The 71,027-nt window shown below is 48.2% G+C and overlaps 2 protein-coding genes, 1 long non-coding RNA gene and 2 other non-coding genes across 5 annotated transcripts; all 5 read right to left on the bottom strand.

Annotated features, from left to right (window-relative positions):
- Positions 1 to 10,699: 10,699 nt before the first annotated feature.
- LOC103651057 (uncharacterized) lies at positions 10,700 to 11,470 on the bottom strand. The gene is made up of 3 exons (XR_564543.3): positions 11,288 to 11,470; positions 10,930 to 11,196; positions 10,700 to 10,849 (listed from the first exon to the last, which is right to left on the bottom strand). It is a non-coding gene; the product is annotated as an uncharacterized lncRNA (long non-coding RNA).
- Positions 11,471 to 16,819: 5,349 nt separating this feature from the next.
- On the bottom strand, positions 16,820 to 16,900 carry TRNAL-AAG (transfer RNA leucine (anticodon AAG)). The gene has a single exon. It is a non-coding gene; the product is annotated as a tRNA-Leu (tRNA).
- A 7,926-nt stretch (positions 16,901 to 24,826) lies between these two features.
- TRNAL-AAG (transfer RNA leucine (anticodon AAG)) lies at positions 24,827 to 24,907 on the bottom strand. Its single transcript has one exon. It is a non-coding gene; the product is annotated as a tRNA-Leu (tRNA).
- A 7,402-nt stretch (positions 24,908 to 32,309) lies between these two features.
- On the bottom strand, positions 32,310 to 34,530 carry LOC100280904 (uncharacterized). The gene is made up of 2 exons (NM_001153824.2): positions 33,311 to 34,530; positions 32,310 to 33,137 (listed from the first exon to the last, which is right to left on the bottom strand). Exons 1-2 carry the CDS (start codon positions 34,468 to 34,470, stop codon positions 32,708 to 32,710), a joined length of 1,590 nt encoding a protein of 529 aa, NP_001147296.1. The 5' UTR covers positions 34,471 to 34,530; the 3' UTR covers positions 32,310 to 32,707.
- Positions 34,531 to 37,166: 2,636 nt separating this feature from the next.
- Positions 37,167 to 44,061, bottom strand: LOC103651056 (TOM1-like protein 6). Its single transcript, XM_008676654.4, has 9 exons — positions 43,444 to 44,061; positions 42,516 to 42,594; positions 42,311 to 42,409; positions 40,122 to 40,235; positions 39,142 to 39,290; positions 38,971 to 39,052; positions 38,791 to 38,876; positions 38,405 to 38,617; positions 37,167 to 38,324 (listed from the first exon to the last, which is right to left on the bottom strand). The coding sequence occupies exons 1-9, from the start codon at positions 43,590 to 43,592 to the stop codon at positions 37,427 to 37,429; spliced, it is 1,869 nt and encodes a 622-aa protein (XP_008674876.1). The 5' UTR covers positions 43,593 to 44,061; the 3' UTR covers positions 37,167 to 37,426.
- Between the last annotated feature and the right edge of the window lie 26,966 nt (positions 44,062 to 71,027).

Raw genomic sequence — 71,027 nt, 5'->3', positions numbered from 1 at the left:
GTGCATCCCAGAGGAAATGCTATGTTAAATCCATAGAGTGCGTCAAAAAGATAAAATCTAGCTTCGCCAGCGTTGGCGCATTCTCTAGTGAAGAGAATTTTTCAAGAGGCAATCCTGAAGGTCCAATGGAATGGATCAGTCACGAAGCCGAGGCCTTCGAGGAAATCTTGAATAGTCGTGGTGACATCTGCGCTTTTTCGGGTGCTAGGGGGATTGCAGCTGTTTTGGAGAGGAAAGGCTGCGAGCATGTAAAATCCTTAGCGCAGTCTGAAGCTACCTTGTCCTCTGAAGACATTAAAGACCCCTCACCCGAAGCAAGCATGGTCGGTGGGAAATTCTTCACCGATATCTGGGATAACGGCGGCCGAGAATTGGCGCAAGAAATTATTCAAAGGAGTGAAAAAGGCATCCACGATGCTAGAAAAGTAGCGGAAGCTGCCGAGAAAAGTACAGAGCCTGAAGGGCAAATAGGTATTAATTAGTGGTTTTTATCATGCTGTAATTTTTAATTCCAGACTCTGTTCGCGGTTTGTAATAGTAATATAGCCGTATCTTTTCTTCCCTCAGAACCTACTGAGGCATCTCCGGGCCCCCACCCGAAGGGGGACGATGAAATTAGAAAAATGGTCGAAGTCATTATGGACAAGGTTGTCAACCAACTATTGAATGAAGCTGCAGAGATAGTGCTTAAAGAGGATTGAATGCTATTGTAGAAACATTTGAAACGTAAAATGTGTAATATATTGTAACTTTAAATGTAATATATAATTTATTTATAGTTTAATTCTTTACGATGCATGAAACTTTGCATACATACCATTTTTTGAGCCTTCGGTGAAAAAACACCTTCCCTTCTTTTCATGCTTCGTGAAGAAAATCTTTTCTATATCACAAGGATTTGTTTGCTTCTCTGATGAAGAACATCCAAACTTCGTGAAATATTCTCCGAAGCTATAAAAAAGTTTTGTGTTGCCTCTCCAATGAGGCTACTCTTCGTCTCGATTCGTCTTGTGCCTTAGCACGATTTTCTCTTTTCCAAAATATGCTCCGAAGATCAACATTGTATCCCTTTCTTGTTCCAGATGCACTATGCTGTATGATGCTTATGTTATGCAAAAATGATGTGATGATGTTATGTTATGCAAGATGATATTTGTGCCGTAGATACATATCCCTGTAATAAAGCACACACTCTTTTTATATCAGCGCTGACTCTTCGCTGTAAGCCTCCCTTAGGAGCTTCTTCGCCTTTTACTTTCAGCGGAATCAGCGTTTATTTTTCGCTGTAAGCCTCCCTTAGGAGCTTCTTCGCCTTTTACTTTCAGCGGAATCAGCGTTTATTTTTCGCTGTAAGCCTCCCTTAGGAGCTTCTTCGCCTTTTACTTTCAGCGGAATCAGCGTTTATTTTTCGCTGTAGGTTTAGAAAACTTACACTGCGCTCCTTTAAGAACGACTTTTTACTGTATCGAACAATTTGTACTGTGTCCGTTAGATCAAATTTTTGGTAATAGAAAGGTCCTTCAAATCAGCATAAATTTGTATGCTTCGGCAACTCAAGCCTATGGAAAAAACATATTTCTATTATGGTAAAAGACGAAAGTATTACAAGGAATTTGAAATTCAATAAAAGACATTTAAATTCTTCATAATTGTTCCTTATTAACAAAAAGGTAATATTGTATGTAAAAATGTGAAAGAACTGCTGTTGAGGTAGGATATTTGTCAATAAATATGCTTCGACTCTGGCACAGTGCTGTTGACTGTGCGAGCTTCAGACTGCTCTCTGAAATCCCGCTGAAGATGACTGTGCTGACTCCCTTCTAGCTGCTGTCCTCGCTGGATCGGCGGTGGCGGTGGAGGCTGCTGCCAAGATGCTTGGGGTTGGCTCGCCGAAGCAACAGAAGCTGCAGAGTGGTTGCCTACGTATTCTGGAATATAAGGCGAGTGATACGAAGCAGTGTGCATGACCTGCTTCGGCTGACTTTGTTGCGCTGCTGCTTCTGCTATCTCCTTCTGTTTCTGGATGGTAACATGGCACATCCTGGTGGTATGGCCCTTGTCTTCACCACAGAATAGGCAATAAATTTTTCTTGGCTGGTCTCCAAACCTTCCCCCGAAGCCCCTGGCGCCTCTGCCCCTTGGCGCTGGTGGCCGAAAAGAACTTTGCTGCTGGCCCGAAGCTTGTGAAGAGTATTGTGGCCTTTGCTGCTGACTCCCTCGATCGTCAGTTTGAGCAGAGTTATGAATTGACCTAACATGCCTCAGGTGAAATCTTCCTCCGAAGCCCCTGTTCATTTCAGAGAACCTGAATGCTTCCTCCCTTCTTTGGCGAAAGTCATTGTCAGCTCGAATGTATTCATCCATCTTCTGGAGCAGTTTCTCCAATGTTTGTGGTGGCTTCCTGGCAAAGTACTGCGCTGAAGGTCCCGGCCGAAGCCCTTTAATCATGGCCTCAATGACAATTTCATTGGGCACTGTTGGCGCTTGTGCCCTCAGACGCAGAAACCTTCGGACGTACGCCTGGAGGTATTCTTCGTGGTCCTGGGTACACTGAAATAAAGCTTGAGCAGTGACTGGCTTCGTCTGAAACCCTTGGAAGCTAGTTATCAACATATCCTTCAACTTCTGCCAAGAAGTGATTGTCCCTGGCCGAAGGGAGGAGTACCAGGTCTGAGCAACACTCTTGACGGCCATGACAAAGGATTTTGCCATGACTGCAGTATTGCCACCATACGAAGATATGGTTGCCTCGTAGCTCATCAAGAATTGCTTCGGGTCTGTATGACCTTCATACATGGGTAACTGGGGTGGCTTGTAAGACTGGGGCCATGGTGTAGCCTGCAATTCTGTTGAGAGGGGAGAAGCATCATCAAAAGCAAAGTTTCCATGATGGAAATCTTCATACCAGTCGTCCTCATTGTGGAAGCCTTCCTGATGGAGCTCTCTGCGTGGAGTCCTTCGGCTCTGATCATCTTGAACAAGATGGCGAACCTCTTCAGAAGCTTCGTCTATCTGTCTCTGAAGATCGGCTAGACGAGCCATCTTCTCCTTCTTGCGCTGCACCTGTTGTTGAAGGATCTCCAGATTTTGGATTTCTTGATCCAAGTCATCCTCCGGAGGTGTTGGACTAACAACTTTCCTCTTCTGGCTTCGGGCCTCTCTAAGAGAAAGGACGTCCTGATTGGGATCCAGCGGCTGTAAAGTACCAGCCCCTGTCGCTGAAGCTTTTTTCGGCGGCATGACGAAGGTGATGCTTGCCGAAAGTGTTCAAGACTCAGAAAATGGAAGTGGGTTCGAGCCCCACGGTGGGCGCCAATGTTGGAGATTTGTTCTCAAATGCTATGAATCAAGAACAAGGCAACATAAAATGTTAAATATCAAAAGCCCTTCGTCCTCTTAATCATTATTTCCCTTCGGATATAATGAATTTAGGACGAAGGTCATGAAAGATGTACCTTCATAATTATAGTAAAGAATGAAGAATATTCAAACAAAATACAGAAGGTAGTATGATTTCTGTAAACATTATCATTAATATACTTCTATTTATATTACTTATGTAGACAAAGATAAATTACAAATGTACCTTCGGCTTGAAGGAGAGAAAGTACAAGTGTGGCGCAAAAGTGAATGCCAAGTCAGCGTGAACAGTACGGGGATACTGTTCACCTATTTATAGGCACGGGTCGTAGCCCATGCAAAATTACATTAATGCCCTTTACATTTATCAATAACTCTATGATAATTCTTTGAGGTCTAATCTGGTTTTTCATCTTTAAGTCGGTTTCCTTTTCCGCCGTTATCCCGAAGCTCTTCTACACACAGCTTCGGCTCTGCGCCAACCTTCGTGTTCTTTGTGCTTCTTCATACTGTGGCTCTGATCCGAGCCTGAAGATACCTGTTAATGTACTTTACTCCAGAAACATTGTTAAATCATGTTTTTGAGGACCTTCGGAAGCCGAAGGCCCCCAACAGAGGCAATGTCAAACTCAATGCCCCTCCTAAAAGATTATCTAACTTTGTTAAGGGCAAGGCTCCCATGCCTCAGGATAACGAGGGTTACATTTTGTACCCTGCCAGTTATCCCGAGCACAAAATTAGGAGAATTCATTATATAAAGTCTCACTCCGACCCTAATCATGTTTTTATGTATAAGAGTGAGGCATCTAGTTCTAGGCAATCCACTCATGCTAAATTGCCTAAGAAGAAAACTCCTATTGCATCAAATGATCATAACATTTCATTCAAGACTTTTGATGCATCTTATGTGCTAACTAACAAATCAGGCAAAGTAGTTGCCAAATATGTTGGGGGCAAACACAAGGGGTCAAAGACTTGTGTTTGGGTACCCAAGGTGCTTGTTTCTAATGTCAAAGGACCCAAGACCGTTTGGGTACCTAAGAACAAGACCTAAAATTGTTTTGTAGGTTTATGCATCCGGGGGCTCAAGTTGGATCATCGATAGCGGGTGCACAAACCACATAACAGGGGAGAAGAAGATGTTCTCCTCCTATGAGAAAAACAAGATCCCCAAAGAGCAATCACATTCGGGGATGGAAATCAAGGTTTGGTCAAAGGATTGGGTAAAATTGCTATATCTCCTGACCATTCTATTTCCAATGTTTTTCTTGTAGATTCTTTAGATTACAATTTGCTTTCTGTTTCTCAATTATGCAAAATGGGCTACAACTGTCTTTTTATAGATATAGGTGTTACTGTCTTTAGAAGAAGTGATGATTCAGTAGCATTTAAGGGAGTGTTAGAGGGTTAGCTATACTTAGTAGATTTTGATAGAGCTGAACTCGAAACTTGCTTAATTGCTAAGACTAACATGAGTTGGCTCTGGCACCGCCGACTAGCTCATGTTGGGATGAAGAATCTTCATAAGCTTCTAAAGGGAGAGCACATTTTGGGACTAACCAATGTTCATTTTTAGAAAGACAGGGTTTGTAGCGCATGTCAAGCAGGGAAGCAAGTTGGTGTTCATCATCCACACAAGAACATCATGACGACCGACAGGCCGCTCGAGCTACTCCACATAGACCTATTCGGCCCGATCGCTTACATAAGCATCGGTGGGAGTAAGTATTGTCTTGTAATTGTGGATGATTATTCTCGCTTCACTTGGGTGTTCTTTTTGCAGGAAAAATCTCAAACCCAAGAGACCTTAAAAGGATTCTTGAGACGGGCTCAAAATGAGTTCGGCTTAAGGATCAAGAAAATTAGAAGCGACAACGGGACGGAGTTCAAGAACTCTCAAATTGAAGGCTTCCTTGAGGAGGAGGACATCAAGCATGAGTTCTCTTCTCCCTACACACCACAACAAAATGGTGTAGTAGAGAGGAAGAATAGAACTCTATTGGACATGGCAAGGACCATGCTTGATGAGTACAAAACTTCAGATCGGTTTTGGGCCGAGGCGGTCAACGCCGCTTGCTACGCCATCAACCGATTATATATTCACCGAATCCTCAAGAAGACATCTTATGAACTCCTAACCGGTAAAAAGCCCAATGTTTCATATTTTAGAGTCTTTGGTAGCAAATGCTTTATTCTTGTCAAAAGAGGTAGAAAATCTAAATTTGTTCCTAAGGCTGTAGAAGGCTTTTTACTAGGATATGATTCAAACACAAGGGCATATAGAGTCTTTAACAAGTCCACTTGACTAGTTGAAGTTTCTTGTGACATTGTGTTTGATGAGACTAACGGCTCTCAAGTAGAGCAAGTTGATCTTGATGAGCTAGATGATGAAGAGGCTCTGTGCGTCGCGCTAAGGAACATGTCCATTGGGGATGTGTGTCCTAAGGAATCCGAAGAGCCTCCACATGCCCAAGATCAACCATCTTCCTCCATGCAAGCATCTCCACCAACTCAAGATGAGGATCAAGCTCAAGATGATGAAGATGAAGATCAAGAGGAGGACAATGATCAAGGGGGAGATGCTAATGATCAAGACAAGGAAGATGATGAGGGTCCAAGACCGCCACACCCAAGAGTCCACCAAGCAATTCAACGAGATCACCCCGTGAACACCATCCTCGGTGACATTCATAAGGGGGTAACTACTCGATCTCGTGTTGCTCATTTTTGTGAACATTACTCTTTTGTTTCCTCTATTGAGCCACACAGAGTAGAGGAAGCACTTCAAGATTCGGATTGGGTGATGGCGATGCAAGAGGAGCTCAACAACTTCACAAGGAATGAGGTATGGCATTTAGTTCCACGTCCTAACCAAAATGTTGTAGGAACCAAGTGGGTCTTCCGCAACAAGCAAGATGAGCATGGTGTGGTGACAAGGAACAAAGCCCGACTTGTGGCCAAGGGATATTCACAAGTCGAAGGTTTGGATTTCGGTGAAACCTATGCACCCGTAGCTAGGCTTGAGTCAATTCACATTTTACTTGCCTATGCTACTTACCATGGCTTTAAGCTTTACCAAATGGACGTGAAAAGTGCATTCCTCAATGGACCAATCAAGGAAGAGGTCTATGTTGAGCAACCTCCCGGCTTTGAAGATAGTGAGTACCCTAACCATGTTTATAAACTCTCTAAGGCGCTTTATGGGCCCAAGCAAGCCCAAAGAGCATGGTATGAATGCCTAAAAGATTTTTTTATCGCTAATGGCTTCAAAGTCGGAAAAGCCGATCCTACTCTCTTTACTAAAACACTTGCAGATGATTTGTTTGTATGCCAAATTTATGTTGATGATATCATATTTGGGTCTACTAACGAATCTACATGTGAAGAGTTTAGTAGGATCATGACTCAAAAATTCGAGATGTCAATGATGGGGGAGTTGAAGTATTTCTTAGGATTTCAAGTGAAGCAACTCCAAGAGGGCACCTTCATTAGCCAAACGAAGTACATTCAAGACATACTCATAAAGTTTGGGATGAAGGATGCCAAGCCCATCAAGACACCCATGGGAACTAATGGGCATCTCGACCTCGACACGGGAGGTAAATCCGTAGATCAAAAGGTATATCGGTCGATGATAGGATCTTTACTCTACCTATGTGCATCTCGACCAAATATTATGCTTTCTGTATGCATGTGTGCAAGATTCCAAGCCGATCCTAAGGAAGTTCACCTTAGGGCCGTGAAACGAATCTTGAGATATTTAGTTTATACTCCTAAGTTTGGCCTTTGGTACCCCAGGGGATCCACATTTGATTTAATTGGATATTCCGATGCTGATTGGGCAGGGTGTAAAATTAATAGAAAGAGCACATCAGGGACTTGCCAGTTCTTAGGAAGATCTCTGGTGTCTTGGGCTTCAAAGAAGCAAAATTCTGTAGCTCTTTCTACCGCTGAAGCCGAGTATATTGCCACATGCCATTGTTGCGCTCAATTGCTTTGGATGAGGCAAACCCTCAGGGACTATGGTTACAAATTAACCAAAGTTCCTCTTCTATGTGATAATGAGAGTGCAATCCGCATGGCGGATAATCCCGTTGAGCATAGCCGCACTAAACACATAGCCATTCGGTATCACTTTCTAAGGGATCACCAACAAAAGGGGGATATCGAGATTGCATATGTTAACACCAAAGAACAATTAGCCGATATCTTTACCAAGCCATTAGATGAGCAAACATTTACCAAACTTAGGCATGAGCTAAATATTCTTGATTCTAGGAATTTTGATTGATATTTTGCACACATAGCTCATTTATATACCTTTGATCATATCTCTTTCTTTTCTATGAATAATGTGGTTCTCAAGTGTATTTCAAGCTAAGTCATAGATTGAAAGGGAAATGGAGTCTTCGGCGAAGAAAAGGCTTCCACTCCACTCCATCGAATTATTCATCCTTCGTCGTCGCTCCACACCACTCTCCAACTTTGGTATAATCTTCACTCATATGCTATTTACCATAGGGGGAGAAAGTAGTTAGAAGGGCTCTAATGACTCCGTTTTTGGCGATTCATGCCAAAGGGGGAGAAAGTATTAGCGCAAAGCAAAAGGACCGCACCACCACCAATTTCTTTCAATTTGTATTTAAAGTAGTGTTTTCAAATTGGTATCTTATTGTTGATATAATTTAGAATTGGTATACCCTCTTCAAAATTTATATCTAAAACCCTCTTGAACACTAAGAGGAGAATTTCATTAAGGGGGAGTTTTGTTTAGTCAAAGGAAAAGCATTTGAAACAGGGGGAGAAAATTTCAAATCTTAAAAATGCTTCTCAAAATCTTATCCATATACCTTTGACTATTTGCAAAAGACTTCGAAAAGGAATTTCCAAAAGAGTTTGCAAAAACAAAACAAGTGGTGCAAGTGTGGTCCAAAATGTTAAATAAGAAGAAAGCCATCCATGCATATCTAGTAGAAATAATTATTGGTTTCATTCCAAGCAACATTTGCACTTACATTATGCAAACTAGTTCAATTCTGCACTTTTATATTTGCTTTGGTTTGTGTTGGCATCAATCACCAAAAAGGGGGAGATTAAAAGGGAAATAGGCTTACACCTTTTCCTAATTGATTTTGGTGGTTGAATTGCCCAACATAAATCATTGGACTAACTAGGTTGCTCTAGATTATAAGTTTTACAGGTGCCAAAGGTTCACAACAAACCAATAAAAGGACCAAGAAAGGGTTCAAACTAAGAGAGCAAAAGACTGCCGAAGTGTGCCCTGGTCTGGCGCACCGGACTGTCCGGTGTGCCACCGGACAGTGTCCGGTGCACCAGGGAACTCAACTCTGAATTGCTCACCTTCGGGAATTCTGGGAAGCCGCTCCGCTATAATTCACCGGTTTGTCCGGTGTAGCACCAGACTGTCCGGTGTGCCAGCGGAGCAACGACTACTTCGCGCCAACGGTCGTCTGCAGAAGACATTAAATGCGCTACAGTGCGCGACAGCGCGCGCAGAAGTCAGAGCACGTGCCAGACGGTGCACCGGACAGTCTATAGGACATGTCCGGTGCACCACCGGACTGTCCGGTGGCCCAGAAGACAGAAGCTCCAACGGTCGAACCATAATGGTCGGGTGACGTGGCTGGCGCATCGGACAGTGTCCGGTGGCGCACCGGACTGTCCGGTGCGCCATGCGACAGCAGCCTCCACCAAACGGCTAGTTTGGTGGTTGGGGCTATAAATACCCCCAACCACCCACCATTCATTGCATCCAAGTTTTCAGCCTTCAAACACCTTACAAGAGCTATAGCATTCAATACAAGACACAATCAAAGAGATCAAATCCTCTCCCAAGTCCAAAGATCATTCCAATCAAATAGTGACTCGTGACAGAGAGACTTGTGTTCTTTTGAGATCTTGCGCTTGGATTGCTTTTCTTCTTCCTTATTTCTTGTGTTCAACTCAATTGTAACCAAGGCAAGAGACACCAATTGTGTGGTGGTCCTTGTGGGGACTTAGTGTCCCATTTGATTGAGAAGAGAAGCTCACTCGGTCTAAGTGACCGTTTGAGAGAGGGAAAGGGTTGAAAGAGACCCGGTCTTTGTGACCACCTCAACGGGGAGTAGGTTTGCAAGAACCGAACCTCGGTAAAACAAATCACCGTGTCATCCACCTTATTTGCTTGTGATTTGTTTTCGCCCTCTCTTTCGGACTCGAATTTAATTCTAACGATAACATCGGCTTGTAGTTGTGCTTAAAGTTTGTAAATTTCAGATTCGCCCTATTCACCCCCCTCTAGGCGACTTTCAGTATATCACTGCATTAGAACGTGTTATGTTATTTAGTGCCTAGACACTGCCATGCTTGCCTTATTTTTTTGGGGCGAGGGAGGGGTGATATGATCCTAGAGTTCTAACTGAATTTTGACTCACTCAAATTATTCTTCCAATTGGCATATCCCACATGTTTTAAGTGTGCCTGAACTTGGAAATGTTTCTGAAGAAACTGTTGCACTATGGTTGCTCTCACTGATTTGTTCTTATCGTGGAAGGAGTAAATATACTATTATGGAGCTCAATGGCATTGACACAGTATCTGATAGAGTTGCTAGCTCAATGGCTTTATTACAAATTAAAGCATGCCACCATATTCCATGTTCAGTACTGAACCAAGATTGTGAAAACATTGTGATGCTAAGATAATTCTACAGACATACAACTGCCTCTGATTAAGACCAGGTATTACTACTTGGCGCAAGCATCTTCCATGCAATCAAATTTCATGGCAATGTTACTAGCCTATTGCAAGCTGGTTTGGAATATTTATTAAGACATGAATGTCTCAAGGGGAGTTATACTAACTATCTGTAATATCCTAATTACAGCTGCTGCTACTATATATCCTATTGTAGCAGTTGTGCTTCTTTTAGATATCATAACTTGTTGCATTCTTAATTTGTTCCCACAAGTATGAGTTCTAGGTGAAGAAGGCAACATTTATTTGAAGCTTACAGATTTTCCTTAAAAATGCTCTTTTCATTTCCTAAAATTGAACCATCTCTTTTATTAAACTCCATTGCATTTTAGCCTCTCTCCAGTATTTAACCCATTCATAATCAGGATGATGAGTTAACTTGTGCAATGCAGAAGTGACATAGGCCTAGAGTGATGCACAGGGATCTCAAACCAGAAAGATTCTTGTTTGCAAACAAGAAAGAATCAGATGCAGTTAAGAACCAGGGGCAGAGCAAATTTCCTCACTTAAAATATAAAAGGCATGATTGTTACTAAAAATCTATGTACAATGCCTGGATACAAAACATTTTGCCAAACGGAAGTAACTGTTGCATGATTACAGGCACCCTGTTTTCAATTGATGCTTTCTTCTGCTTCGTTGTGTCCTTAGGCTTAGATTTAAAAGGAAGTAATTGTTGCAACTTTGCGGGGATCTCGACGGGATTGAACTTGCGTGGTTTCCGCTCGATAGGCTGCGAAGTGGGAGATAATATCATGTGAGAGGCAACAGTCATGCAATAATGTTATGAGGAAACTGTTGAAGGCTCAGAACCTTGTAAACTGAATCCTTGTTGTGTGGGGTAGGGATATTGTGTGCCTTCCGCAACTCAGCAGTTGTTCTCATGCCTTGCCAGGTCTGCTATCTAGGTTGCAGAGCAGCGGTCACAGGGTTAGAGTACGTAGGAACTTCAACGTTGACCTAGGCACGCAGGAAAACAATGTCACTCATAAGAATTCTGTCCTCAAATGTACATCTTGCGATTCCTTCTGTATTTTCCCCTTTTCTCTTCAACATATCTCTTGGCTCAATCTTTGCTGCCTGTAATGAACAAGAAACTATTTGCATGCTTACAGTTTAACAGTTACATTTAACCATGATAAACTATCAAGGCATGGTATTTACTCATTACCTTTTTAACCTGTCCTCGGATTCCACTTACAGTCCGAATGGAAGCACCTTCAAACCTAGCAACCTCTAAATCGGATGTGAACATTCCCTTGATTAGTGCAGTCTTCTTAAATATCTTGCATGGTGTGCCTGTGAGCTTTATCTTCTTCACAATTCTAGCAGTATTGTTGAATTCTTGGACCCATCCTGTTGCAGTTATCCTAAATGGCACCTGCGAAGATGTGTAATCAATGTTTGATTGCCTGCAACGGTTCAGGTCAATGTACAAGAAGGTGGCCTTTAGTTGGAGATCCCTCCTGACCAGATCCCACAAGTCACCATCCACATCAGTCAAGTGTCGAGCTCTTGATCCGACAGACACATCCATTGACCCATTGGTGCTCCTGGCAGCCTCCTCTGTAGCTCTGCTATAACTTCTTGCGGTCGCAGATGACAAAGGATCATAACCAATGATTTGAGTGTATTTTATGGAAAGGCAAAATGAGAAACTGAATCTTGGAGGATGTCTAGAAGCAAACAGATGTCAGCATGTGCATTAGAGGAGGTCCCCGTATAGTGCAACAAGGGGCAAAGTGGTTAGTGCAGAAGATTACAAGATTAATTAATGTTGTTGGCTGTTTTTAGGTTTTGCATATGAATAAATCAATGAATGAACATACATATATTAATTCTCATAAATGTGTTGTTGTATTTATATTCTTAACACAATTGAGTTAAGCAGTGTATGATTTGCATGTTGGGAAACGATTGGTCGGATATGTTTTGCCATCCCTTTCAAATGAAACATCTCAGGTGGAGGTCATTCGATCTTGACAGACATCATTTTGCCTCATACACTTGCAACAATTTATTGACATATTTTGTTGCTTACTTTTGCCATTTTATGTACTTCGTTCACTGTGGAGATAGTCTTTGAGATGGGTATAAAGTTACAGTGATCATTTTTTGCCAACCGATCATGTTCATGTTGTGAACCTTTTTTTTGGAGTTAAAACATTTAAGCAAAGCTTTCATTACATCTATTTTTGCTACCTTTTTTACCATGCCTTTTGAACTTACTCGTGATTAGATTTTGCAGCTTGCACAGTTGGAATAACTGGATACAAAACATTTTGCCAAAGGTTCTGATGAGGTTGTATTCAAGGCCATGGGGAGGGCTATCAATAAGACTGTCATGGTTGTGGAATTGATCAAGGTACTCCTTATGGCTCTGGTGCTTGCTAATATTACTTATCACACAGAGTGTTTTTGCCATTCTATCATGTAGTGTTTTGGCCATTTTGACATGAGGTGTTTTGGCCATTCGGTCACAGGCAACAACTATATTGTATTTTGGCTTCTCCGAGATAAGTATTCCCTGTACATATTCTCTTCCATAGACCAATACTTTATCAACCTCCATTAGCTTGGCCTCTACACCAGTTGCCAAGAGTAAGCTAGATGAATCTTGTGACAAATTGTTTTGCCGAGGGTACTTGAAACATCGTGGTCTGTTACACACTTAGACACTTCAAGGTTACAAGGCATTTTACTTCATGGTTGATATTACAAGGCATTTTACTTTTTAGTTAATAAAACATACCATGCCCATCCTTGAGTCCACTCTCGCATGTACCAATGTAACATGCCCTTGATGCATATTTACAAAAAAATCATACAAGTAGATGCACGTGTGTTGCTATGGTTTTTATATATCATACAAGAAAAAATATAGCCTGTGGGTCTCCAGCTTCACACAATTTTGTAGGACTTTGCACTTCATGTACAGGAAGATCCTACCAATTCTGACAGTGATGCTAAGAACTCAGGTTATATTTTTTTAACTCCATTCTTGTGTTAGTATGGCCTCATTTAGTTGATTAGTCTACGTATCATTTCAATTCCTTACCAGGAAGGACCGAGTTTCCAGCAGATGAAGATGCTCATAGTGTTGGTGACTGTGTAAAGGTACCCATACAATTGCAGTTTCATATTTTTTGATGCTCTATATATCATGAATAATTGATGATTGTTTCTCACTAACTGTATTGTTTGGGATGCCTCTTCGACATGCTCTATGAGAGCTGCCATCACCCTATGCTCCTGGTTCTTGCTGGACAACATTATTGAAAGCATTTCGCAAGTATTATAAGTTTATAATTAATTTTAAGTCATTTATACTTGATTATTTATATGTTTTGTGATGTGATGCGAGTATTATATGCCTTAAAACTCCTTATGGATGGTGTGTTGTGGCTGCTGATTGTATAGGAATTATCTTGTTTTGTACTGTAAAGAGGTAAACAGCCATACAAGTGATGATTTGGTTGTTTGCGGTCAGCCTAAAAAAACTTTAGTAATCAATTACTTTGTGCTTGTTAAGGTTAAACATTTGGTAGGGTGCATGTATGTTTGTCTAAAAATTCTTAATATATATTTTGCTATGGTTTGTAAACATACTGCAGTAGAAATAAGCACTCAAAGTTCATGTCAAAACAGTGCTCTTGTGACTGCAGGGAGTAGTTCATACAAAATACCACACCTGTAATTCATAAAAATTAATGATAAAGGGAGCACTATGTGTGTTTTTTGGGTATAAACATAGAGATCATAAGGCAGATCTCTTCAGAGTCCAACTTGGGTGTGGCTGATGGAAGCATCAAATTTGTTTGGTACACACCGGATGTCGTTTGGAACCCAACACAGGTGTGGTCGTCCAGCATCACACATATTTGTAGGACTTGGGTATCCGGTCGCTAGCCAAATATAACTAGCAGAATTTGCACATAAGAATTTCTCTTTGTTGGTGGATCATGTTGGGTTCATCTAAGGCTTATGAAATTTGTTTGAGTAAAACTTTAGTAGTGGTGTTGCATCTTAATAATTCAGATGATTATTATGTATGTATCCAAGAGCCCATGACTATTCATGCATTCAGTTTCTTTCAATGTTTACTGTGTGGTTTACTGTTCGTACCTTGTTTGACTTGCTTAGGCCTAGGGATGGCAACGGGTACATACCCGTCGGGTAGTACCATTCCATACCCGTACCCATCAAAAAAATTTCTACCCGTCGGGTTACCCATATATACTCGCGGGTATAAAATCTTACCCATACCCGTACCCGCGCGGGTATTTTTATCCGTCGGGTAACCCGTACCCGCTAGAAAAGACTTAAATTCCAATATATCAATCACTCAAAATATTAAATAAACATATAAACACAACTTCAACTTCACATATAACAAATCATATGATTACATGACTTGGTATCTAGACAAATGATAGCTAGAGAAGGGTTTTATTTTAGTTAAGATGGGCTCTATTAGATGGTTATAGTTGTATTGATGCGGGTATATTTTACCCATGGGTAGACGGGTATGGGTAGTTCCAACCCGTATCCGTACCCGTCTACCCAACGGGTAGAGGTTTTTATCCATTAACATACCCGCGGGTAGAGAAATCATCCCGTACCCGCCTTCATATCGGGTAAACCGGTCGGGTATTCGGGTTTCGGGTACCCATTGCCATCTCTACTTAGGCCTAGAGACTAAGGATGCTAGGATAAATGTTGTGTTCAGCTATATCCGAGACATTTCCTGAGCCCAACCGGAGGTAGCTGCAGATGTTGTCTTTTCATTTTTTTTGGGATAAAACTACCTGTATGTGTCATGTGCATAATGTACACACCAAGATTCCTCCAATTTTATAGTTTGATTGGTTATTGAAAGTATGATTATGTAATTAGATTTCACATTTGGTTCAATATTAATATGCTATCCTGGTTTAGGTCCTTGACTTGTTTTCGACCTTCTTGTGAAGCTGCCAAGCATCACTATATCATAATTTATTCACAACAGATGATTCTTTTTTCAGGAATCCATAACAGATGATTCTGACCACAATGTTTGTTTGTCAAGGCCAGAGCTATACTACTATGAAGAACCTAAGGGGTAGGCTACCTCTCCATTCTGCCTCCCGCGCAGACGTCCCATGCCCAGCCAAAAACTAAAAAAGCAGGATGCGAGGGAATTCGATCCCGCACCCCCTTAGGCAAAAGTGAGCAGCAGCTAACGCTACACCATAAGTGTGTTTGTGTCTCCCGAATTGAAGTGATAGCTTTGAGCTCTCAACCTCCCGCCGCACCCCCAAGTTCTCAATATTGTATTTTCACAACTGCTCAGATCCAGAATTTAGTTCCCCTTGTTGCTACCCCTCAAAGAATGGTTCTTCCTATGCTTTATGAGCTTAGTTTATATTTCTTTCAGGCATTCGTTTACACAATTTTTTTTGAATCTACACAATAAAAGATTAGTCTGCCTCTTGTTTTTCAATCATATAACTAATGAGATTAAATTGTACTCTTTTTTGACAGCTATAATTACATAGGATGTGTATGCCTTGATAGAAACATTTTTTACCTTCAATACAGATCCTATTGCTCACATTACTGATCATTAACAACATGAGATGATTATGGATAAAAATTTATGTCATCAAGTGAACCCCAGATACCATTGAGTTCCTAAGTTCCAGCAATGTATTTTATCAATACATTTTATTATAGTGCTTCTACATCTCAACGTATCTTATCATTACATGTTGACTCCGTAGAAACGCACGGGCATCCACCTAGTAAGTATATAAGAGTGTTCAGCAAGGAGTTCATATGCTACTAGCAAGCATGCAAATGAGCTGCGTGGGCCTGCAAAACTTGACTCGATCTCTCACCAGAACAAGGCTTAATTAAAGGGTCCGAGCCTGCTTGCTATAGGTAGCTACTAGCAAGCATGAAATAACACACTAGCTTGTCACCATCTACCATTCGCCACACAAACCATACACTCTTCCACTGAAAATAGATTTTTTTTCTTGGTAGGATAAAAAATAGCATAATATATAAGAGAGAACATGTTTTTTGCATGGAGCGAGAAAAAACTAAAAATAAGGTTGGGAGAAAAAGTAACACATTATACAAGAGACAAAACGGATTTTTTGTGTGGAGGGAGAGAAAAAAAGGATTTTAGAAGAAAAAAACCGGAATTTTGTATAGGCGGGGTGAGAAAAGGAAGTGTTTTATGGAGAGGGAGAAAGATAAAAATCTAAAAGACAGATTTGTTGTATGGAGTGAGAGAGAGAGAAAGTTTTAATAACAACAGATTTGTTGTATGGGGTGAGAGAAAAATAGTATTGTATGGAGAGAGAGACAAAAAAGATAAAAAACTGAAACATGGATCTTGATATTTTGTTGTATGGAGTGAGAGAGAGAAAGGATTTAAAAAACAACGGATTTGTCGTATGACTGAGGGAAAAAGTGTTGCATTGTACGGAGAGAGAAACATAAGAATCTATAATGCAGATGTGTTGTTTAGGGTGAGAGAAAAATAGTGTTGTAAGGAGAGAGACAAAAAAGATTAAAAAATCTGAAATATAGATTTTGTTGCATGGAGTGAGAGAAATGATATAAAATACAACGGATTTGTATGGAGAGAGCATTTAAAAACGGATTTGTTATATGCAGTGACAAAAAAAAGTTGAGATTAAAAATAAAATGTTGTTGAGAGTGGGATTTGAACCCACGCCCTTTCGGACCAGAACCTTAATCTGGCGCCTTAGACCAACTCGGCCATCCCAACTATTCTATTTTAAAAATATTGTGACACATATTTGTTGCTTGCATAGTTTTTAACCATTCGACAACTTGTACCTGCTTCAATTTAGCTACTATCAAATAACAGCGGTAAACATAGCTGGTGGAAATTTATCTAGGAAAGGTTCTGAATTATTGTACTCCTCAATGTGCTTTTCCACTATACACTGATATGTGCTCTTTCAAACGATTGTATTGTATCCTACCCTACGTACGTCTAATAACCAATACTTTTGTTAAGAGCTAATTTTTAACGTAAATGCTATCAAAGTACTCACCGCAACATATGTTAATAAAGTTTTAAACTTAAATTGACAAGTCATAGACTTAATCATACTTTTGTTTCAGGCTATTTAACGTTTATTTTATACTCCACCCAAAAAATCCAAATCACCACGCGACCTCGGTGCCGGACACTGTTTGACATGTTGGATCCGTCTGACTACACTGTACACGTGTCGCCGTCCACGCATTGTTGCGTGCTCCGTTTCCACCAGCTCGTCCTGGGACCGAAGCTCGGCATGCAATCCTATCGCCCTCCGGTGCGGTGTGCAACTCAATAGCATTCCGACGTGTTATTAAGCGTCTCTAGTGTAGTAGATCGAGTAGTTACTAGCATGCATGTCTGTGCTTTCGAATATGGAAACTGTGTGTGTGTTTCCGTGGGAGCGTGGTTGTGCTAGCTTCGCTTGCTAATGCAATGGCCGCTAATGGTTGAACTGCAACACAATAAGCAGGGGCGGACTCAGAGCAAAATAAGAGTGAGGACACACTTGTGAAGACAAGCATCAAAATATGTGCATTTAAGTTGAACTGAGTAGGGGACCTTATAGTGAAAATCTAGTCTCTGTTAGGATTTATGGGCTTGGCCCAATTAAGTTATTCAAATAAATCCCAGGAAAATCTCAAAAGCCCATATAAGTGGATGGCAAAGGGATAGGTGGAACCAATAGCACCATATTGCTAGCTCTTGTGGAGTAGAGCTAACTTAAATATGGAAGCCACACTCACTCACCAAGTCATGGATGAGAGGAGAGAGTGTGGAGAGCCACACGCGCGCGCGCGCGCTCGCTCGCCTCGCCTGGCCTGGCCGGGGCGGGGCGAAGGGCGCGGGCGCACGACATGCGCGTGAATGGTCCGCCGAAATCCGGCCCCTCGCCTTGCGGGGGCGCGGCTACCTTTTGCCGTTTGATTTTTTGGTTTCTTGGCTGTTACGCTTATCCTAACCGATCGCTACAAAATCTCAACTGATTGCGAGATTTTCGTGGGTGGATAAGCACGGGGGTCGCGGACTCGGCCCTATAAAAGGAGCCCGGCAGCCAGCCTCCAATTCATCCCAGATCCCAGTTCGCTTTCGCCTCTCTTCATAGCTGAGCCGCCTTTTAGTTCCCTTCGTCCCGACCGCAGAGGTGCATCTGCGATCAGGAGAGCAGGTCTCCGGAACCCTTCGTCTTCTAGATCCTGCACCGGGAGAGGGCGAATAAGGTTTTTGGGAAGCGTCTTCACGCGACTGCTCGTGATCTGCTGACCTCGTCGACCCAGCTGATCCTGGCGCGCGCCAACAATCAGTAAGTCTAATCAGTACGCATCATCTGATTTGGCTTTTATTTCAGTTCTTCTGATTTGGTCATGATTTATATTCGGAATTTAATTTGGAATTTGTCTAATTATTCAACAATCCAAAAACCTTATTGTAGACAATTTCCTAGTTTTTCTATGGCTGCTTTTGCCGACGCGCTGAAGCCAGAAAAGTTTAATGGTATGCACTTTAAGAGATGGCAAGTCAAGGCCACGCTCTGGCTTACTGCTATGAATGTCTTCCATGTTAGTAAAGGCAGACCTGAGGGTCCACTGACTCCTGAACAGGAGAAAGAGTACGACCATGCCAATACTATGTTCACGGGAGCCGTTCTTAGCGCCCTTGTTGACCGTCTGGTTGATGCGAATATGCAGTACACAGACGGGAAACAGTTGTGGGATGCACTTACTACTAAGTATGGTGCATCAGATGCTGGCAGTGACCTGTATATCATGGAGAGCTTTCATGATTATAAGATGGTTGATAATCGCTCTATTGTAGAGCAAGCTCATGAAATACAGTGTATAGCCAAGGAGCTCGACCACCTTAAGATAGTCCTTCCTGACCGATTTGTGGCCGGATGCATTATTGCAAAGTTGCCTTCTACATGGAGGAACTTCGCCACAGCTCTGAAACATAAGAGACAGGAGATATCAGTTGAAAATCTGATAGCGTCTCTGGATGTTGAGGAGAAAGCTCGGGCTAAGGACACGGGATCTAAAGGAGGCGAGGGCCACTCCAGCGCCAACATGGTTCAGAAGAACCACAACAAGGGCAAAGGAAAGCCAAAATCTAACAAGCCCAACAAAACTACCAACTTCAAGAAGAAGAAGAACAAGGCTGAATTGACATGTTTCGCGTGTGGCGAAGCGGGTCATTTTGCCAAGGATTGTCCCGATCGAGCGGATCGCCGTGGCAAAAAGGGCAATGTCAACACAGTGGTCGCTAGCAATGAGGAAGACAAAGGGTATGGTAATTTACCTTTCATCTTCTCAGTATTTCAATCACCTAGCTGGTGGCTTGATACTGGTGCTAATGTTCATGTGTGTTCTGACATCAACTTGTTCTCTTCTTATCAGGGCGCCCGGGATTCTTCCGTGCTAATGGGGAATGGGTCACATGCTTCTGTTCATGGCACTGGCACGGTGGATCTGAAGTTTACTTCGGGAAAGATCGTGCAGCTGAAGAACGTACATCATGTCCCTTCTATACACAAGAATCTCGTTAGCGGAACCCTTCTATGTAGAGATGGGTTCAAGGTAGTTTTAGAGTCCAATAAATTAGTTGTGTCCAAGTCTGGACAATTTATTGGTAAAGGCTATGATTGCGGAGGCTTGTTCCGCTTTTCTTTGTTAGATTTCAATAATAAGTCTGTGAACCATATTTGTGCTAATGTTGATGATCTTGCGAGTATTTGGCATTCTCGTTTGTGTCATATTAATTTTGGCTCTATGTCTCGGCTTGCAACCATGAGTTTAATTCCGAATATCACCATAGTCAAAGGTTCTAAGTGCCATAGTTGTGTGCAGTCGAAGCAACCTCGAAAGCCTCATAAGGCTGCTGAGGAGAGACACCTGGCACCACTAGAACTCATACATTCTGATCTTTGTGAGATGAATGGTGTGTTGACAAAAGGTGGTAAGAGATACTTTATGACATTGATTGATGATGCGTCTAGATTTTGCTATGTATACTTGCTAAAAACTAAAGATGAGGCTTTAGACTACTTTAAAATCTATAAGGCTGAGGTTGAAAACCAACTAGAGAGAAAGATCAAACGTCTTAGATCAGATCGTGGTGGCGAGTTCTTTCCCAAAGTCTTTGATGATTTCTGTGCAGAACATGGCATTATTCATGAGAGGACTCCTCCCTATTCACCCGAGTCAAACGGGATTGCTGAAAGGAAAAACCGTACGTTGACTGACCTGGTGAATGCCATGTTAGACACTTGTGGTTTATCTAAGGCATGGTGGGGGGAGGCAGTCCTGACTTCATGTCATGTTCTGAATAGAATTCCTATGGGCAAAGAAGAGAAAACCCCTTATGAGAAGTGGGTTGGGAGAAAACCATCACTTTCATACTTGCGCACTTGGGGGTGCATGGCGAAAGTCAATGTACCAATTAATAAAAAGCGCAAGCTTGGTCCAAGGACAGTGGATTGTGTCTTTCTTGGATATGCTTCGTGTAGCATAGCATATAGATTTTTAGTAGTTAAATCTGAAGTTCCTGATGTGTATGTTGATACTATTATGGAATCACGTGATGCTACTTTCTTTGAGCATATATTTCCAATGAAAGACATTCATAGCAATTCTAGATACTCTTCTGAGATAATTCCTGAACATAATACACCTATTGAGAGTTTTGAACAGCCACATGAAATTGTCCTAGAGGAGGATGACAATGATGCTCCTAAAAGGAGCAAGAGACAAAGGGTTGAAAAATCCTTTGGTAATGATTTCATTGTGTACCTTGTGGACGATACTCCTACTACCATTGCAGAAGCATTTGCATCTCCAGATGCAGATGATTGGAAAGAAGCAGTTCATAATGAGATGGACTCTATTCTTTCAAATGGTACGTGGGAAGTCACTGATCGACCCTATGGATGCAAACCCGTGGGTTGTAAGTGGGTGTTTAAAAAGAAGCTCAAGCCTGATGGTACAATTGAAAAGTACAAGGCTAGGCTTGTGGCTAAAGGCTATACTCAGAAAGAAGGAGAAGACTTCTTTGATACTTACTCACCTGTTGCTAGAATGACCACTATTCGAGTACTACTTTCTTTGGCTGCCTCGTATGGTCTCCTTGTTCATCAGATGGATGTAAAGACAGCTTTTCTTAATGGAGAGCTGGACGAGGAAATCTATATGGAACAGCCTGATGGATTTGTAGTAAAGGGTCAAGAAAGCAAGGTGTGCAAGTTATTGAAATCTTTGTATGGTCTGAAGCAAGCACCAAAGCAGTGGCATGAGAAGTTTGACACTACTCTAACGTCTGCAGGCTTTGCCATTAATGAGGCAGACAGGTGTGTATATTATCGCTGTGGTGGGGGCGAAGGAGTTATATTGTGCTTATATGTTGATGATATATTGATATTTGGCACAAACATTGATGTGATCAATGAAGTCAAGTCTTTTCTATCAAAGAGTTTTGATATGAAAGATCTGGGAGAAGCTGATGTGATTCTAAACATCAAGCTGATTAAGGCAGATGGTGGGATTACTCTCTCGCAATCTCACTATGTTGAAAAGGTTTTGAAGCGATTTGGCTTCTCTGAGTGCAAACCTTCTCCAACTCCTTATGATCCCAGTGTGACACTGCGAAAGAACAAGAGAATTGGTTTAGACCAATTGAGATACTCTCAGATTGTCGGTTCACTCATGTATCTTGCTGGTGCAACAAGGCCCGATATCTCGTTTGCTGTGAGCAAATTGAGTAGGTTCATGTCAAACCCCGGGACTGATCATTGGCATGCACTTGAGCGGGTTATGCGCTACCTGCAAGGTACAATGAGTTATGGAATTCACTATTCTGGTCAGCATGCAGTACTTGAAGGATATAGTGATTCGAACTGGATATCTGATGCAGACGAGCTTTATGCCACCAGTGGTTATGTCTTTACTATTGGTGGAGGTGCGGTATCATGGAGGTCATGCAAGCAGACCATTTTGACGAGGTCAACCATGGAAGCCGAGCTAGCTGCACTTGACACAGCAACCGTTGAGGCAGAATGGTTGCGTGAACTCTTGATGGACTTGCCGGTGGTTGAGAAACCAATACCAGCTATCCTTATGAACTGTGACAATCAGACAGTGATTGCTAAAGTGACGAGTTCTAAGGATAATGGAAAGTCATCAAGACATGTCAAAAGACGATTGAAGTCTGTCAGAAAGTTGAGAAACTCCGGAGTTATAAGTGTGACTTATATTTCAACAGATAAAAATCTGGCAGATCCTTTTACCAAGGGACTACCACGTAATGTGATAGAAATCACATCGAGAGAGATGGGTATGAGACCCGAATAAAGTTGCCATGGTGGAAACCCAGTCTATGTGATCGGAGATCCCGTGAATTAGGTCCTGGGAAGAACAAGCCATTGGTGAACTGAGGAGAGTAACTTTTGACCCTCTCTAAGTAAAGATGCAATACTCTCAAATGCTGTAAGGCAGGTTGGCTTTGTGCCTTAATGTGTTCTGTTGGCTTGTATTAGCGAAGATGTTGTCCTGCAGAACATTCTTTGAAAGAACACACCTATATGAGTTAGACTGTCTAACGTCGCAGTCTATGAGATTTGGGTGATCTCTAGTAAACTCATGAAGAGACCTTGGAGTACGACGTATATGCTCCACCCGAGAAGGGGACTACTGGTAGCCAAGTACTGGTCATGACTTCAAGTGAAACCCATTCACGCAAAACTTGCAATTCAAGGCATAGTCCATTGTCCAAGTTGTGGGTTGGTGTAACTTGGAGTTCTAGGCGGAAGTTCAACTTAACAGTCTCTGCTGAAAAACTAGTATATTAAACAGTAGTGAACAGTGGCGAAAACTGCAGATGGGCATTTGAGATCTGGTGGGGGATTGTTAGGATTTATGGGCTTGGCCCAATTAAGTTATTCAAATAAATCCCAGGAAAATCTCAAAAGCCCATATAAGTGGATGGCAAAGGGATAGGTGGAACCAATAGCACCATATTGCTAGCTCTTGTGGAGTAGAGCTAACTTAAATATGGAAGCCACACTCACTCACCAAGTCATGGATGAGAGGAGAGAGTGTGGAGAGCCACACGCGCGCGCGCGCTCGCTCGCCTCGCCTCGCCTGGCCTGGCCTGGCCTGGCCTGGCCTGGCCGGGGCGGGGCGGGGCGAAGGGCGCGGGCGCACGACATGCGCGTGAATGGTCCGCCGAAATCCGGTCCCTCGCCTTGCGGGGGCGCGGCTACCTTTTGCCGTTTGATTTTTTGGTTTCTTGGCTGTTACGCTTATCCTAACCGATCGCTACAAAATCTCAACTGATTGCGAGATTTTCGTGGGTGGATAAGCACGGGGGTCGCGGACTCGGCCCTATAAAAGGAGCCCGGCAGCCAGCCTCCAATTCATCCCAGATCCCAGTTCGCTTTCGCCTCTCTTCATAGCTGAGCCGCCTTTTAGTTCCCTTCGTCCCGACCGCAGAGGTGCATCTGCGATCAGGAGAGCAGGTCTCCGGAACCCTTCGTCTTCTAGATCCTGCACCGGGAGAGGGCGAATAAGGTTTTTGGGAAGCGTCTTCACGCGACTGCTCGTGATCTGCTGACCTCGTCGACCCAGGTGATCCTGGCGCGCGCCAACAATCAGTAAGTCTAATCAGTACGCATCATCTGATTTGGCTTTTATTTCAGTTCTTCTGATTTGGTCATGATTTATATTCGGAATTTAATTTGGAATTTGTCTAATTATTCAACAGTCTCCACTTCTTGCACCAAAGAAACGAGGGGCCTATACCCTCACTCAACCAAACCTAGGTCCGCCCCTGACAATAGGTATATAAGAGTGTTCAGCAAGGAGGTCATATGCTACTAGCTAGCATGCAAATGAGTTGTATGGGCCTGCAAAACTTGACTCTCACCAGAACAGGGCTTAATTAAGGGGTTCGAGCCTGCTTGCTACTAGCAAGCATGAAATAACACTAGCTTGTTACCATCTACCATTCGCCACACAAACCATACACTCTTGAAAAAATACTGAAAATAGGGTTGGGAGAAAAAGTAACACATTAATTATACAAGAGACAAAACGGATTTTTGTGTGGAAGGAGAGAAAAAAAGGATTTCAGAAAAAAAACGGAATTTTGTATAGGCCGGGTGAGAAAAAAGAAGTGTTGTATGGAGAGGGAGAAAGATAAAAATCTAAAAGACAGATTTGTTGTATGGAGTGAGAGAGAGAGAGAGAGAATTTTAATTAATAACAACAGATTTGCTGTATGGGGTGAGAGAAAAATAGTATTGTATGGAGAGAGAGAGAGAGAGAGAGAGACAAAAAAGATAAAAAAAAACTGAAACATGGATATTGACATTTTGTTGTATGGAAAAACAACGGATTTGTCGTATGACTGAGGGAAAAAGTGTTGCATTGTACGGAGAGAGAGAGAGAGAAACATAAAAATCTATAATGCAGATTTGTTATTTAGGGTGAGAGAAAAATAGTGTTGTAAGGAGAGAGATAAAAAATCTGAAATATAGATTTTGTTGCATGGAGTGAGAGAAATGATATAAAATACGACGGATTTGTATGGAGAGAGCATTTAAAAAAACGGATTTGTTATATGCGGTGACAAAAAAAATTGAGATTAAAAATAAAATTGTGTTGAGAGTGGGATTTGAACCCACGCCCTTTCGGACCAGAACCTTAATCTGGCGCCTTAGACCAACTCGGCCATCTCAACAATTTTATATTAACTTAATTGTGCAACGTATTTGTTTGCTGCCTAATGTTTTAACCATTTGACAACTTGTACATGCTTTAATTTAGCTACTACCAAATAACAGCGCTAAACATAGCTAGTGGAAATTTATCTAGGAAAGGTTCTGAATTATTGTACTCCTCAATGTGTTTTTCCACTATACACTGATATGTGCTCTTTCAAACGATTGTATTGTATCCTACCCTATGATGTTACGTCTAATAACCAATACTTTTGTTAAGAGCTAATTTTAACGTAAATGCTATCAGAGTACTCACCGCAACATATGTTAATAAAGTTTTAAACTTAAAATGACAAGTCATAGACTTAATCATACCTTTGTTTCAGGCTATTTAATGTTTACTTTATACTTCACCCAAAAAAAATCCAAATCACCACTTTAGTACTCATTACATGTATCCCTTTGGTTCCAAGGAAGACCTAGCCCAGGAAAAAAAATGTAAATTTCTTTGCTTGAGGGGAAGGATGCTTATCATGCTGATGGGCTCCCTTTCACCCGAAAGGTATTATTGGGCCTTCTTCAGCCGTAGAAGGGATTAATAGGCCGAACGTTTTTGGGGCTGCTGCCCATATCCTCTCACACTTCACACACGCGGATGGAAAGCTGGTCCGATTCAAGAGCAGGCACTTCGTTCGAGATTCTTTTTTCTGACCATAGGCTAGTCACTGGGAGACGTGTTTGGTTCCTGAACCGAAACTGGATCTCGGCGAGATATGCTGGATGCGGCGGATAAGGTTCATGTTGTGCTTTCCCCTTTTCCTGTCACAGCTCACAAGTGAATCCATTTTCTGCAAATATCTGGACGAACCGCTATCAGTATAAATAGCTAGTACTACCAAGGCAAGCCTTCTCGACTTGTACCCTTTTCCCCCATTTGCTACAGGATACTGTAATTACTACCGGGGGTGTTAGATAGATACTCCATTTTTGGACACAGTGGAGCTCGTCTTTCTGTAAACTCGGAACGCAACACTTTAACAATCTGTTTCTTCAGTCGAAAGGATAAGTACTGCTCCCTGCTTGCAAAGCAGCCACCGCATTGCATTGGCGGACGTATACAGGTGCGATTCGGCTGCGGCTGGATTGAATGAATCCCTGCTAGCTCGCGTCTGCAGCTTAAAGATATGAACAAATTTAAGCGGCACACACTCGAAGCTAGCTCCCCCTAGCTAGCTATCAATCTATCATGATCCGTGAAGTCACGTACGTACACCGGCACAAACCAACGAAAGCACAGGATCAGCAGTGTTGGCGCTGGCGATCTGTACAAGCTGGTATCTCTCTCCCTGGTCTCTCAAGACACATACAGAGGTATACTATATGTGCAATTCTACCGACGTGGACGACGACGTGATGACGAGTCTTTTGTCTACTCAATACTTTATTAGCATGTACTACTGCTGAAAAAAAAAAAAAAAAAGGAACATGGAATAAAGATCCGGCACGCATTTGCGTCTTCTAGAAGGCATTAGCTCTCTCTCTGCATCGTCCACTTAGCTGTCTCTGCTACTGATACGCATACGCGAGAATGGTGTCGGAGGCCACTGATCCCCCCCTCTCGCGCAATGGCGCAGGGGCAACCGTGTGCAGTGCAGCTAGCAATGCGAAGGGGTCCCATACGCCTAGTTACTTTCTAAAAGCTAGGGCGCAAGAAAGAGACGGTCAAAAATCTCGTGGAGGTAGCACTTCACTTGCACTTGCACACGCCAAAAAGAAGAAGAAAATAAAAACGCCCTCTATCTAATGTGAGCGTGCCTCTTCTACAGCTAACTCTCCCAAGTCCCACTCACACCCAAGCTGGGTAACGCAACGCATCACACCTGCATCAGCGTGATCCACACATGGATGTCGACAGACCATTAGCAAACAGTCGCTACTATTCGGCAGCGATTTGTTTGTTATGTACTTTCCATGGGTTTTGTTGTAGGGGATCCAAAGGTACCATTCGTGTTGCTGCAACGAGAACGCGCGCGTGTAGCTCCAGCAGATTCGTGGCGGTGTTTGAGGTGACCCATCGACCTGTTTGTTGGATGCCTCGGTCCGTGTAGGTGTAGGGTACTGCAAGGCGGAAGACGAGACCGAAGTGGCCGCGACACGCACACGTGACGTGCAACACAGCCGGCGTCGTGCTGTGTGCCCTCAATTCTTCTGGGTCGTGTGGATGCCGACCACTACCCCCACTTGGGCTCCTTCCTGGTTTCTATTCTCAGCTAGTAGAGTAGAAACAATTTCCCCTCTTGTCATCGCGCTCGCACGCACGGTCGCCAACCCACGGTGGTGGCCTCCGACGTCGCCAAGGCGTCACGGTGGCGTCACCTGGCGCGCCGCGCCGCGCCGCGCCCCCACGAGCGCTGTCGGGGCACGTCGGCTGGCAGCGCCTCGCCTCGCCTCGTTCGAATTCATTATTGTTCCGCTTTCCGGCCGGTCCGCCTCAGCTAGCTCACCGGCTTAAATGCCAGACCCGGTACCAGCAGCAGCAGTAAAGAGGACAAGCGGACAAGCGGTATCACTCACTCACACGGCCCCGCCCGCGGCCTACAGGTTTTGGTAGCAGAGTCCGCGACTGAGACTGACTGAAGGGAAAAAAAAAGAGTCAGCTCGGCTGGATTTTGCTTCTCTCTCTCAGTCACCAATATGTCTTCCGGCAACTGAACAAACTACCAGAGCAACGTACGCAACCACCGTTGGGTTGGGTCTCCCAACCAAATGAACGGACCCCACCCTGGATCGTGGCGGTGGTGCGCCCGCCGTGACCCGCCACGCCACGCGCGACGTACGGCACCGCCTCCACCGGGCCGGCAGGCGCTTTGCCATGGACGGCACGGGCGGAAAGCCCTGACCTCTCGGACGAGCAAAGGGCTAGCTGTTGGCCGGCCGGGTCGGTGCGCAAGCCAGCCGACTCGATCGGCTCAAGGAACACCCGCGAGCAATAACGCTGCGCTCTGGCCGTGTCGAGCCGGGCGGTGTGCCCTCGCGCCGCCGGCAGTTGCTTTCGTTTCCCCCGCTCGCGCATTACGGCCTGTCGCGCGCGCCGCGCCCCGGGTCGGGTCAGGTGAGTTGAAGTTGAGTACTATAGTGCGGTCTACCCCTCTCGCCGGTTTCTGCTGCGCGCCTTTCCTTTCGTTTTCGCTCCTTTATTTACGCGGCCCGATCCAGTGAACCGGGTTCAGACGGCCTTTTCCGTTGCTTGTACTCATGCACGACAGCACGACCTTTTTTTTTTCCTCGCGCACGCACGGTCGCACGCGATCCGAAAGGGCCCGGCATTTCCATGAACGGATTGCACCACTACACCGACGTCACCGGAGACGAGCTCGACTTTCTCCCTAGTTTTCCCGGGTCTGTTTTTTTCTGGCATGCCCGGTCGTAACATAAAAGCGCACGCAGCGCCGGCCGGCTCCGTCCCGCGCGCTCTTCGATCGCTTTGCAATACATAGACATGTTCTAAAGTAGATGCCTAGGCCCTAGGGGCTAATGTACATTCGTGTCGTGCGTGCGGTCTAAAAGGATGGTCACCACGAGCTACGCCCTGCTCGGGTTGAACGACCGGCCGGTACTGTAAAAAGGTTGCGGCGTTGCACTCCTCGTCGTCCGCTAATGTAAGCGGCTGGGCGAGACGTGCCAGGACGACTGCAGAATCTGCCTCGATCGTCATGAGCCAACCAACCCGTTCGTGCCACGTCGCCCAGCGCCGCACCGCGCCAAAAAAATTTCATCGTACGATGGGCGACGCCGCGTGCCTTGGGCCTTGGATTTATTTATTTTTTCCACTGTTTTCATGAAAACAGTGGATCTGGACCACTCACCGGACAGCAGCCGCACGCGATGCGACCGATCCAACGTAAACTCATGATCCCCTTCCCCGTAGCAGAAGCTCCGCGGTTACTGGACGACGGGCACGGAGGAAGGAGTCAGTCGTCACGACCCTCGTCATACCGTCGTCCCTCCCGGGCCCGCCCGCGTCCAGGGCGATTGGGATTGGGATCGGGACACGCCCCCGGTCGGCAGTGCCGAGATTATGTCGAATTCTTTATATTCAGCTTTTTTTTAATAAATAAATCATGTTTAGTTTTTTTTGGATTGTTACTACAAGTGACGTCGCTCGTAGACAAACCACAATCGAATTTCTCCAAGTGACGTCTAGGATTCATCCAGCTGAGGAATTAAGGGGCCGAAAGTGATCGATGGCCTCTGCTTGCCTTGTTCGCTTCTGCAGAGGCGATAATTTGGCAGAACAAAGGTGGCTTTTCTCGACACATTTGGTATATGCGTGTGATGGCTGTGTGTCTATACGATTCAACCTCTCCGATCCATTCCGGGTTCCGACGATTGAAGTGGACATTCTGGGATTAAGGATGCAAGTTCCTTAGTTAGAAGCAAAAAGAAGCACTAGTCTGAAGCCGTCACAGCCCCGTTATTTTCAGCCTCTCGTCGCTGTGCCTCTAGGGCCTCACTTATGCTTCCTCTCCGTCAAGTCTGGGCAAAGAAAAAAAAACGAGGAACTCTCGAACAAAGCTAGCAGCTTCTTTAGATTTTAGCTCAATTAAGTTTATCAGTGAAACTACACAGTTTTCGAACAAATGAAGATTATCAAACGTCGGTGTTATTTCTAGTGGCGATTGCTTAAGAAAATCAGATGATTTTATTAAGTAACCGTCACTATAAATTATTTTTATCCATATTTTTTTGAGTTTTTTAAATGATCTCGTATCAAAAAATCACCAACATAAAATAGTTGTAGAAATTAATTTCCACTAGCGGTTCTCAGTTACTCGGTCGTAGAAAAAATATTTCTACTGGCTATATAATACTGTTGTAAAAAGCTCAACTATAAATAATTTTACAACCGTAAGTATAAAAGCTTTTGTGTACTAGTGGCAGCAGTAGCGAGTGACGAGCTTGTAATCATCGTCCACAGCACATACGGACGATGTGTCCAACTGACCACACGCGACCTCGGTGCGAAATCTGCGTTTATACATACACAAGTCGACAGGGAAGGGAGCACACTTTCACTTGGTCCTCCTCTGCAGCCACTTTTTTTTTTTTGGTCCGTCCTGCCCTCTTGCTCCGGGGCTCACCGTCGCGCGAGCTCGGCAAGCCCGCATGTGCGCGCACAGGGGCACGCGCACGTCAGTGGCTATGGCTAATGGCTTTGGCGAGCGCATTTGCCCTTCTCAACAACCACCGCCACCATTACAGCCTCCACCAACACCGGCACCCCCCATCTACTACCACACTACTCCTGCTGCTGCTCCCGTCTGCTGCCGCAGGCAACCGTGTAGCTGGCCGTGGAGCAGCCAAGGGATGCGATTGGGTTGGAGGGCACATCAAGAATCAGGCTGAAGCTATATCCGCATGATTGGTTGCCAGATCCTACCCGCCCAGGCTCGTGGCATGCGTTGACCGGGTGCGAGCGCGTGTTTGGTTGCCGTGCCTCACGTCCCCGGGACTGCACGCGCGAATGCACTTTCCGCATGATTGGTTGCCAGATCCTACCCGCCCAGGCTCGTGGCATGCGTTGACCGGGTGCGAGCGCGTGTTTGGTTGCCGTGCCTCACGTCCCCGGGACTGCACGCGCGAATGCACTTTAGTGCCTTTTTCACTGTTCAGCTTGCATGCGAGGAGAAGCTGAAAATGGCCTTCGCTAGGGGACCAGGCCCGCACCAACCAGGCGCCCGAAGGACAGACAACCAATCAGGCCATTTAGTGCCTTTTTCACTGTTCAGCTTGCATGCGAGGAGAAGCTGAAAATGGCCTTCGCTAGGGGACCAGGCCCGCACCAACCAGGCGCCCGAAGGACAGACAACCAATCAGGCCATTTAGTGCCTTTTTCACTGTTCAGCTTGCATGCGAGGAGAAGCTGAAAATGGCCTTCGCTAGGGGACCAGGCCCGCACCAACCAGGCGCCCGAAGGACAGACAACCAATCAGGCCATATATATCTCTGCGCCCCGGCCGTGCGGATGTACCTCAGAGGCTCAGATCCAACGGCCGTAAACGTGTCAGGAAACGAAAACGATGGCCACAAGCCCACAAGACACTTTTGAATGAACCATACTTATGCCTAAAGAAAATGTTACTAAGATTTGAGAATAATGGTGAGCAGTCAGTACAACTGGCGGAGAAGCAGGGTTTTTGAGTTTATTATGACAGCTTCAAGGCTGTCCAGTCCAGAGTACCCCAGGCTGAACTGATGTGAGTGATCGGACGTGCCATTGTCACCGACGTCCAAGGAGCATTGAGTGATCAGGCCAACCAACCTCATGGAACCATAAATGCATGCGTTGCATCGCCTCACCTCAAGTCCTCTGAAGATTGGATTCGGAGACTGCTTGGTATGTGGTAGCGAGAGGTGCGCGCGAGCCCATGCAGTATTGCAGTCAGATCTGGGTTGATGGCATCTGCAATGCATGCTTTCGGCGAATAAATAGCCATTGCAGCTGCGCATCCCCAAGTTCGCGGGGTGGAGGATTCTGCAAATATAGCAGAGGAACTCAACAACGACTCAACTGTGCGCCATCGCGCAACATGTGAGAGGACCACGAGACGAAGGGGCCGGCGCATGGATGGATGGATCGACCCACCTACTTACTACCCATCCATCCTTTAATGCTTCGCTACTACATCCGTCCATCACATGCATGCTTTCAGATCCCCCCTGATCCCTGCACCGACGCAAAATTAGGAATTTCTCAGCTCGTGCTTTTCTGCTGTAGGAGCAGTAGTAGTAGTAGCCGTTTCTGTGATGATGCACTGTTACTTACTGTGAGCGCTCCAGGTAAACGGGCTACCCTAACTGGTCGGTCGTGGTCACGAGAACGCGACAGGTAGGTACGGTGGTGGTGATCAAGCGTTTCGACACGTCCAGAATTGCGACTCTTCAGCGCGAAGTTGTAAACTTGGGACGGCTCGTGTACGGACTCACAGGTTATAACAACCAAACCATAATAGTATCAGTGGACCCTTGTTTTTTTTTTGCTTTCCTTAATTCAGTACTAGTAGGTACTCCTATATACTAGTAGTAAATTTCAGAATATATATAAAGTCACTACGTATAAACTACTGTACCTGTGTGAAAATAAATATTTTTGTTGCTGTATAATTGTCCTTGCACTGAATAACGTGGAGTAGTGTAGCACTGCCTGCTCCGGACCACTAATCATATGGAAGTAGCCGTGTTCTCATAAATGCCAATTGTATATACAAGTCCAAAGTCTAAACAGACCGTTCATGGTTTCTTTCACGCACGCAATGCGAATTTCGGGTCCGCGTAGGCACGCGCGCGCGCGCGATCCAACAACCTCTCGCTCTACGTGGTCCAGCTAGCATCCGAAGAGAAAGAGATCCACAAATGCTGTCCTGAGTTTAAGTGCATGTACCACCCATATATATTGCATATATATGCACTAATAACAAATTAAAAAGGTGGCTAACCTGCTGCACAATATCTACTCATGTCATGATGAGCCTCCACCAAGGATTTTTTTTTTCTGTACCCCCTTCCACCGGGATCAGTCAAGAGAAACTCGAAGAGTGAAAAAAAAAAACAAGGATCAAAAGTTACACATCGCCTACAGGCAGATGATGCTTGGCCGATTGATGGGTCATGGGTGTATGACCGATTAATCGCAGGCCGGCCCTCAGATGACAAACTTCTGGAGCTAGCCTGCGTGCTAAGCTAGCTAGTACCACCTACCGTACCTCGATGACGGCAGGCAATTAGCTAAGCGGGCGAGACGTGACGTCCTTACTTGTCCATCATCCGCCGCCGGTCCCGGTAGCCTCCCGGCGCGACCGCGCGTAGAGGACGGCGCAGAGCAGCGTGCCGACGGCGCACGTGGCGCCCCACACGACGAACGTCTCCCGGTAGCAGGCGGCGCCGACGCAGTGGTGGCCGCCGCCCCGCGCCCCGCGCTGGTAGAGGTAGGCGGCGGAGTAGCCGAAGCAGAGGGAGCCCACGGGGATGTTGCTCACCACCACGTTGTGGTTCACGCCGAAGTTCTTGGCCCCGAACAGCTCGCTCGTCGCCGACACGGCCACCGACGTGATGGCGCCCGTGCACGTGCCGATCACGGCCGTGCTCAGGTACAGGATGAAGTGGCTCCGGTTGAGGAGCAGGAGGAAGGCGCCGGACATGGGCGCCATCAGCGACGCCATGGATCCCGTCCTTGAGATGGAGTAGCCGCTCCTGCTTGTCGTGCAAAAAGAAAGAGGAGAGTAGTTAGACTTTTGTGTTCTGTGTAGCGACAAGTTCGTTAGCATGTCAATTAAAAAAGACCGCGCGCATCGGTGGTCGATCTAGAAACTTGAAACTGAATCTACTACCGATCGAGTCTTCATATAAATTAGCTTTGTGCTTACTTCGCGGAGTAGTAGTCCAAGAAGGACGGGAGCAGGCGGCCGAAGAATCCAAACGAAGACGACAGCGAGACGAGCGTGGAAGTCTGGCCGAGCCGCCGCGACTCGGCTATCTGTCCCAGGTTGTTCAAGAACACCAGGCCCAGGGTGCCACTGAACATGTAGCTGAAGAAGTAGAGCCAGAAGTCGAGCTTCCTCAGCAGCCGGAGGCCGTCGACCTCCTCCTGCGGTTTCTCCGTGACGCCGCCGTCTCCGTCCTTGCTCTCGGCGGTGGCGGCCACGTCGACGACGACGCCATCGTCGTCGGTGCCGAGGTCGTAGATCCTGTTCTCCCGCTTGGTCTCCCGTATCCTGTCCAGGCTCTCCCGGACCCTGAGCGCCAGCGGGATGAGCACGGGGGTGGCCAGCAGCACGGCGAGGCTGACCACGTGCTCCCTCGACGACAGCCCGCCGCCGGACGTGGAGGAGCCGATGCTGCCAACCACGGCGCAGGCCCCCGTGGCGAGCGTGATGGCGAACATGACGAGGAATGCCGCGTCCGTGCTGGCCCCCGCCTGGCCCTCGCCCGTGACCGTGAGGTCCACCGCCCTGAGCGACGGCGCCACCGCGACGGTGACGAGCATGGGCACGACGGCATTGAGGAGGAGGTAGGTCTTGGCCTTGGAGGTGGCCTGGTGGCCGGGTATGGAGTCCGCCAGGCTGGTGTAGACCTTGGCGCTGAGGCCGAGGTAGCTGGCGGCGAGGCTCACGGCGACGCGGCTGCGGCTGCTGCCGAAGTTGCGGATGCAGAGGAGGTAGCAGACGGTGTTGATCCAGCAGATGCCGTTCCCGGCCAGGGAGGTGAGCAGGAACAGGTGCCAGTAGCGGAGGGCGGCGCTGTCGAGGAAGAGGTACTGGACCCCGTAGCCGACGAGGCCGAAGGATGCGCCGACCAAGGCCACGAGCCACAGCGGCAGGTGCAGCGCCGCCACCCCGGAGAACCAGCCGAAGAGCTTGCCCGCGTCGGACGCGAAGGCCAGGAAGTTGAGCTGCACCTGCGTGATGTGCTTCAGGTCCTTGAGCTGCGACGAGTAGACGGGGAAGTCCGCGTTGGGCCCGTTGATGGTCTGCAGCCAGATGCTCCCGACGAGGCTCAGCCAGTGGGCCGAGGAAGGGGAAGGCATGGTGAGGGAGGGAGGGAGAGGAGTCGTGTCCCTCTCCGTGGTGCTTGCTGCTGCCACTTCACTTGAGATCGAGCTGTTCGTATTATATTTATGCAGAGCTAGCTCCGGCGGTTAAGGCGAACCGGCACCATTCATCAATGCCCGACAACGATGGGTGTGGCCGCAAGCCAGATATGTGGCTTGCTGTTAGGCTGTTAGCCGAGCAGGCAAGCAGCCTTCTCCCTCCTAAGCGCTATGCGTATCAGGCCAACAGAGGAAGGCGGCCGGCGGATCCAAATCCAAGCCGAGACGTAACTTTCGGCACTGTCACTGCGTGACATGTGTTGACGCAGAAGCCGACGGCCATCCATTGATCCATTCTCCTGTATCTATTTCCTGGCCGGTTACGGTTACGGTTACGCTGCAGCCACGACGGACGGGTCAGATCGCAGGCAGAGTTTACTGGCTTGTTGTGTATCTGCCGATGGTTTTAGGCGTCCAAGACAAGCTGCTATGCCAAGAAGTTGTACGGCATTCACGCTCGCGGGGGGCTTCTTCTTGGCCTAACTCACTCAGGTGCTCGGATCCAGAATAGGAGTCAGCCTGAACCAAAACCATGTATGTACATGTCCAAGCCTGAATCGAATGCAACGAACCTGCTGCAGTACCTGGTTCTCCACTCCAGGGTCTGAATCCATGGTTCGCTATACGTACGTTCCGGCCGTCGCGCTCGCGCTGGCCAGGACTCTTTGTTCGCGGCATGTCGCCTCAGCCTTGCTTGAGGCAGTGAATGGGACTGGTGACATCAGGCGAAAGCGTAACAATTGGCGCCATGGGTGACCCGCCCTCTCGCCGGCCGGGGTGCTCGCCCCACGTCTGGCTATCCCTCACCGATGCCGGTAACCATCATCAGCTCGCCTCGGCGCCATGATCGCAAACGCTGCGCAGAAACAGGCACGGATTCGTGTCCACGTTTCTAGCCATGGCATGGCATGCCTGCCTGCGACAGGTCACAGGTGCCCAGGTTCCCTGGCACTCTCGCATTCAGACCGGATTCAACGTGAAGCTCAATGAAAACATTTTGAGATGATTAGGTAACGGTGACATCGTATTCATACGGCGCCGGCCGGGCTGATATCTTGGACTGCTGTACGGAGTGCAGCCTTACCATACCTGACACCCAATAATTCTCTGAATTCTCGTTCGGTAAGTGGCGACAATTGGCAATCGTGTGTTGTGATAGTCTCGCAAATGGAAACGTATACTCATGGCCAACCACGCTTTCCGAGATTCCTGAAACCGAGGGCTGGAGTCCGGATCGATCACCTTCAGGCTCCGGGACGGGACTGATCGAAGTCGACGAAGGAGGATCACTCTGACCTAACGCTGAGCTCATCTTGGATCCATGTTACGATCCTCAAAAGCAGCAGCGTTTTGTGCTCATCAGTGTCATTTGAAGAACCGGTTGGCAGTAGTCATGTCGGTTGAATCTCCGGCAGGATCCATCATGTGGCGATCCTCAACTCAAAGGTTGCACTGACGTAGCCTTCTGCTGGTCACATGGTTACACACACACACCACGTTCAGAATCCAGAGTTTCGGCCAGTGGAGAGCCAAATGCCGTGATGCTCTAAAAGCTGAAGTGTGCGCATCGCTGGTTCGAACGCGACGGTGTTCGAGGGGGTTCAGCCCTTCACTGTCCTCCGCCACTGCGAATTCAACTCACACAGTGCCATCGTGCTTGGCAAGAGTTTAATCCTGTGGCAGGAATAGGATCGCCGTTCGGAAATGGTAATTCAGCGAAGACGAGTAATGGTCGCAGTGCCATCGTGCTTGGCAAGGAAAGAAAAAAAAATATGATGTTCTTGGAAAAGAAATGGTCGTTGTCTAACTCATATATTGTGTCTCGAATAGAGTAAATTCAAACAGATTTCGAACGTTAATACCTGAATAGATTGCCATTGCTGCCGCTGCTAAATTGAGACTCTGACAACGGACATAATTTTCTGTAAGGCCCAGACCGTCTTGGAAATTTGAACGGAACTTTGGCATTGTATCGTGTACGTGCTGACAATGTAACAGTCACTTTCTATTCTATTTAAAAAAGCATGTAAAACGATGGCTTAGATTTCCCATCCTTCATTGATACTGAGAAAGTTGCGTTCAGCAGTGTATTGCACCTAATAAAATCAACGCTTCCTGAGTACTACTACCATTCTTTGGCAAGACACATGCTGTATCTTCATGTGTCCCAAGTCAATCCACCTCAAATTTAATTGCATTTATAGAAAAGAATGATAATACTTTTATATCAGATAAGCTCCCTTTTTTATCGTGGTAGAAGTTAATACGTTCCTCTATAAATTTTGTTAAACATAAAGTGGGTTGACTTAGGACAGAAAATATGCTATATTTCAAGATGGAGTAATAGCCAAATAAAAATGCCAGCCAATTCATGAGCTAAGTATAGAATTTTCTTTTTCTCTGAAGGACATATATAGGCATAGAACATCATGGGTTAGGTTGACCCAAGATTCTAAAAGTGGCCCAGTCCAGCCATGGCTATTGGCTAACAATTGTGACTGCCTCTCTCGCCCGACCGTTCCTTGTCGGTTCTGTGAGCCCGTGTCTTCACCAACCAGACCTGAGGTCAAGGGAATCAAGCTCATAACAGGATTTTACCTTATGGAGCATGCAACAATTCAAGAGATGAGAACTCAGAAGAATTCAATACCAACAGATTTCATCACAACCATCCACCTCAGTGGAGCAAATGCTAATCATTTATGTACATGAGCAATTGTCCATATCTCTGTTAAACTTAACAGTTGCACCCACGAATCAACCAATGCAGCCAAATCTGTCAAAAGGGGGAATGGCGATATACAAGTACAAATGTACACCAGACAAAGTAATCATAATAAATAACAAGGCAGCTACCGATCACCATCAGCTGTATATATATAGACAAATAACCCTATTTCTTTCCACCAATCATAGGCTGGCCACCATTTGAGCTACCCATTGTAGTGGGCCCGCCCATCTTGTTTCCACCGCCAAAACTTTTTGCATCGATCAAATCACTGAATAGATTATCAGGTATGTAGTATGGTCTGCTAGATGCTGCCGAAGAATCTTTTGGTTGTTGATTCACATTCATTTGTGCTTGATTTGCAATCTGACCATTGCTCGGTGAAGCCACAGAATTGCTATGCTGAATTGACTGGGGGGTTGCAAACTGTGCATAAGATATTGAAGGGGGATATGAAGCTGGGGGAGGTGCATATGTTGCTGTTTGAGCAACAGAAGTGGCAGCAGGGCGTGGATCTTGGTAATTGACCGAAAGAAAAGGGTTAGAATCAACAGGATGTGTAGGCGCCACCCATGGCGGTGCAGGGTAGGCATAGCCAGATGCATATGCCGGAGGCTGAGGTGGATATGCTCCGGTCTGGGCCCAAGGTGCCACATAGTTGCTGGTCTGTGGAGCATATGCCTGGTTTGCAGTGTGAGGCTGGTAGTTTGAAGGATACTGTGGCACACTAGAAGGATATTGTTGCCCATTTGTAACTGTAGGTTCCTGAAGCCCTTTTTGATTATGTGTAACTGCAGGTTGCTGGGGTCCATTTTGATCCTGTGCTGAAGAATCTGTTGAAGTTTCAGGAGTAGGGCTGCACAAGGTGAGGCTTAGAAGGTCGATCATGTCCAGCTCTTTTGATTCAGTGCTAGTACTGGGAGCAGGATCAAGAAGAACCAGCGCATTGCTTGCAACAGAAGATGGCGATTCTGAAACTGCTTGATCAATGGGTACAAGGGCAAGGTCCCCCAAAGTGCTGGATGATGCATCGTCGCTACTACTTACGACGGATTTGTTTTTCCTGCAGATGCATAAAGCATGAAGCGTTAACATACTGTGCAAGAAAGTCAAGTTGGCATTCTACAGGCTGCTCAGATGTACCTTTGAGCTAGCTGGGCAAACTCATCTTCCTCTTCGTTAACATTATCATTATGTTCAGGGGGTGCATATGACTTTACTGCAGGAGCCTCGATTGCCTCTCTCACAGATGCTTCAACCGCCAAAGGAGCACCAGAGGCCACAGCATCATACTTTGAAAGTACGCTTTGTAAGAGATCATTTGTCTCCAGTCCTTGCTTTAGTAACTGTTCGTTCCTAGATAGCATCAAAGATCTCAGAAGTCACATGTGCGCTATACAACAGAAACAGCAATGCAGACTCAACAAGCTACAATGAATAATTGAATAAGAAAGAATAATGGGAACCATGCAAGAACATTGCAGATAAAAGAGAACGGGATGGCAATATTTACACAGCAAAATATTTACCCTGATGAACTGACAAACTGCAGAAGCTTTTGTTGATTTGAGCGACACTGGGTCACAAGATCTGTGATAATTTCATCGTTAATAGCCTAAGTCCAAACAAATTTAATAGGTCAGACACCCACACCAATTAGAGTACAACACAGTGGCAAGAATGAAGTAGAGAATATAATTCTTTCATACCATTCGATCAGATGGGTTTAAAGCATACACCATATCATTCAGTAGGTCTGTCACATTTCGAATCTTATTCAAATCTCCTAAACTGCAACCAAAGAAAAAAAAATTGCGAAAAACCATGAGATAGGTTAACTGGATGTGAAAAGGCCAAAATACTAAGGAAAAGGGCATAACCTCAGAGTCTCAACATCTGAGGACATTCTGTCACTTAGACTTCCCGCAGAATATCTGGGTGAACCATAGGTCTCAGAATTATGTGTAGCTGGAGGAGTAAATATTGGTGGGGCATCCATAGGACGTTTTGGGAACACCACACCTGTCGTCTGCAGCAAAGTTCGTCAGTTAGCAAAGATAGTTGCAACCAAAAGGGATTGTTTCCAGAAAAGCCAGAGGAAACAACCGATCTGTGCAGCTATGCCACTTTATAAGAAAAAACAGAATTTGGGAAAAATGCTACTCAATACTCTACTAGAAAAGATGACACTCAATTTCTCTGTTGCTCTGAAATATCCCATTTTCTCCCTTTTCTTATTTCCCATCTTTCTCTCCTAAAAATGAGAGAAAAGGGCAGGGATTGATAGAAATATAGAACTTGACTGGCATTTTCAAATAAAGAAAAGAGCCACTTTTTTTCTTTAAAAACATCTGGCCGGTAGGGGAAACACCGTCCCACAATATTATATTAAGAAGATGCTCAATCGGAGCCCTGACTAAGGAAGGTCACGGAAGCTGTGAGGGTCCACCCCCTATAGGCCAGATCTTCACTCACGCTTCGAACCCTCCCAGCCTCTACACGAGGATCCACCCCTCATAGGTCAGTCCATCTCGTCTGCACACAACCAGGGGAATCAACGAGTGACTTTTTTTAACCTCAACCTGAAATTCGCCTCCACTGGTATTCGAACACAGGACCTAATGGGTGCTAGTCAGACCACCTAACCAACTCAGCTAGAGGCTCTTTCATCAAGTGCCATGTATTTTAGTAGCTTGCTAAAATCAAATTTGCCAAAAAGAAGGGATGCTTTGGCATAACCACATTATTGATGCATGTTGAACGCAGAACATGGTTCTGAAATCATGCAGTGGAACAATATTTGGTGACAACTGACAACATATAACATAAAAGATATTTCAAACAGACATCAATTGCATACCTTTACTTCAAGGTATGCCCAATGATATTGTGGGTATTTACTTCCAGGTCCTCCAAATGCCTCTTGCCAGGAGTCCAAAAGCAATAATATTTTGTCCCTTACCTGCATATCATTCTGAGAGCAAATTCCAAGAGAGAGATTGCTTAAAATCCCAACATGGATGCCAGGTTATTAGAGGTGGTGAGAAAACAAGATAGGAATAGATCACAAATAAATTAAAATGGACTTTCCAGAACCAAAAACTATGTCATGTCAGATGAACCAAAGGAACATAGGTAATGTTGTGATAGTTAGAGAAGGAGAAGCTGCTCTAAATCTCTAACAACGATGGTTCGACTCAATAAAAACAATAATTTATGGCTTCCCATTGCAAAGTACTTTGAAAAAAGTACTTACAAAGGAAAAGGTATGTTCTGGTGGCCACGGAATATGAAATTATAGGCATATGGATATGAAAATGCTAATAGTGACTCGTTAATGTAGTATTTAATACTCCAATACTAATAGTGAGTTAGTGACTCATAACTCATTAGTGTGGTATTAAAAGAAAGAAGGCACACAATGACACCACCACCAAGATAATAGACATTATCTATGTTGTTTTGAAATATTAGATCTGTTTGGAAAGATAAGAGGTCGCACAGCAGTTCAAAATTGGCACAAACAATCATATAATCACATTCTAGGACCAATTAATTGATGGTGTCACCATAATGAGAATCTGAAGTTCTCAGACCAAAATATTCATGGAGATTAGTATGTTCTCCAGTATCGCACTGAACTAGTTCAACACGTACAATTGCTACTGAAACTGTTCAAGACTAAAGAAAATCTGGTTAAAATTGTACAGCAACAAAGTCTTTTTGCCTCAAGCAAGTTGGGGTAGGCTAGAGTTGAAACCCAACAAAAACCACGAGTCAAGGTTCAAGCACATGGTTAGCTATTTTTCATGCGCTCTTATTCAAGGCTAAATCTTTGGTTATATTACATCCCTTCAAGTCTCCTTTTACGACATCTTACCATGTCAACTTCGGCCTTCCCTGCCTCTCTTTCTATTGTTATCGTGCCTTGGAATCCAACTACGCATTGATGCCTTTGAAGGTCTCTGTTGGACATGACCAAACCATCTCAACCAATGTTGGACAAACTTTTCTTAAATTGATGCTACCCCTAGCCTACCCCCTAACCTTGTTGTATGATCACAATCACAAATCCAACGCAACATACGCATTTCCACAACACTTATTTGTTGGGCATGTCATCTTTTGTACCCCAACATTTTGCACCATACAACATAGCAGATCTAATCGCCATCCTATAAAACTTGCCTTTTAGCTTCGGTGATACCCTCTTCTCATATAAAACGTCATATGCTTGACACCACTTCATCCACCCTGCTTTGATTCCATGGCTAATACCTTCATCAATACCCCCTGTCTCTCTATATCATTGGTCATAAATACCGAAAGGTATCCTTTCTAAGGTACTACTTGACCTTCCAAACTAACATCTGCTTCCTTGTGTGTAGTAGTGCCATATATTCGGTTTTAGTTCTATTAAGTCTAAAACCTTTGGATCCTAGAGCCTCCCACCACAACTATACTTTCCTATTTACTCTTGTCCGACTTTCACCAACTAGCACTACATCGTCCAAAAAAGCATACACCAAGACATTTCTCCTTGTATATCCCTTATGACCTTATCCATCACTAAGACAAAAAGGTAATGGCTCAAAGTTGTTCCTTGAAATAGTCATATTCCAATCCGAAAATCATTTGTGTCTCCATCGCTGATTCGAACTTCGAACATTAGTCATGATATTGTTGTACATGTCCTTAATGAGTCCAGCGTGCTCCGTTGGACCTTTATGTTTGTGTAAAGCCCAACACATAACATTCCTTGATATTTTGTTGTAAGCCTTCTCCAAGTCAGTGAAAACCATGTGTAGGTCCTACTTCTTATCCATGTATTGCCCGTCACTTGTCTTTTAAAAAAAAACTTCCATGGTTGACCTTTCAAATTGGTTTATAATGATCCTCGTTATTCCTCTCAGATGATGCTCGATAACTCTCTCCCATAGTCCCATAGCTTTATAGCATGGCTCATCAACCAATACGTTAAAAAATGTACTCTAAGAAAAAAATATAGGAAATATAAAAGTAAAGTAAGAATATTATTATATTACATACCTTCTTCTGGATAATTTTAACCATTTCTTGCAGAACATGTTGTTCAGCAACTTCAAACTGAACATATTCACCACAGTTCTTCATCATTGTCTCCAAAAGCTGCAGCAGTTTATAACTGATATGAATAAAATGAAATAAAACTTGTATCCTTATTGTGTATTAAATATCCTCACATGTTTAGTCTTGCCACAACAAAAGTACATACCGTTAAAGCAAAAAACTGAACCTTTGGGTCCTTGTTCTGCAATCTCTTTTTCACTGCCTTCACCACATCCTTTGTTTGCCTGATTCAGATGTTCAAAATCAATAGGATCAGCTGATAGGTACCGGAACCCAGAACCAATAAACCTTAAAATTCTTCAGTCATAGTAGTGTAATGAAACCATACGACTCTTCCAAGCAGAAAGGCTAAATGAAATGTTAGTATAAGATCAAAACCTTTGCACCATACAGGTAAATACAAACTGCAAATCCAAATTTATCTGCATTTCAATTGTATGGGGGCCACAGTTTGGCTTTATCATGAATAATCATTACGAAGTAAAATCAAACAGTATTAGCATCATTTGTTCCACTCGGTTCATGGAATTGTAAAAAAATAACAAGGTAATTGACACTCAATTGACCATTTCCAACAAGGGCAACACTTAGTGAAAGTTTCCCGTGCCAAAAAAAAAATCTGCTAGACTCCCAACTGTGGTACTTTGTGGATTTTATCACTTTGATTGTCCTTTCCACACACGATTCACAAATATTCTTGTTTTCCCATGTTGGCATGCAAGTAAAGTTGACATCTAGAAGGGCCATCATCTACAAGAATAACCATGTGAGAGGGCAAAAGCCAAGTTATACGTAAATCGCTTTTCCCCAACGCAGGCCACAGGCTAAAGTTAGGCCAATAAACAGCACCTAGTTCAACGTCACTACACCGAGGTATTCTTGTGCTCCGAATATGCGAGGCGGAGCAGAGTCATAACCTCCTCGCATACAATTGTCAAAACTCAAAACCCACCAAATTCTGGCCGAAACACAACGGCGACTGAGCGTCTACGGCAACTAACACCCATAAAAAACCGAAACCCCTACAAATTCCCCATGACGACTCGACAAGAAGTGGGAGGCAGCGCGCTCACCATACGTCGGCGTTGAGGATGTCGCAGATTTCGAGGTTGACGGCCCAGTCGGGCCCCATGAGCAGGTGGCTCGTGGCCTTCTCCACCCGCGACGACGCGCTCGGGCGCGCCGCGGGCGCCGCCCCCACCATGGCCCCTGACGGGTACATGGCCAAGCGCCGCCCACCGCTGGCAGGAAGGGCTAGGGTTCCGACCGGAGGAGGATTGAAGAGGGGCGAGTGATAATTACCGGCTCCGCCCACCGGCTGCGTTTAGGACAGAGGTTTGCAAAAAATCAGGGGCCGTTAAGGCAGCTCTGGCGAAAGCAGACTTTTCCGATATAGGAAAATACTATCAATATCCACCGGCGTGAAGCGAGTGCTTAGCTGTCAAGCCCTCGTGACATGTCTCGCTATTGACAGGCGGGCCCTGTCCCGAGACCTAGCGCTTTATAGTTGGTCAAAACTAGGTTCCCCAGGCTGAATTACGTGGTAAGTACCTCGCTAACGCTAATACTCCAATTCGGTGAAGACATCGAAACTTGTGCATAAAAATATTCAGCCCTCTATTTTTTATTTATCACTAGTAGTTTAAAACAATTAGATTTTAGGGTTTTCCCAAAATAAAGTACAAATTGTCAATAATCCAGAGATGTCATCATTGCATGCTCTTTTAATTATTATTATGGTGATTATTCTTTCTTAAGGGTTTGTTTGGATAATCTCGGATTGAAATGGATTGAGGTGGTATGTGGTGTATTGAAGTGTAATATGAACTAATTTTTTTTCAATCCCCTTCAATACACCTTAATACACTTCAATCCCTCTGTACCCAAACAAAGCCTAACAGGGCCTAGCAAGAACCTTAAAACCGGTGCGCTGGCTCTTGTTTGTAGTGGCTCAACCGCGCGATTCATTTTGGAGCCATCGTCGAGGTGTATTGTATATATATATATCATATATTCGGGTGATAAGGTCCATGGATGACAGGGTCATCAAATTAAAAATATCGTTACCCTCCAACGTAAGGATGCAAAACCTAACCACTCCTTGAAGCCGGCAGCGGCGAAAGCTTGCTGCTAAATGCTAATGAACAAAATATATACGTGTGATGTCACGATTCGTAGTTTGTTACGACAGCTAATGCAAAAATTAGTAAGGTATCAGGCCAGGAACGAGTGATTTTGTCTACCAGATGCTTCCAAATTTCTTCTCTGTGCAACTAAAAGTCTAAAAAACAAATACCAGGAGGACCCGTCTATTAGGCTGCAGTAAAAGAGCCATTCGTTTGGATTTTATCCGAAACGATTTCTATTGTAAGGTTTTGTCAATATAGACTACAGTCTGAACAACTACCTTTAATCTAAAGTGAACAGCTTCAAAGTCACTAGACCATTTTTTAGTGTGTTGACATGTGGGACACACTCTCTTTGTCACACCTGAACATGGGATATTCCAGCTTGGGGAGTTTCACTCTAAGAATTTCAGCTTCGGTTTTCCAGCTTCACCTTAAAACAGCTCTAACAAATTATTGAGGTGGATTCAATTATTGTTTGACTTGCACGTGGACATCGACTTCTGTAATACAATTGGTTTGTGTGAGTTTCCTTTATTACTATTGATGATTAATGATTGTCACGAGAGAACCGAAGCGTTATATTGTGTAACCAATGTCGTGGTGTGTAATTTTCATGCAACTTCATGAGAAGGTATAAAAATAGTGTTTGTGAAGTATCCTTTGAGGAGCTTCATGAATTTCAGCTGACCTTTAGTTTTAATTTTTCTCAAAGCTAGAGCTCGTGAAGTTAGACCTGTTTGGATGGAGTATGTCAGTACCCTCGATCACGGGTACCCTCTCCTACAACATGAAGACGCTGCATCCATACAACACCTTAAGTCCACGTGAAGAATGGCGCCCAACCCCACCACATTGGGCAGGTCCAAGGGCGCCACGTGGCAAGGAAAGGTGGTGCATCTCAGTCTTCACCGTTGGGTCCGGACCTCCGAAGAACACCGGACCCCTATACGTACAAGCCCAGGGCCCCAAGAAGGCACGCCAGGACCCTTGGGAAGGCTCTGGTCCCCCTCCAAGTAAGGTCCGTGCATTAGCAAGGTCCCGGAACGAGAAGGACCCTGGCATTAGGGGCGGGGGTCCGGTGTTGGCGCGTGTCTAGGCCTTGCCCTGCGCTTCCCACTACTAGCGCAAGGCTTGCGACATAAGCCAACGGGCCAAGCCTGACGCAAAGCCCACGAAGTCGTGCAGCCTCTGCATTTATTGCCGAAAGGACGTGTCGCCTGCCACCACGCTAACGGGCGACGTGTCCTCCCAGCATTTAATACGTCCTGTCCAATCCGATGGCAGGCGGCGTCAGGGCCATCTAGCAGGCGGCGCGCCTGACCGGTCTGTTGGCAAACAGTGCGCCTGTACCGAGCAGCACACTATACTCATCATCCCTTCTACAAGAAGCCACCCCTGCACACCGAGGATACGGAGATCTCGGGTGTCAGGGCACTAGAAGATTGCCCCTGCAGCAAGCGTTTGTGGCTCCAAGTACTGTAATCGCTATATCTCTGGGCCCGCATGTCGAGGCTCAGTACCTTTATGCATGCCCCCCTTCGGCTATAAAAGGGGAGGCATGCAGCGTCACAGGGAGGTCGAACCCTAGGCTCCCTTAGACACTCACAAGTTCATACAAGCTCTCAAGCAATACATCACACAGTGGAGTAGGGTATTACACTCCGGCGGCCCGAACCACTCTAAACCATCGCGTGCTCTCGTGTGTTCATCTACCAATCTCGCAACAAGCAAAACGCTTAGGCCCCTCCTCTTCTTAGGATTTAGGGCGGGTGCAATCCGCCACTCGGCTAGAGAGATTTCCGCTTCGACATTTGGCGCGCCAGGTATGGGCTAGGCTTCAAGTTTTTGCTTGTTTCCTCGCTCAGCATGATGGTGTGGATCATCGAGCACCGCGTCGAAACTTCAAAGGATTTCGCGATGGAGCAAAAGGTTGCATCCTCCGCGCCACGAGTGCCCGACCGCCCTGACTCCGGGACTGCTGTCATACACGCCGCGCAGCAGCACACGCCAGCACAGGCGTCCCGGTCTCCGTCGAGGGCAGCGCCTACGACGCTGTCTGCGGCCAGGGAGTTGCTACGCCACCCCCTAGCTCCACGGCTTCACTGGGGCCATGAAGCAGTGGCGTGACGACATCGATCGGCTGCTCGGCATGGCACATTCTACTTCGACTAGGTCGAGGCCTCGGTCATCCCGGCGCCAACGCGAGGCGATGACTAGACAGACCGCCGGCGGGACCCCATGTCCCCCGGCCTACGGAGCTGAAGCCCGCCTTCCTCCGGAAACCCATCTGGATTCCCCACGGGTCCAGACTTCTGTCAGTTTCATCCAGGAATGACCACAGCCAAAGGCGGAGCCTCCTTCGTCGAATGTAGATGGAAACCCAGGGTCGGGACCTAATCTTACGGAAGTACTAAACCAAATTAGGGCTCCGCAACACTCCCCCAGTTGGGAAGGACCCTTCAAGGTAATGGGAATACCCCGACCTGAGGGCAACTGTCTAGCTACGACTAAAGGAGTGCCTCCCCTGGTGCTGGAATATCTCTGTAAGTTTTGTCTATAGGGCAAGTCTGGGGGGTCGAAGTTTTTTCCTTTTGTAACTAGGTAGCGCATACGTGTACGCCAACCCGGTAGGGTCTGTCCCCATAAACCCGGTTTGTTGGTCCACACCCATGCATGGTTAGCTATAAAGGAAAACTACCCTCTCAGATGTGCCCCTATGATAGCAATATCCTACTGTTCCATGGTCTTACCCAGCAGTTTCCGGATTGTGTTTTATCTAACCCACCCGACCAGCTCCCGTCCTATCAGGCATAATGACATCTGGATTGAACAGCCAGGCTTGCAGTTTAGGACCTCTATGCGAAAGCAGGAGGGCCCGACAACCTGGGGGTCGGCTCTGAAGAATGAGTGCCGTTCCATGGGGTGGTCCGAAGCCTGTGCGGTCGGTTAGCCTGGTTCCGTACCCAAAATCCTGCACACTCCACCACTCCGTGACGAGCGCCCTAGTACTTGGAGATATAAGTTCTGTGGTCCGACAACCTGGGGTCTAGAACTAGAGAAGAGACGCTTGACTCCTGGGGTGGTCCGGAACCGTATAGCCGCTCAGCCTAGTCCCGTACCATGGGTCTGCATGTTCCACCACTCTGTGACAGGCGTCCTAGTACCTAGAACCACCATCCAGGGGGTCCAGGCACACAACTTGGTTCCCCCAGCCATAACACTGCAAATCCCGAGCATGTATCAAAGGATGAATAATGCCAAATAACGGGGCCTACGGGTGTATCTCTAACGCTTTTTAGCTAAAAGCTGTCTACAGATCCAGGTCTCGGCGAGGCTGCCTCCCGAAGGCCGTTGACAATTCTTTCATATACGCTGGTGCCCAACCTCGACACATCGAGCCTGCACCCCAGGCGGGGGCCAGGTACCAAGGGAAGTCAACAACAGGAACGAGCGATGCACAGATAAGTGTTAAACACTGCTTTATAAATAATACTCAGAAGTACCTTACAAAAACAGAAAAAAGCCTGGGGGCCGGTTCTAAAGAACAGATGTCCGTTCCATGGGGTGGTCCGGAGCCTGTGTGGCCGGTTAGCCTAGTCCCATACCCGAAATCCTGCACACTCCGTCACTCCGTGACGGGTGCCCTAGTATTTAGAACTATAAGTCCTGTGCGTCTGACAGCTTGGGGTCCGGAACTAGAGAAGCGATGCTTGTCTCCTAGGGTAGTCCGGAGCCGTGTAGCCGCTCAGCCTGGTCCCGTACCGCGGGCCTGCACACTCCACCACCCTGCGGGCTGCGGCAGGTGTCCTAGTACCTAGAACCACCATCCAGGGGGTCCGGACGCACAACTTGGCTTTCCAGGCTAAGATCCTGTATACATATGTTATTACATTTTGCTTCCGAGCAAGCATATGTTATTACATTCCCTTACAAGCGGGGCCCTAGCTCCATTTTTGCAGGAATGAACTACGCTGCACCAGCAGGAGTCGCGCTGGAAGTTGGCTCCGAGCAACCTCACCAGCGGCGGCGGCCACCTCTACATCGACGGATCGCCGGTGACAGCGACCACCTCTGCACCAGCAGCGACAACGACCACCACTCCGAGTGGTTTGCTAGCAGCAGCGTCCACCTCAGGGTGTGCGCCGTTGCAAGGAGGTCCTTGCCCCTATCCTCCTATGGGGTGACAACGAGGCCATTAAAGCCAAAAAGTCGGGGACTCGGCGGCAGGTGGCTTTGACGGTCTCGCCGGCGGAGGCAACCACCTCTGCAACGAGTAGCCTCACCAGCGGCGGCAACCACCTCAGCTCCGACGGCAGCGCCCACCTCCGCGCCGGTGGGCGGCTGCTGCCTCAGCATGCACGAAGGGGTCCTCGCTTCTGTCCTCCCACGAGAGTGAGGACAAGACCATCCAAGAGCACGGTCGCCGCTCCCGTGGCGTACAACGTCTTGTACGACCCCCACCAGTGCGGCCGACGGGCAGGAGAAGCTGTGGATGTGGCGACCTGCGCACGGCGCGACCGTCGCCCGTGCGGTGGACGGACAGCCACGCCCCCGGCCAGACGACAGGAGGCAGCGTCAGAGGCGGTGCCGAAGCTGCCCAGCCCAAAGGGTCGGACACGCTGCAGCTGACGGCCTGCAACCAACCGGCCCCATGTAGCCGAGGTTCGCCTCCTCCGCAAGGCTGGTGAACACCCTTCTCCTCTGAATGCTGGAGGAAGAAGCGGGTCACCAGCCCACGCGGAGGGCGGACCCCCGACTTGGCTCGCCCTCCACTCCAGCGAGGATGATGAACATCCTTGAAGCTGAAGTTGGGGGGGGGGGGGGAAGCCGCAGCCCGGCTTGCTTCTCCCCACCGTGAGGCTGGTGGTCTTCCTTCTGGATGGCCACTGGTGGGGGACTGCATCCGGGCTGCATGATGAAAATCCTTGAAGCCGAGCAATGGCAGAAGAGCGCCAACTCCCACGGGGTTGCGCCCCCCTAACAGCAGTAAGAAGAAAACAAGACCACCGGCACCACCACGAGCGCAAGCTCTCCGATGGTGAGATCGCCGGAAGGGACGGTCCTGACACGGATCTCTCCAGAAGACACCAGCGCACCCCATCTGGGGGCCCGGAAGGCGAAAGGGCGCGAAGGATGCAAAAGGGCTAAGGCATGGCTACGACCCGAGGGGTCGGCCCCTTTTTAAAGGGGAGGTTTTCCCTTTGCACCTCGAAGCATCATGAGTAAAGTCTCCCTCGGTGTGCACCGAGGATCCCGCCCTATGACACGGGGGCCAGGCCCCACGTGTCATATAGGCTGGCCTGAAGCACGAGGAAGGCGAACTGCTGCACAAGGAGCATGCAACCGCCCCGCGGTTAAGCGCTCCCTCGTCTTCGCCAAAACCAGCGTCAGGAAGGCGAACCGCCGCACAAGGAGCATGCAACCGCCCCGCGATTAAGCGCTCCCTCGTCTTCACCAAAACCAGCGATCAAAAATCGCACCGCCGCTTGCGCCAATGTCGCGCCTCCTCGGGAACCGTCGTAGAAGACTGAAAGGATAAGTTTTCAGAACTGGTGCAACGACTCGAGGCACCCCACGCATGGCTCAATAGTGATATTAAATACAAAGGTCACGGGCCAGTCAGCCGTGGGCACGGACGTGACAGTCGGCGTAGCCATAGGCGGGCCGACAGTAATTGCACCAAAAGGAGCATAGGAGCAGCAGGCAGATCGTCAATCAAACTCTGGCCCCACCTGCAGGCTCGCATCCTCCCCTGAGGCGGGCCCGGGGGCCACTGTCAATACCCTCGATCAGGGGTACCCTCTCCTACAGCAGGAAGACACAGCACTCGTACAACACCTCAAGGCCACGTGAAGAATGGCTCCCAACCCCACCACATTGGGCAGGTCCAAGGGCGCCACGTGGCAAGGAAAGGTGGCGCATCTCAGTCTTCACCATTGGGTCCAGACCTCCGAAGGACACTGGACCCCTATACGTACAAGCCTAGGGCCCCCAAGAAGGCACGCTAGGACCCTTGGGAAGTCTCTGGTCCCCCTCCAAGTAAGGTCCATGCATTAGCAAGGTCCCGGGACGAGAAGGACCCTGGCATTAGGGGCGGGGGTCCGGTGCTGGCGCGTGTCCAGGCCTTGCCCTGCGCTTCCCGCTACTAGCGCAAGGCTTGCGACATAAGCCAACGGGCCAAGCCTGACGCAAAGCCCACAAAGCCATGCAGCCTATGCATTTATTGCCGAAAGGACACGCCGCCTGCCACCACGCTAATGGGCGACGTGTCCTTCCTGCATTTAATACGTCCTGTCCAATCCGATGGCAGGCGGCGTCAGGGCCATCCAGCAGGTGGCGCGCCTGACCGGTCTGTTAGCAAATAGTGCGCCTGTGCCGAGCAGCGCACTATACTCATCATCCCTTCTACAAGAAGCCACCCCTGCACACCGAGGATACGAAGATCTCGGGTGTCAGGGCACTAGAAGATTGCCCCTGCAGCAAGCGTTTGTGGCTCCAAGTACTGTAATCGCTATATCCCTGGGCCCGCATGTCGGGGCTCAGTACCTTTGTGCATGCCCCCCTTCAGCTATAAAAGGGGAGGCATGCAGCTGTTGGAACTTGCTCTCCTGCGCAAGTTGATCCAACGGGGGAGTGAAAGCGGTGTAAACGGGGCTACAACTTGAGATGGCAATAGCTCTGTTAACCTAGCCCCTCAAGGGCACTGTGCGGGGGTATTTATAGGTGCCTGAGTGCCCAGCGTCAAGGATTAAGGACGCATGTGCCCTCAGGAGCCTAGGTTCTCCCCGGAATATTCCCATTAAAGCAGGGTTACAGACTGTAATAATAGAAAAACCTTTACAATTTAGGCCCGTAATGCGCAACAACAGCGCGGGGCCCGTTATGACGGGCCGGATTGTACGTGGGCTCTCACGTTGGGCGACCTCGCGGGGCGGAGCGGCCTCGCCATGGGTCTTCGTCCTTCAGTCGCGTCGGACGAAGGGTGCAGTCCGTCAGTCGTCGTCTCCGTTGGTGCAGCGAGACTGGCGAAGGCATCGAGCGGAGGGTAGCGTCTACGCCTTCGCCCCAACATTTGCCCTCCGAGGGACCAGTTCGACCAAGTCATCTGGTGCCGAAGGCGTCGCTAGATGGTGGAGACGCTGCCCTCGCTCGAAGTGGTTCCTCGGGGTTTTTTGATATGACCGTTGATTGACGCTGCACTGTTGGATTGCGGGTTTCCCGAAGCGCCGCGCCCCTGTGTATAAAAGGGGGCGGGGGGCGGCGCCTTTTGAACTTTATCTCTCCGTGTGCCACGAAACCCTTGCCTCCTTTTCAAACCGCCCGCTTGCTCGTATGCCCTCCTTGCTCCTGCTCGCCGGGGATCTGGCCCGTGTGAAGCAGACCGCCCGCCACCGCCGACGGTACGTAGCCATGCCGTCCTCTTCCTCTTCTGCTGCTGATACGCCACCGGCCAGCGAATCGTCCGAGGAGACGCTGAGCAATGTGGCGGCGGAGGAGTTGCGTCCCGGCGACACAGTGGAATTCCGCGCGTCGCGGATGTCCTCGGTCCGCGTGCATGACATGCAACAGCTTGGGTATTTTGGCGGCGGAGTGGCGCGTGTGCCGGGGGCAGAGGAGGTCCCCGAGCCAGAAGGCGAGCTGGTCGTCTTCGAGGCTTTTTTTGCCGCAGGCCTTCGTCTGCCCGTGCATCGATTTGTGGGAGAAGTTCTGCACAGATTCGAAGTCCAGGTCCACCAGTTGACACCGAATGCCGTGGTGGCCCTGGCAAAGTATGTCTGGGCGACGACTTTGTACGACGGGCAGCCATCGGTCGAAGTCTTCGCGAAGCACTATTGTCTGCATTGGCAGAAAAGGAAAATTGGAAATAAGATTGCTCAATTTGGATCTTGCACATTTACGCCGAAGATCGGCAAGACTTCGATGGAAGTCGTGGAATTGGTTCCCTGCGCCCGCAATAAGTGGGGCAACTGGTGGGAATTTTGGTTCTACGTTGCCGAAGGCATAGTCGAAGGCCAACCAGGGCTTCCCGTGGCCGTTATGTGTTCGCATTATTACGCGGCGTATCCGCAGTTTGAGGTAGCGGAGGAGGATGAAAACGAGGGGCCCTTCGGTGCGCGGCCCGCATGAGTAGCGGGCGCGACCTCGTTGAGGAATTTGTCGGGTATGGGGTATGGCCCTTGGCGCGTGGCTGGGCGCTGGGCGAAGTATGCCCTCGCCAATGCCCTCCCGTGGCGGGATGTTGGTGCGGAGTCCTGCCTTCGTACTGGATCTGCATGGCCGTGATCCCGCCACATTCGTGCGTGAAGCGGAGGACGGTGCGACGAGGATCGTGGGGCGGTACGTGCCGAAGACGGAGGGTCTGCGGAGCTAGGATATCCGCGGGGCCAATGACAGACTGAATCGGGTCTTCGAGTTGAACCGCTTGCCTTACGGCGGTTACCCCGGGGAAGACGCCGCCGACCGCCGCAGGAAGAAACCGATGGGCGGTACTGAGGAAGGGCCATCGCAGGAGGCCGCCCGGTCACTAAGAAGAGAAAATTAGGTACCGTGGTGGGAAAAAAGAGGGTGTCTGATAATTTTGTTGTGGAGTTGATGGAGACATGCGCGGCCCCGGGGGGAGGATGTCTTCGCACGAGCTCCGGGAGTCTTCGGCGCGAATGCTGGAGGTTACCAGGGGTCGGTGGCCAAAGAATCTTCCGATCCCCTGGGCAGAGGGAGAAGACATGTCTATGTCTCGTATAGCTCGTGGATTAAAGATTTTCCCTTACAGATGGAATATTGCTGCTGTTGTGTTGGCAGTGATGAACAAGGATCGACAGAAAGCTGCGTAGAAGCGCCGGGCGGTCGTCCGGCTCCCTGAGGCCAGGCCGAAGAGGGCGCGGGGGGGGGGGGTGCGAAGGCTACCGTCCCCGGCGGTAGCCAGCCTTCGCTGGCTGCGAAGGCGGCCGCGCCTGGATATGGCAAGTTGCCGGAGAGCGCGAAGGCGGCCGACGCTGGCGGGACCAAGTCCGCCCCGGAGGGAGCTGCGGAGGTCCGTGAGCTGCCTTCGCCGGGGAAGCGTCTTGCCGACTTCGGCACAGACATTTGCGTGGACGACTATCTCGTCGGTAAGTTTTTTTTTAGCCGGTGATACGTTGCAGGGTCGGGCGAAGGGCAACTTGTTGCCGTCTCGCCTGCGGTGGCAGCCACGGCGTCTGCCGCGGTTTTTGGGGTGAAGGGTGGCGCTTTCAGCGCTGGCGGCGAGGTGTCGGCGGCCACTGCCGTCAAAGATGAGGCGGGCAATGTTTCCCGCCGGCTGCGGGAAGCGTCGCTGCAGCTGAATCAAGTAAGTTAAGGTAGGCTTCGTTGTGGGCCGCTTTCATGGTGATTATGGACTGATGCGCGTCTGTTAGGCGGCCGACTTCGCCGACCGCGTGGCATCGGGCGCCCTTACGGCGGGCGTGGATGCCAAAGTCGAGAGACTTCGGGCGCAGCACGCGGACGTCGTCCGGGAAAAATCGGCTGCGGAGAGCAAAAACCGCAGGCTGGCGAAAAAGGTGGCCGCCCTGGAGAGCGAAAGGACTGACCTCCGGCGCTAGCTGGTGGAGGAAAGGAAGGAGGCCAATCAGGCCATCACCAAGGCGCAGACGGCTCAGGCGGAGGCCAAATTGGCGAGGGCGGAGGAGAGTCTCGCCAGCCATCGCGCCGAGGAATGGGAGGCGCGGTTCAACGCTCTGCAGGCCCGCGTGGAGAGGGCCGAGGCTTCTACTCGCGTGGAGGTTGAGCGGACGCGCAAACAGCTCATGGACTCGTACCGCGAGCTGGGTGCGCGGACTGCTGACTTCGAGGTGCCCGACCGAGAGGCGGGCCTTCGGTTCCTCGAATGGCTGCAAGAGGAGTTGCAAGCGCTCCCGACCATTGTGGCGGGCTTCATGTCGTATGCCTCCCTCATCACCTGCGAGGGGGCTATGAATGCGCTGTCCCACGAGGGGTGCAGTCACTATGAGGTCTTCGACTGATCCGATGAAGATTTTGGGCGTGAGATTTTTAAGGTCGAAGACCCTATGGTGAAGGACGCCAGGGGCCCTCTTCGACCGGATGTGGGGCCCCCACGGTTGGGAGGCGGTTAGGGAACGGGCTGACCGGGCGAGGGATCAGGTAAAGTTTGTGTTTAGTTTTGTGTTGTGGAATGTGGGTGTACGCTGGTGTACTGAATCGGTGTGCTGCGCTGCAAATGGCGCGTGCTGAGGAGGTGGAGGACTTCGGGCGTCTGAACAGCGCGCTGCCCGAAGCGGAGGCCGACCCGGTGATGGCCGAGGCTGAGGTCTACCCAGCGCCGCTCCCGGAAACTGGTGAAGGTTCCCACACTGCCCCTGCATCTACTCTGTCTGGTGGAGGCTCGCCGGCAGCCACCGTACCGATGGCGGAGGATCCCCCGAAGGCGGCGACGGAGCCAGCGGCGGAAGATCCCGTCGCGGCTGCTGGGTCTTCGCAGGTGGCTTAGTGTGTATGGGGTAGTTAGGGAATTTTGTCTGTGTTACTGAACCTTGGTTGCTGCGCAGGTTCAGGATTTTGGGCCTGCGCACGCAACCGGTGCTGCTAATTTTGTGGCGGCTTCGACCGTGGTCGCCGGAAATGAATCGGATGGGTCTACGTCTAAGTTTTCTGCGTTTGACGACTCTGGGAGTTTGGTTTTGTAGACGGAAGAGTCTTCGGATGAAGGCTTAGATTATTTTGCGGCCTTGGATGTGGTTGAGGCGGAGGCTTCTCCGCGTGTTACGGATGCTGAAATTTTGCATGGTTCGAATGTTGGGCGTAGGCGGCGAAGGGCGGTGGCGAAACGTAGAGTGAGTGAATTGGATGGTGGTCGACTTCGTGTGGGCAGGGCTGGTAGGCAAGAATTGTTGTCCTCGCCGGTTGGGGCGAGTATGGGTGAGGGGGAGTTGTGAAGGCTTTTTGAGGGTGAGGAGCTGAGGATAATGCTATTTAACTATAGGGAGATGGGGATCATTCCGAAGGTTGAGCCTATGTAAGGTGTGATGCCCTCGCTGTACGCGTGTAACTGTAGTTTGTATGATAAGGTTGACTGCCTTCGCGCATCTGGGTGTGTTCGTAAGGTGTTGCGCACCCGGTCTGGTACATTATTGTGTCGGTCCGGCTTCGCCTGTAGACTTTCGGACTGATGTGATGCGCCTTCGATTTTTACACTCGTTATGCTAGTTTGGCCGCACCCTTAGGCGACTTTTGCACGGGTAGTCTTATGGAGAAGACTTGGAATTTGCGCACTTGCTGTGCTAGTCCGGCTGCACCCTTAGGCGACTTTTGCGCGGATTGTCTTTTGGAGAAGACTTCGATTTACGCACTTGTCGTGCTAGTCCGGCTGCACCCTTAGGCGACTTTTGCATGGATAGTCTTTTTGAGAAGACTTCGAATTTACACACTTGTTGTGCTAGTTCGGCTGCACCCTTAGGCGACTTTTGCACGGATAGTCTTTTTGAGAAGACTTCGAATTTACGCACTTGTTGTGCTAGTCCGGCTGCACCCTTGGGCGACTTTTGCACGGATAATCTTTTTGAGAAGATTTCAAATTTACGCACTTGTTGTGCTAGTCCGACTGCACCCTTAGGCGACTTTTGCGCAGACTGTCGCACGCGAGGGTAGCCATCGTTGCCCCTCGCGGTGACTTTGGTGTCGGTCGAATGTCGAAGGCCGTTGATGCGGTCTTTTTCGACGTAGTTTTTGCGGGGGATTTTTCGCGTGTATATTACATGGCTCCGCCTCGTTAAAAACCTCACCCCCAGGAGGAAAAGAGTGCGGGCCGGCTTAAAACTGTTCTGCGGATTACAAGGGCGAAGTGGCCCTGAGGAGTTAAACAAAAAATTTGCGAAGATTATCAATGTTCCAAGAATGTTCTAAGTCTTCGCCGGATGGTGTTGTGAGCCTGTACGCGCTGGGGGACGCCTTCGTCTTGATGATGAAAGGGCCCTCCCATTTCGGCTCCAACTTGCCCCGGGACTCTGTCCGAGCTGTCCGGACGAGTATGAGGTCTCCTTCGTTGAACTCCCTCGGGATGACTGTGTGGTCGCGCCATGCTTTTGTCTGAGCTTGGTATTTGTTTAGAGTCTGTAGGGCGAAGACGCGGTCTCCGTCGATGAGGTCCTTCGAAGTAGGCTCGTCTACGTCGGGGACGGCCGACACAACTGTCCGAGGTGACCCGTGTTTTATTTCTTGTGGAGTCATAGCCTCCGATCCGTATAGAAGGCGGAAAGGGGTGAACCCAGTCGCCCTGCACTCAGTTGTGTTCAGCGCCCAAACCACTTCGGGTAACAGGTCGGGCCACTTGCCTTTTTTGTCGTCGAGGAGCATTTTCTTGACGGCTGTGAAAATTTTTCCGTTGGCGCGTTCCACGACTCCGTTGGATTGGGGGTGGTACACTGAGGCGAAGGCAAGCTTGGTGCCGATGGAGAAGCAGAAATCCTTGAAGTCTTGGCTGTCGAATTGCTTGCCATTATCGACTGTGAGTTCGGACAGGACTCCGAAACGGCAAACAATATTTTGCCAGAAGAATCTCTGGGCTGTCTTCGATGTTATAGTGGATACTGCCCTCGCCTCAATCCATTTGGTGAAATATTCAACAGCGACGAAGGTGAACTTGAGGTTCCCCTGAGCCGTGGGCAGGGGCCCGACAATGTCCAGGCCCCAGCGCTGAAGAGGCCACATGTGGGCGATTAGCTTCATGAATTGCGAAGGGCGTCCCGAGCGTGGAGAAAATTTCTGACAGGCTTCGCAGGACCTTGTGACCCGATTTGCGGCGCAAATCATGGCGAGCCAGTAAAAACCTTGATGAATCACCTTTGCCGCTAGGGCCCTAGGCCCTGCGTGAGAGCCGCAAGTCCCGCTGTGGACCTCGCGCAGAATTTGGATGCCTTCAGTCTCGGTGACGCACTTAAGCATCGGGTGGCTGACCCCCTTTCTTGTAAAGTTGGCCTTCGATCAACGCGAAGTCCCGGCTTCGGTGTTTGAGGCGCTTGGCCTCATTGATGTCGGTTGGATGGTAGTACCCCTGCAGGAACAGGGTTATTGGTGCCCGCCAGTCTTCGGTCATGATGAGGTTGACTATGCGGTGGCCCTCGCTGGCATTGGTTATTTGGAGCCCCTCTGGGCTGCGGACGGTTGGCGTGCCGATGACGTGGTAGAACACGTCGGAGGGTAGGGCCTCACCCCTGGTGGCTGCCTTGGCCAATGCATCGGCCTCCTCATTCTTGGCTCGGTCCACGTGCTGCAACGTGAAACCCTTGAATTGTCTTTCGAGGCTGCGGATGGCTGCGAGGTACCGCATGAGTGCGGGGTCCTTTGCTGCATAGTCTTTCTCGACCTGGCCGGCGACTACCTTGGAGTCTGTTCTGATGATGCAGGTGGTGACACCGAGTGCCCTTAGCTTGCAAAGGCCAAGGATGACAGCCTCGTATTCTGCTATGTTGTTGGTGCACCTACCAGACTCCAAAGCAAAGCTGAGGCGCGCTGCGTATCTGTGCTTGATCCCGGTGGGCGAAGTAATGACTGCAGCGGCGCCTGCCCCCGTATGGCACCATGCGCCGTCGCAATGGATTGTCCACACTTTTTCTGTGGTCGGGTCCGGCTGTGTCATTGGCCCAGTCCAATCGACGACGAAGTCTGCCAGGACTTGTGATTTGATGGCTATCCTGGGTTCAAATGTGATGTGGTAGCCGGAGAGCTCGGCTGCCCACTTGGCAATCCGTACTGATGCCTCCGGGTTTCTGAACAATTCGCCAAGTCCTCTATCTGAGGTGACCCGGACCTTGAATGCCTCGAAATAATGGCGCAATTTGCGCGAGGCCATCACGACTGCATAGGCGATCTTTTCCAGTTTCGTCATATTACATTTTGATGTTGTGAGTACTTCAGAGATGTAATAAACTGGACATTGCCTGGTCGTGCCCTCTCTGGTCTGCTCTTGAACCAGTGTTGCGCTGACCGCATGTGGCGAAGCCGCGACATAGAGCAATAGGGGTAGCGAAGGGTCGGGGCTTGTAAGAATCGCCAATTCCGACAAGTACTGTTTTAGTGAAGCGAAGGCCGCCGCCTGCTCTGGCCCCCATGCGAAGTCTTTTGCGCCGCAGAGTGTTTTGAGTAAAGGGAGGCTCCGCTCCGCGGACTTGGAGATGAATCTGTTGAGGGCGGCCAACCTGCCTGTCAGTCGTTGCACCTCTCTGGCTGACTGCGGGGGCGTCATATTGATGATAGCCTGGATTTTGGTTGGATTGGCCTCAATTCTGCGGTGTGATACCAGGTAGCCCAAGATTTTCCCCTGGCGAACTCCGAAGACGCACTTTTCGGGGTTGAGGCGAAGTCGTGCGGTCCGCATGTTCGCGAACGTTTCGGCGAGGTCGGCCAGGTGGTCTTCCTTGCTTCTGCTGACAATGATGATGTCGTCCACATATGTGAATACATTTCTGCCGACCTGGCTCTCGAGCACCATTTTGGTGAGTCAAGAGAAAGTGGACCCGACATTCTTAAGTCCCTCCGGCATTCTGATGAAACAATACGTGCCGAAGGGTGTTATGAAGCTAGTGCTTGCCTTGTCCTCCTCCTTCATATATATTTGGTGGTAGCCGGAGAAGCAGTCAAGGAGTGACATGACTTCGCATCCGGCCGCGCTATCGACGATTTTGTCGATCCGAGGCAGCGGGAAATTGTCCTTGGGGCAGGCCTTGTTAAGACTGGTGAAGTCTATGCACATCCGCCATTTGCCGCTCTTCTTCTGCACCATCACTACATTGGCGAGCCATGTGGGGTAGGTGATTGACTCGATGAATTTGGCTTCGAGCAGGCGATGCACCTCGGCCTTGGCGACTTCTGTCTTCTTGTCAGACATCTTGCGCAGCCGTTGTTTCTTCGGCCTCACCGAAGGGTCGATTCCTAAGCCGTACTCGATGATGGAGTGACTGACTCCGACCAGGTCGAGGGCGGACCAGGCGAAGACGTCTTTATTCTTGGACAGACAGTAGAGGATCCTCTCCTCGTCGTGCGAAGTGAGGTCTTCGCTGATGGTAACCATCTGCTGGGGCATTGCCTGGTCGAGGGGGACAGTCTTGGTCCCATCGTTGCTATGCAGCTGTGCTTTTTCATGCTCTTTGGCGGTTGGATTGGCAGACCCGGGGACTTCGCGTTGGGCCATGAGGCAGTGTACGTTTCTTTGCCCGGGGACGAAGTCTCTTTCTATGTTACGCGCAACCTGCTAGTTGCCGTAAACTGTGATTGCGCCTTGCGGACCTGGGATCTTCATGCACAGGTAAAGTCCGTGGATAGCTGCCTCAAACTTGTTGATAGAGCCCCAGCCCATTATGGCGTTGTACGGGTACACCATGTCGATGATGTCGAACGTGACTTGCTCACTTCGGGCATTGGGTGCTACACCGAAGGAGAGGGGCAACTCTATTTTGCCGACGGGAAAGGTGCCCTTGCCGCCAAAGCCGTACAGGGGGTTGTCTGAGGGCTTGAGGAGGCTATGGCTTATGCCCATGCGATCGAAGGCATGGAGGAAAATGATGTCCGCCTGGCTGCCATTGTCGACCAAGACTTTGTGCAAGTCCCAGCCTGCCACGCTGCAGTTGATGACCATGGCATCGATGTGGGGGGCGCTGCGCAGATCGACGTCTCTGGCGTTGAAGGTCAATGGCACGTGGGACCACTTTGTCTGCACGACCGGGTCGATGACGGCGACGTGGTTGATGCTGTGGTAATGGTCCCTCTTTTGCCGCTTTGTGTCGAAGTCGGCGTTGTACCCCCCAGTAATCATATGAATGACTCCGCGATACGGTTGATCGGCGAAGTCCTCTTGCTTTGGGGCTTGGGGGTGGTTGGGGTGGTGGATGTTTTGCTGTTGATGGTGTGGGGGTGGGGGTGGGGGAGGTACGATTTGTACCTCCTGGTGGTGTTGGTATGCGTGGTGCGGTGGAGGCGGAGCGGGGTCGTGGTTGTATGGCTGAGGGGGTTGCTGATATGCGTGCGCGACAATTCTAGGGTTGTCAGCTAGTTGTGCCCATGCCATTCTATCTCTGGTGGCCTTCGTCTCTGGACAGTCCCTTGTGGGATGCGCGCAGTCTTCGCCATGGAACAGGCAGTAAAATCTGCGTGGCTGCTGCGCACGCCCCCGTCCTCGACCGCGAGTTCCATTTCCTTGGCCCTGGGGGGCCTCACCAGCCGAGGGCTGGTTGGCGATGTTGTGCACCTGCTGCTGATTGCGGCCGTCCCGGCCGGAGTCTGTCTGCGAGGGCCTTGTCCAAGTGCGGCTGGACTACGGAGGGTCTTTGGGCTTCCTCTAAGACTCGACTTTGCGCTGGTGGAGCTCTTCGGATCTAGCATATTTCTCAAACAGCTGATACAGCTCCTAGAGGTTCCTGAGCGGGTCCCTGATGCAGTGGCTATAGAGGACGCCGGCCCGAAGGCCACTGATGGCGTAGTGGATGACAATCTGGTCATCGACCGAAGGCAGTTGTGACTTGAGGGTCAGGAACTTGTGGTAATACTCCCGCAGAGTCTCTCGTTCTAGCTGCTTGCAGAGTGAGAGTTCAGCCAAGGCGTCGGTGTCTGGGCGGTACCCTTGGAAGTTGAGCAAGAATTTGTCCCGGAGACTTCTCTAGGAGTCGATGGACAATGGGGGCAACCTGGTGTACCAGGTGAGGGCTGGGCCTTCGAGGGCAATGATGAATGACTTGGCCATCGTGGCGTCGTCCCCTCCGGATGATGCAACGACGACTTGATAGCTCATGATGTACTGTGCTGGATCAGTGATGTCGTTGTACTTGGGATAGGTCCCTGCCCTGAAGTTGGCGGGCCATGGTGTCACTTGCAGGTGAGGTGCCAGGGGACTTCGCTCATCAAGGTAGTTGACGCCTTGGAAAGCCGTGGCGTGAGGGATGGTGTGCCAGCGCTGAGGGATGAACAAGTCTTCGATTTGTGCGCGCTGCTGGAGGGGTGGGCCGTGCTGCAGGCCGAGTTGGCCTTCGCTCTGCATAAGCGCGATCTCTTATTCAAGCTCATGTGCCTTCTGCTCTTCGTCGCGTATGATCTGTCGCACCTTGGCTTGTGCAGACACACGTTGGCGCTTGGCCTTGAGGATCTCTTTTTGCTTTTGGAGGTTGCGGTTCTTGATGCGCAGGGCGCGTAGCTGTAGCTGCTCTTCGGCCGAAACGCTGATGACTTCGCCGTCCTCGGTGGCGTCCGCGCCCTCTGGTGGAGCGAAGCCTGGGGAAGGCTGCTGTGGTCCCCCGGAGCTGCAGGTGCGGAGGCTGCCTTCGGTAGTGGGTTGTTCATTGCACTGCTTCTTGCTGTTTGCGTCGTCTTCGCAGGGCTCTTGGAGAGTGTTGTCGACAAGGGCCTTGCCCTTTTTCTCGGCCAGCAGTGCCGCCTTCGCGGCTTCGTCAGCCTTCGATGAGGTTCTCTTGGGTGCCATCGCGGGTGGTGTTTTCGTAGCACGAACGGTGGGCGCCAAATGTTGGAACTTGCTCTCCTGCGCAAGTTGATCCAACGGGGGAGTGAAAGCGGTGTAAATGGGGCTACAACTTGAGATGGCAATAGCTCTGTTAACCTAGCCCCTCAAGGGCACTGTGCGGGGGTATTTATAGGTGCCTGAGTGCCCAGCGTCAAGGATTAAGGACGCATGTGCCCTCAGGAGCCTAGGTTCTCCCCGGAATATTCCCATTAAAGCAGGGTTACAGACTGTAATAATAGAAAAACCTTTACAATTTAGGCCCGTAATGCGCAACAACAGCGCGGGGCCCGTTATGATGGGCCGGATTGTACGTGGGCTCTCACGTTGGGCGACCCCGCGGGGCGGAGCGGCCTCACCATGGGTCTTCGTCCTTCAGTCGCGTCGGACGAAGGGTGCAGTCCGTCAGTTGTCGTCTCCGTTGGTGTAGCGAGACTGGCGAAGGCATCGAGCGGAGGGTAGCGTCTACGCCTTCGCCCCAACAACAGCGTCACAGGGGGATCGAACCCTAGACTCCCTTAGACACTCACAAGTTCATACAAGCTCTCAAGCAATACATCACACAGTGGAGTAGGGTATTACGCTCCGGCTGCCCGAACCACTCTAAACCCTCGCGTGCTCTCGTGTGTTCATTCACCAATCTCGCAACAAGCAAAACACTTAGGTCCCTCCTCTTCTTATGATTTAGGGTGGGTGCAATCTGCCACCCGGCCGGAGAGATTTCCTCTCCGACAGAGTAAGTTAGAACAAACCTTAAAATTTTAAAATGAAACCCTCTCAAACAAGCCCTTAACTCTTTTTTAGCACCGTTACTAATGACCACTTTACAAAATCCAATTTTAGAATCTCCTCTATATAATTGTCACTAGATGCTTCATCCTCAAATCTAGATAGATATGGCATTTGGGGAAAATGATAGCTTTCACGTTCTCATGAAACCACAAATTAATGTTTTGGCCGAACTAGCTACATCGTCTCTAAATAAAATTGATAGTGTTAACTCGGCTAGATAGTCCTTGTCATATCTGGTATTCAACAAAAAAACTATACATAAATTTAACTAGGAGTAATCAATTTGATAATTGTGGTATACATACAATGTCAAAAAAATAGTCAACAATCTAGTGGGGTTGGCATGAGGCAACTAGAAGCATATCGCTTATAATAGTTCGGCAAGAAGACACACTTGCTTGAGTGAGAGTTGGTGTAGATCAAATTCGCAACAATATTGATAAAACGTGTTGCGTAATGATGAAGCATTAGCAATCTTCTTTTTAGACATTTTGATATGAGTTGAATGCTTAGAGCTAGAAACCTCATTACTATACATAAAAGCATGATGAGAAACAGAATGAGATTTTCTAGCATGAATTCTTCTAATTTTGTGCTCAGGATAGTTCTCAGGATATAAAATGTAACCTTCTCTATCCTGAACCATTGGAGCCTTACCCTTAACAAAGTTAGAAAGCCTGTTCTTAGGGGCATTAAGCTTGACATTGCTTTGGCTCCCTTGTTGAATGTCAATGCCATCCTTAATGCCAGGCCGTCGCCCATTATAAAGCATACTACAAGCAAATTTAAATTTTTCATTCTCTAGTTCAAGCTCAACAATTTTAACATTTAGTTTAGCTATGTGATCATTTTGTTCTTTAATCATAGCAAGGTGATCATTCATAGCATCAATATTAACATCTCTACATCTAGTGCAAATAGTGACATGCTCAATAGTAGATGTAGAAACATTACAAACATTCAATTCTTCAATCTTAGCAATTAAACTAGCATTTTCAATTCTAAGACAAAAAATTGAATTATTGCAAATATTAAGCTCTTTAGACAAGTTTTCACATTTTTCTACTTCAAGAGCATAAGCATCCTTTAGCTTAACAAACTTCCTATTTTCCTTAACGAGCAAGTACTCTTGGTATTCCAAGATATCATACTTCTCGTTAATGGTTTCTATCAATTCATTAATCTTTTTATTTTGATCTTTGGTAAGGTTTGCAAAAAGAGAAGTTAAATCATCATTATCATCACTAGAGCTATCTTCATCATCGAACGTAGTGTATTTTGGGGTATCTCTAGAATGTACCTTCTTCTTTTTGCCATCATTAGCCATGAGGCATTTGTGGTCGACGTTGGGGAAGAGAAGGCCTTTGTTGACGACGATGTTGGCGGCGTCCTCGTTGGAGGAGGAGTCAGGGAAGCTCTCATCGGAGTCCCATTCCCGCCCCATGTGCACCTCGCCACCCTTCTTCTTGTTGTAATATCTTTTCTTCTCCATCTTCTTCTTCCCTTTCTTGTCGTCATCCGTATCACTATCACTTGTATATGGACATTTAGCTTTAAAGTGACTGGACTTACCACACCTGTAGCAAATCCTCTTGGAGTGGGGTTTGTAGTCCTTTCCCTTCTTTTGTTTGAGGATTTGCCGAAAGCTCTTGATGATGAGAGCCATCTCCTCGTTGTCGATCTTGGAGGCGTCGATTGGGAGCCTAATTGGTGTAGACTCTTTCTTCTTCTCTTCTGTTGCCTTGAAAGCAACGGGTTGCGCCTCGGGCGTGGAAGTGGCGCCTTGTTCTAAGTTGACAATATGTTTGGAGTCTTTGATTATAAGTTCAAAGCTCACAAACTTGCCAATGACCTACATGGGAGACATTTGTTTATATCTAGGATCTCCACGGATTAGTTACACTTGAGTGGGATTACGAAAAACAAGAGATCTAAGAATAACCTTGACCATTTCATGGTCATCCCACTTGGTGCTCCTGAGGTTGTGGACTTGGTTAACCATTGTCTTGAGCTGGTTGTACATTGCTTGTGGTTCCTCTCCTTTATTGAGGACGAATCGACCGAGCTCTCCTTCGATCATTTCGCGCTTGGTAATTTTGGTCACCTCATCCCCTTCATGCACCGTCTTGAGGCCGTCCCAAATTTCTTTGGCACTTTTCAACCCTTGCACCTTATTGTACTCCTCTCGACACAAGGAAGCAAGGAGTATAGAGGTTGCTTCTGAATTAAAGTGCCCTATTTGGGCAGCCTCATCAGAGTTGTAGTCCTCGTCGCCCACTTGTGGTGCCTGCGCTCCAAACTCAACAATATCCCATATACTTTTGTGGAGTGAGGTTAGATGGTGCCTCGTTTTATCACTCCACATACAATAATCTTCACCATCAAAATATGGTGGTTTGCCTAGGGGTACAGAAAGTAAAGGAGCGCGTTTAGTAATACGAGGATAGCGAAGAGACATCTTACTATACTTCTTACGCTATTGGCACTTTGAAGATGTGGACTCAGCGCCGGAGGTGGAAGGTGATGAAGAGTCGGTCTCATAGTAGACTGCCTTCTTCATTTTCTTTTTCTTCTTGTCACCCTTCCTATGTGACTTGATGAAGCCGGCGGATTCCTTCTTGTGCTTGTCGTCGGCCTCCTTCGACAGAGTCCTTTCATCGTTCTTCTTTCCCGAGGCTTCGGGCTTTTCACCGGTGACCATCTCCCTTTTGGCGTGTTCTCCCGACATCATTTCGACTTGTTAAACTATAATGAAGTATCGGGCTGTGATACCAATTGAAAGTCGCGCTAGAGGGTGGGTGATTAGGCAAAACCTGAAAATTACAAACTTTGAACACACACTTTACCCGGGGTTAGGGTTAGAATAAATAATATTGAATTCAGAGTGCTAAAGATAGTTCTTTTTCTATGAGTTGTTCAATCAATGCGGATAACTTTGTGAAGCGTCCCGGTCCTTTGGGACTCAAATGTGATACAATTACTAGTCCCAGGAGGCTAGTAACCACATTCCTTACTTGAAATAGTACAAAGTTCAAATAAAAGTTATTACAATACCAGAGTACAGGCTCGAAAGAGAGCCAGAAATACAAAGTGCAGTAGAAGATAAACTAGCCCAAGCCACAGGCAGAACTGTGTGCAGACACAACCCCCTCAATCAAGCATAGCAGAAAAGAAGTCTTCAGCTGCTGAAAAACATAAATAAATCTGGGTGAATACACTAGGTATTCCGCAAGTCCATCCCGCTCCCATAAAGAGAAAGGGGCCTATATAATACATGCTTTATATGGTGGAGTTAAAGTCACTCTTCTTTTTCTCAGAGAAAGGCAATACTTTGATGGTTTCCCAAAGAAGGAAATAGCACTTTTTCACACTCAACCACCACTGAGCTTCCCGCTCCCGTGGCATCGTTTCAATTTCCAAAAACACACCCACTCACACATTTCCTTGTTCCTGGAGGTTATAAAACACTAATTGTCATACCACACTAGACTCGTCCATTCCAGTGGACACGGACTATTCGAATAGGTTTGAACTCTGCGCAGAGGGGTACACTTTACCCACTAGTCTGGTTTCTGCGATCTCACCGTCGTGAGACCTGAATGCCGAATCTCTTTCCTTCCTCGCATGTCCTTACCTTAACGGTTATACCGGAAGGAGTCAGGCCACTGCCATGTCCAAACTGGACAAAACATTCCCCCTCCTTATCCTCCCGATGCTCCCTAGCCTTCATAACCCTGGGGTTTGGACCGTACAAGTTCAGATTGAGTGACAACCCAAACAGTCTCGAGTGGTTGTACTTATCATGAGTACAGGTAGTGAAGGATGACAAACCGGTCCTTATATGAGGGGACAATCCTTCTGCTCACACCTAAACCAGCTGAGCCATCACCTTAGGCCCTCCCCTAAACCAGGGAGTCCCTGATCATCCCACTCATAAGGTGATGAGGGTAAATACCCTTCATCATACACTTTTTGAAAACATCGTTTGGTAAAAACACTGCCCTTTTCTCATCCCACATTTGTACTCAAAAAGGTGTTTGTTAATGCGGACTATCTCTCTGCTCACAATGCAAAAGATCCATCCCTTAATCCCGACTTAGGTAGTGGTAGAAAGAATAGGTAATTTATGCATCAAGGGAAGAATGGACTTGCCTTCGTCGAAGCTCTCCTAGCACAAAAGATCTATCTCAGAGGGGTCAGGTTCCTGCCCTTCTTCCGAAGCTACAAATTCCGGAGGATGTAACACCCTGAATTTGGGGGTATAAAATTTCTTTGCTCATATTCACAAATTCAGGTGTTACTTCCCTTTTCTCATCATTCCTCATTCTTTTCTTTCTCATTTCTATAGGAGAAAAGTGCTTATTTTATTTGTAATAATAGTTTAATATGTTAAACCCTAAGGGAGTATGAATTGTTGCATCATGTTGAACTCTAGGTTTCACTTTTGCTTGGTGCATAATTCTTGGAAAGTTTGATTTGAATTTGTGGCTCATTTGAATTTGAATCAAATAGAGAAAATAAAAAGAAAAAGAGAAAACAATTCCAGAATAAAAAGAAAAGAGAAAGAGGCCCAACCCCGCCGCCCCCTCGGCCTTTCGGCCCAGCCGGCCCATCCCGCGCGCGCGCCTCTCCCCCCCCCGCTCTCTCTGCCCTGGCGGGCCCGCCCGTCAGCGCAGCCGCCTCTCGCGCGCCCGCCTCCTCTCTCCTCTCTCTCTCTGCTCGCGGGCCCGGGCTGTCAGCCCCGTCTTCCTCGCGTAACCGCCGCCCGAGCTGCGCGCGCCCGCTTTCTCCGCGCCCACGTCGCGCGTGGAGCTCGCAACTGACCAGCCCCTGGCCACTTGAGCCCCGAACCCCACTCGCCCTCGCCCCTCCCCCATTTGCGCTCTAGCGGACCCCTCTTCCACCTCTCCCTCGCTGCGCGCACGCCAGAGCGCCGCCGCCACGAATCCCCGCCGTCTCGAGCCCGTTTCTCGGCCGCCGTTGGAGCTCCGCCGTGTCCGTTGCCACGGTGAGCTTCGCCCCGGCGTCCGCAACGCGGGACGCGCCTCAATTCCCTTTCCCCCTCCCTATTTCTCTCTGCCCGCGCTCACCCGCCGCTCCCCGTGCAGCCGCGGAGGTCCGCCACCGTCGCCCCGGGCCACCGTCGCGCCATTCCCGCCGCCGAGGAGTCCCCGGAGCCCGCCTTGAGGTAAGGGACCTCTCCCGCCCCTATCGACCCGTGTATTGCCTTCTGCCGCGTTTAATTCCTCGCCGGAGTAGAGTAACCCCGCCGCCGAGCCGCCCCGCCGTGAACCGCCCCCCTCCGGTGCCCCTGCCCCGACCCAGACCCCACCAGAGGACTCCCCGTGCCCTCCCCAACCTTCCCGGCCACTCAGGTCGCCCCAGAGGCCCGCCAAACGCCCGCGCCCCTCGTCTCCGGCGAGCCCTCCGCCGCGGGGACGAGCGCCGCCGCCCCAGCTAGCCGTAGGAGAAGCCCAGGCCGGCCACCCGACCCCTGCCGTTCATCCCAGATCGGACGGCCCTGATTCAATTAGCCCGGGCCCAATCCTGGTCGCCTACCAGAGATCCAACGGCCCAGGGCCGCTTCCCTCACACCCCGCGCGCGCTCTGCCCGCCGGCCCCGCCTGTCAGCCTGCTCGCGCCCCGCGCTGCCCGCCTGGTCCCGCCTGTCAGTCGCCCAGGCCGCCGCGCGCTCGCGCGCCCGCCCGCAGGATCTAATCCTGGCCGTTCGCTTTAGATCTGACGGCCGTAGTAGCCCGATACCCCTTCGCCCGCGCATTTTCTTAAAGAGACCCCCGGTTTTCTGGAATTTGAACCCGCCGTCCCTGGTTTCTCGCAGTTAGGTCCCTGGACCTTTTAATTAATTCAAAATAGGTATTTAGGGTATATTTTTAATCCCCAAACTTGTAAAATTCATAACTTTGTCATATGAACTCCAAATTAGGTGCTTCAAATTGCAAAATGCTCATGATGTTTTTGTCTATCTATTTAACCAATGTTTCCCTGCTGTTTCCATGTACCAATTAATAGTTAATCACCAGGATAGGATTAAGGCTATTGGAACCCCATTTGTGACAATTAGAAATTGGTAGACTTTAATAAAAGTTGGAGTACTTAAGATTAGGGACTTAAACACCTAAGTTTAGGAACTTAAAACCAGGTAATGATTTAATCCCACCACTGACTTAAACTTGACTAGTGGATAATGAATCACTTTGTATAGTCCTCTACCCCAGACCTAGGGAACACCAGAGTGCCTATCCCTTTTCTGCTATGAACTTGTGATCTCTTTGCTGCATATGTCTTGTATGTTGCTTTTGTTTGTTATCTTCCCACGTGCATAGTGTGAATGTTTACTTTACGTAGACAACGAGCAGTCTGTGTGTCCCGAGGAAGTTGCAGAGGAAGTCCCTGATCAGCAGTTTGGTGAAGGCAAGTGTCCTCTGTCCCATTATGTCCTATTCATTTATAACTTACTACCCCGCACTACTTACTTGAAACCTAAGGATTGACTAGCTTTACACTTTACTTTATCCTTGATGACCTTATGGGCTATTATGGTTAGCACTTTGCTATTGCTTTAACATAATCAATGAACATGATGTGACTATTTATGATACTGTTATCCTGATGATGTTGATGATCTTGTGATACTCTAGGGGGCTCAGGCTGTTTCCTGAGTACCTCTCCATAAGGACTGGTTCGTTGAGAGACCACCCGGGATAACAGTGCAACCATGAGGGTGAAATGGGATGCCCTTAGCTGATTAATTAGATGAACTAGAGGTGTAGTTGCTTAGCCGTCGTGCCGTCAATGGGGTCCAGGCACAGTGCTTGCTCTGCCGAGGCTGAGTGCCGAGGTTCTTTCGTTTTGCTCTTTGTTAGTCACTCTCCTGCGGGGAGGGGTACTGTGTTTATCAAACTGGAGAAACCTAACGGGCAGCTATGATCTCTAGGGAATCTTTGTAAAAGCTACGTAGTGATGCCCTGCCGGACCACCTAGGTAGTGGTCAATGGGGATTAGCTCTCCCCGGGTAGAAAGGGAATCATGACTCATGGGTAAAGTGTGCAACCTCTACAGAGGGTAGTGAAACTGGTATATCAGCCGTGCTCACGGTTAAGAGCAGCCTTGGGATCCTCTTTGATTAGAGATACAGATGGTTCGAGATACAAGGATTATGTTATGGTTTTGGTTCGACTATGATGATGTTGTTCCTCGATGAGGAAATGGTTTACGGGTTGGATAATGCTAAAATCTGGCTTCTACTAATGATAAATACCTGACCAACTAAAAGCAACTGCTTGAGCCTAACCCCACATAAAGCTAGTCCACTTCAGCCAAACGGGACATTTGCTGAGTACGTTGATGTGTACTCATCCTTGCTTTACCACAAAACACCAGGTTGCCCGCATTGTAACCACTACTCAGGAGAAGGCGAAGCCGTGGAAGGAGACTTCCAGGAGTTCCAAGACTACGATGAATTCTAGGTGTGGGTTGGCGGCAAACCCCCAGTCAGTTGCCTGTGAAGGCCTTATCTTTACTGCGTTTCGCTAGTACTTTGATTTACTTGTTAAGACAATGACTATGTGGATGTCTATGACTCTATGATGTAATAAGTACTCTTTTATGTTATTATTCGAGCATTGTGTGATGATGTTCATTTATGTAATCGCTGTGTACGTGAGTTCTGATCCTGGCACGTACATAGTTCGCATTCGGTTTGCCTTCCAAAACCGGGTGTGACATAAGTGGTATCAAAGCCCATGCTGACTGTAGGACCGCTGACCTAGAGTAGCACTGGTCGTACTAAGGACTATTGACCCTCCCCCTCACCTTGACCTCTGATGTTACTTCAAAAGTCGGTCACCTCGACCAACCCTATGTTTTACTACATATATATACTATACTATACCTTGTTAAAATTTTTTATCTGGTTCTATTTATGGTTCATTCACTTGTCATATTAGTTCTGTTCTTACTCTTGTGCTTACGGTATCTTTTGTAGATGGCTCGTCTTAGACACACTGCACGTAAGTCGGTGATTCCTTTCCTGCCGTCTCGACTTGCGGAGCGTCCTCTGCACCGCACCGTGTTCGGTCAGTCGAGTCACCTGGAGAGACTGCACCACCGCCTGCGTGAGGAGCAGGAACGCCGGCGCTAGCACAGAGAGCAGCAGGGCTCTTCCTCCCCACCCCAGCGAGAGGTGGAGTCCGTGAGGCCCCGTTCCTCTGTTGCCCAGCTGGAG

The sequence above is a fragment of the Zea mays genome, chromosome 3 (assembly GCF_902167145.1).
Source record: "Zea mays cultivar B73 chromosome 3, Zm-B73-REFERENCE-NAM-5.0, whole genome shotgun sequence".
Lineage (NCBI taxonomy): Eukaryota > Viridiplantae > Streptophyta > Magnoliopsida > Poales > Poaceae > Zea > Zea mays.
Note: the sequence above shows the minus strand (reverse complement) of the source record. Positions and strands in the feature narration are given on the sequence as shown.

Coding starts and splice junctions, on each gene's coding strand:
- LOC100280904 (NM_001153824.2), bottom strand. CDS start 34,470: ATGCCTTCCCCTTCCTCGGCCCACTGGCTGAGCCTCGTCGGGAGCATC. Junction 33,138..33,310: donor TTGGACTACTACTCCGCGAA/GTAAGCACAAAG, acceptor CACGACAAGCAG/GAGCGGCTACTCCATCTCAA.
- LOC103651056 (XM_008676654.4), bottom strand. CDS start 43,592: ATGTACCCGTCAGGGGCCATGGTGGGGGCGGCGCCCGCGGCGCGCCCG. Junction 42,410..42,515: donor TTCAGTTTTTTGCTTTAACG/GTATGTACTTTT, acceptor AAACTGCTGCAG/CTTTTGGAGACAATGATGAA. Junction 38,618..38,790: donor CAGTTTGTCAGTTCATCAGG/GTAAATATTTTG, acceptor GATGCTATCTAG/GAACGAACAGTTACTAAAGC.